Source organism: Miscanthus floridulus, chromosome 10 (genome assembly GCF_019320115.1).
Source record: "Miscanthus floridulus cultivar M001 chromosome 10, ASM1932011v1, whole genome shotgun sequence".
In the NCBI taxonomy this organism is placed as follows: Eukaryota; Viridiplantae; Streptophyta; class Magnoliopsida; order Poales; family Poaceae; genus Miscanthus; species Miscanthus floridulus.
The window spans coordinates 70,688,360-70,760,448 of NC_089589.1; the positions used below are offsets into that span (position 1 = coordinate 70,688,360).

General features: G+C 44.7%; 1 protein-coding gene and 2 pseudogenes across 1 annotated transcript; all 3 read left to right on the forward strand.

Annotated features, from left to right (window-relative positions):
- The first annotated feature begins 6,109 nt into the window (after nt 1–6,109).
- On the forward strand, nt 6,110–7,230 carry LOC136488824 (ankyrin repeat-containing protein ITN1-like; annotated as a pseudogene).
- Nucleotides 7,231–7,457: 227 nt separating this feature from the next.
- LOC136484844 (ankyrin repeat-containing protein ITN1-like) lies at nt 7,458–58,791 on the forward strand (annotated as a pseudogene).
- Nucleotides 58,792–67,047: 8,256 nt separating this feature from the next.
- On the forward strand, nt 67,048–67,362 carry LOC136488825 (uncharacterized mitochondrial protein AtMg00860-like). Its single transcript, XM_066485627.1, has one exon. It carries the CDS (start codon nt 67,048–67,050, stop codon nt 67,360–67,362), a length of 315 nt encoding a protein of 104 aa, XP_066341724.1.
- Nucleotides 67,363–72,089: the final 4,727 nt, after the last annotated feature.

Sequence of the window (72,089 nt, forward strand, 5' to 3'; positions counted from 1 at the left end):
ACCGCCCAACGCCGGAGCACCTCCGAGGCCTTCAGGAGCGTGCGCGAACAACTGCTTTCCCACCTCCACGGTGAGTGCGTGGCTCACTGCCCGCTAAGTGTTAGATGAAATGCCCCACGATTGTTGTCTTCCCAATAGCAGCTGATTCCTATTCGATTGAGTTACAATGCTTGTTACTCCTTAGTTTAGCTATCCTTATATGTACATGTTGTTACATAAACCAGTTAGTTTTTTCCTGAAGAGATTATGCTACCTACTGATTTGTTGAGGACCTAGTAATCATGGCCCTAAACTGTTTAAGAACCATTGGTGTTATTTGCATGTTGTCGCAACAAGTTATTCCCTCGAGTCACAGCTAAGTGACCTTTTACGCTGTGTGCAGTCTAAGTATTTAAACATTGATCATCAACACCTCTTGACATAGTTAGATTGAATATGTGACAATGATATGAACATATCTATCTCGAATAGTAGTTGCATAATGGTATGATATCTCTGTACTTTGTAATTATTGCAAGCAATGGAAACTAGCAGTCAAAGGTACACGTTAATGACTGTGAACGTCTTATTTGTGATGGTAGGGAGTGTTCTGTTTGTGTAAGAGTTAGATAAGAATTTTTGCTCTTGCTTAAATAGATTTAGTTTGGAATGTCAAGGATAAAGAACATTAAATAGATTTAGTTTGACCATATAACTTGAATAATAACTCTTGTTCAGTGAGTTACCATTACCACTTACCACATGCCTAATTTACTTAAATGTATAGGCAACCATGGCATGGTATGTACTGCATGTTGGTCACATGCCTGAGATTTATCGAACCTGGGAAGATTGCTATGCTCAAGTCAATCGCTACCCTGGTAATTTGCAAAAAAAATAAAACACAGAAGCTGAAGCTTTGAGGGCCTACTATAGTCATCCGGCCTACCTTGTAAACCATGGGCAACCGGCCTACTATGGTCCAATGAATGCAAACCATGGCCATCCGCTGGCACTGGAGATCGAAGAGAAGCCACCCGCCAGAGATGTGAAGATTAGGAGAATTGCACCTTGGTCTTGGAAAGATGTCATGCTTTTTATTTATGGCTATGGTCATCGCTTTTCTTATTTGGAAGTTGATGTAGGCTTAGTTTCGTAGAACACTAGGTGGACTTTGTTGTATGTGGTCAATCAAACAATGAATTTATTCTAGGTGAACATATGCTATTATTTGACTTTGTTGTATGTGGACTTATTATTAGACTTTGCATTAAACATATTATATATATATATGAACATATGCTATTAGTAGTTGTCCGTGGCCAAAACTAACCACGATCGTGTCACAGCCATGACTCATCGTCGCCTGTTACCCCTCGCCGAAGAACTGATCGGCAACAAGAAATGACTGATATCGCTGGGACGAGAGAGCCGCATGATCCAACAAACGGTGACGGTGTCAATCAGGTCGGTGAGAACAAGCAGCCATGGACCCCATCCGGCCTGCTCGATCTGGGTCAAAATGACCAAGATGGCCAGGTAACTTTGGTATCATGTCACTATGTGGCCACCCACGCTAATCAATTGAGAGGGTCATAGCTTACTTGGTGTCACTAGCAGGAGCCTCCACTGGCCAAGGAGCTAGAGGGTTCGGGTAGCAGGAAGGTCAGATCCAAGCGAGGCATGCCAAAGATTCCTGTTGGTAGGAATGCACACTGGCACATTACTGAGTTCGATGAATTCGGGGATCCACTCTCACCGCCTATAGCTTTGACCAAATACAAGACTATCCTCGGGTTACTTGTTAGGGACTTCATCCCGATTAAGTACAGGAAGTGGATTGGGAAAGATGATGACCGGTGGAGGGTTCCTGAAAGCGAGAAGGATTACATATGGGATGTCAAGATCCTAGAGTATTTCACTTTCCCAGCCGAGTATGGTAGGGAGTTAGTCAAGAAAAAAGTAAAAGAAATCATGGGGACATGCTTCAAGAATTTCAAGGGGACATTGTACAAGAATTTTGTCCTCCAAAATAAAGAGCCAGATTTCGATGGTGGACAGTTTAGCAAGCAGAAGGACTTCTGGCAGAATTTCAAGGAATACAGGTTATCTGAGGAGTACTTAGAACTGAGCAGGAAGAATAAGGAGAATTCGTAGAAAGCGGTGAATCCTCATCATCTCGGCTCTTGTGGCTATGCCAAAAAGATGTCAGAATTTGAAGCAGAACTTCAAAAGATGGATCGCCTTGCTGAGGAAGGCGTTCAGGTTGAGACCGCCAATTGGGAGCCCAAATCGGTATTATATTATATGGTGAGAAATGTACGGCACGCCGAGGACGAGAGCTTTAGCTCCTCAAATCAACCCATGAGCGAACTCATCCAGAGGATCTCCCAGGTAACTGAGGATGTGAGGCAAGGGACTCACACTTCTAATAGGGAGAAAGACGTGCTCACCCAAGCACTCAGAACCAAGGAGCACCCTGGTCGCACTAGAGGAACCAGTGTTGTTCCTTGGAAACTAGCATTCCCCCAAGAATCTAACACTTATCGGAGCCGCTCGAGGGGTAGAGCGGAACATGAGGCAGAGTATTTGAGGAGACTAAAAGAGATGGAAGACAGAATGGAAGCACGGATTGAGGCGACCGTTGAAGTGCGAGTCGAGCAAATTTTGTTGTCCAAGGGGTCAGTAGTACCACAAAACCCTACTCCTAGTGCCTTTAGCCCACAGTTTAGGGGTCGCAGCAGCTGCAGATCGACCCCGCTGGACGAAGAAGAGGCGAATGTGCCTCATCCGGTGGACGACATCACTGAACCCGTCAATGTTAGGTTGTACATCCGTCAGGAATGGACAAAGGACAAGGTGGCGATCGGCCAGTCCTGGCCTACGGGAGACGGGACAATTAATGGCCGCCCAATTCCACTGGGGTACGCTCGCGTCACCATTGACAGAATACTTGATAAGAAGTATAACAAGATACCCATTGAGTACCCCGTAGCGGAAGACAGGCCGAAACTTGGTCAAAACAAGGGCTCTCAAGTCGCCTGGCGCAAGCGCTTCATTCAGCTTGACCATCAATTGTCCTCTTATGATGAGGACAACTGCGAGTCTTCGCCCACCCGTGATGATCACTCACCATCTCCCAACAGAGATCACTCCCCTCCTCATCCAGAGCCGTCACCCCCGAGAAGACAGAGGTCTCCTTCTATTCCTCCTCGTCCGACTCCATCTTCATCAGCCCCGAGAAAAGAGACTCCTCCTCCTCCTCCTCCATCTTCATCAGCGCCGAGAAAACAGAATTCTCGTCGTCATCCTCCTCCTCCACCTCAGCCCAAAACAAGATCAAGGACATCCTCGCAGTCGCAGAAAAGGTCCTTGGATTCGGTCGCTAATGCTCCCAAAGTGGACCAACATAAAAGAAAAAGGCCGTTCAGTGGCAGCGTTACCACCTTGATGAAAGACAAATTTACAGCACACGTCTCGAAGGAAGATTGTGTTAGTTTCTTCAATCTATGTGCCTCACTGCCTCCATTTTTGTTGAAATCCGAATTCGAAAGGCAAACACAGAATAAATACGCTATAACAAGAGACAAAGAAATACACAATAAAGATTTAAGGAACATTATGAAGTTAGTCGAAGACAACCCTGATTTAACCATGGAACAGGCCGCGAACATCTATTATGATGTACAAGGGACGGGAACACCGGCAATGAAGTATGAAAGGGGCAATCTTTTGGTTCCCGATCATGAGTATAAAAATCTGACAACATATATGCGCCAGTTACATGAATATTACATGGCTCAAGTAACAGAGACGGACGACTTTGGTTTTGAGGTTATTATCCGTTCGCCACATGTTTTCCAATATCCTGAAGAAGAGAAGTTCGATGTCGAGTGGGAGTGCTTGTTCCAGCTATACCAGAAACGCTCTCTCAATGTTCAAATGTTGACGCTGTGGACTATGTAAGTACCCTACACGTACGATATTACAATTAACTACTCCCTCGAGACACAAATTGTTAACTTTTGAGCACTTCCCATGATTTTATGTAGGTGTATAGTAAAATTTTGCATTCTAAAAAGCAAATGAGATTACATAGGCTTCTTGGACCACATGCGAGTCAATGAGAGGACATGTCTAGGCCTCTATGGATGTGACGTGGAAGACCTGAAACAGAGATTGATTGTTGTTTTCGATGAATTCACGATGAAGAAGAAAACCCACATACTTCTAGCCTACAACTGCGAGTATGTGTTCTCGACTTTTAATTTTATGCTTCTTTTTTGTTAAGATTATTCGATAATTAGGATTCTGTGATTGCAACAACCATTTCGTCTTCATTTGTGTTAATCTTGCCAAAAATCTGCTTGAGGTGTGAGACTCGAAGAAAAAACCATTTCATCGTCTGGATGCACTGGTGGCAGTGCTGAATTAGTAAGCGATCCTAATAACTATTATTTTCTAATCACACATACCGCTTTCTAATGTTTCTCCTTTTAATGTTGCTCAGTGTTCGAAGAAGACATATCGGTGGGACGCCGGTCCCATTCAAGGTTGTCGAAATGGAGGGGAAGTACCTATCACAGCCGGCGGAAAACAATGAAGGCGGATTTTATGTAATGTGGGCAATGCTTCGCTACATCGGCGGGAAATCGGAAGAAGCCGATAAGTTGGTGTGTATAATCTCTATTTCATTTATGTCTGTTAATAATTTAACAAAATGATTTACTGTTCCTCTTTGGATATCATCTTTTTTGAACGACAGCGCAAGAAATTTAAGCACGAAAGACTGCTAGACATGGAGATCGTCGCACTACAAACGGAGCTGGCAAAATTTATCTTAGCCGAGGTATTGGAAAAAGATGGAATATTTTTCATTGCACAATCTGTGAAGTACAAAGACTAGTATGGCCCAGAGCGGCTCGCCAAATTATTGTAGGAAGTCCGAGAAGCATGTGTGAAGTCCAAGAATATTTCTTTTTTATTTTGAGGGATTAAGATGTGGATAAGAACATTTGAATTGTAATCGTAACATTTGTAATGTTTAATATTGATGGACCTATCGTCTACGTAGCGTATATAAAGCGAAACCCGATTCCACGAAAAAATATAAATTAAAATAAATTATAAAACAATAAAATACAAAGGGGCTATCACCACCGGTTAGTAACAAACCGGCAGTGTTGTCGTAACCATCACTGGGCTTGCTCAACACTGCCGACTTTGAACCATGAACCGACACTGATAGTTACGAGAACACTGTCGGTTTGATCTATGAACTGACACTACTGCCGGTTTGATCCATGAACCGACAGTGTAGGCTTGCTCAACACTGCTGGCTTGAGCCAAGAACCGACACTCTTGAAGCAACCGTTACTATCGGTTGACACTACAAACCGGCAGTGTTGTTCTACTAGACACTGCCGGGTGAAACCAGGAACTGACAATGTTTCCTGTAGATCAGTGTCGGTTTTTAAGGACCGACAGTGATGTCAACCCCCCATCACTGCCGGTATGCCACTGTCGGTTCAAAATCCGGCGGTGAAGTGGGTTTTTGAACCGGCAGTGATGTCCAGATCTGGGGTAGTGCATGATCCATTTTTAGGGTACCTAATCTCCACATATTGTTTTCCTCTTCTTTGTATCGCGGCATCTAAGGGCCATGTTGGTGTTGCTCGAGAGCTGCTTAAGTATTGTCCCGATGCTCCCTACTGCGATGCAAATGGCTTGACATGTCTTCATGTAGCTGTATTAAATGGTCAGGCAGAGTTTGTAGAAAATGTCCTGGGGTCTCAGCAGCTTCACCATCTTATAAACATGGCAGATAACAGTGGAGAAACTGCTCTGCATCCAGCACGGAGGAGAGGGCTAACGTGGATAGCGTCTGTTCTAGGTGACAGAGAAAAAAATATTAACAACAACCCGGTAAGTATTTTGTTTCTCTGTACGTGACTGTAAAAAAATATACTAACAGATACTTCTTTCCATGACATTAATCTGTAGGTCCAAACAATGGTTTGCTAAGTATTCTTTTCTGCAGTATATAGGTCATTATTCGGAAGGTTTGCAAACAGTTGATAGTGTTTTTATTTGCAATTAGGCTTCGGTTAGTTCGTCAGAAGGAACGCCGATGGATGGACGGGTTCTGGAAGCAGCCGTAACTGGCGATGCTAGATTAATGAAGGACCTTGATTCTCACAATCCATGAGTGCTTCTTGGAACCACTCAGCAGGGTAACACCTGCCTCCACATCGCCTCCATCCATGGCCTCCAGGGATTCTGCAAGGATGTCCTGACGCTCAGCCAGTCCCTTCCTCTACTCAACGCCATCAATGCCAATGGCGAGACGCCGCTGCTCACCGCCGTGGCTAGGGGCCATGCCACTTTAGCTTCTGTTTTACTTAGGTTCTGCTGTGATCAGCAGCTGAGCGAGACGATCCTGAAGCAAGACAAGCGTGGATTCAACGCACTGCACCATGCCATCTTCAAGGGATATAGGAAGCTCGCACTGCAGCTCATAGAAGCAGAGCCCGCCTTTATCGAAAGCTGTGAACAAATGTTATGAGTCACCCATGTTCATCGCGGTAACGAGAGATTATGGGGACGTCTTGGAGAAGCTGTTGCAGATTCCTGATGCGGTTCATGGGGGACCCCATGGGTGCAACGCTCTACATGCTGCCGTGACAAGTGGTAATGCAGGTGAGACCTATGCATCGCCTACAGGCTGTGAAATTCATTTATTACTTTATTAACAGACGCTTGATATCTAATACAGTACTATATAGCTTGGTCACCTATAGCCTGTTTCTTGCCTTGGTTTTGTTTCAGTTATGGCTAAAAGGGTTATGGAGGCACGTCCATGGCTAGTCAGACAAGGAAATGAAGACAAGCGCACATCAATGTACCTGTCCGCAATTGAGAAAACAAGATTGACGTGCTTAGAGTATTGTTGGAACATGATCCGTCTTTGGGTTATTTCATCTCCACAGATGGTGATGGTGCTCCTCTTCTTTGTATCGCAGCATCTGAGGGCAATGTTGGTGTTGCTCGAGAGCTTCTTAGACATTGTCCTGATCCTCCCTACTTCGACGCAATGGGTTCGACATGTCTTCACATAGCTATATCATTTGGTCAGGAAGATTTTGTGAGGTTTGTCCCGAGATCTCCACAACTTCAGCATCTTATTAACCTGCCCAATGACACAGGAGAAACCGCTCTGCAACTCGCAGCCAGAATAATGCCAGCAGGTGACGAGCGAAAAAGACAAACAATGATGAGCATGGTCGCTGTTTTACAGTTGTACCTTAGTAATCTAAGTATCCACGCAGAGTTCACTTCGGTATGTATGGTTTCTCCGTGTAATCGTGTATGTTATGTCAATTGTTAAAACGTACTCCTGTTTGTTTGTGTAATAAGCTGTACATCCTCAGGGGATGGAACGACCCATGGAAGTAGCAGTATCTTGTCATGTCGCAGAAATGAGGCACCTGTGTCTGCATGTTCCGGGTGTGCTTGGAACCACTCCTCAGGGGAACACATGCCTCCACATCGCCGCTATCCATGGCCACGAAGTGTTCTGTAAGGAGGTCCAGGCTCTGAACCCGTCACTCCTCACTGCCATCAACTCGGACGGCGAGACCCCTCTGCTTGCCGCCGTGGCGAGCGGATGTCTCTCTGTAGCTTCTGTTTTGCTCAGGTGCTGTCGTGATCAGCAGCTGAGCGGGGCGATCCTGAAGCAAGACAAGCGTGGATGCAATGCGCTGCACCACGCCATATGCAACGGACACATGAAGCTCGCGCTGGAGCTGATACAAGCAGAGCCTGCCCTGTCGCATTATGTGAACCAGTACGGTGAGTCACCCATGTTCATCGCGGTGATGAGGAAATTCGAGGATGTCTTCGATAAACTATTTGAGATTCGTGATTCTGCTCATGGAGGAGCCGATGGCATGAATGCTCTGCATGCTTCGGTGTGGAACGGTAATTCAGGTGTGACCTACTACACAAGAGGGCAACGTATTTATTTATTTTTTTTACCAAAACTCATCTTTAACTAATACATACATGCAGTTGCCATTGTTCCATGGTTGCTAACCGTCCTTACTGCATGCTTGATTCGCAGCCATCGCTAACAAGATTATGAAGGCACGTCCTTGGCTTGCCAGAGAAGAAGACAAGAGTAGCAACACTCCAATGCATCTGGCTGTACGTTGGCACAACAGTGACGTGCTAAGTGTATTGTTGGAACACGATCGGTCTTTAGGGTACCAAGTCTCGACATTAGGTAACCCTCTTCTTGTTTCTGCCGCATATCGTGGCCATGTTGATGTTGCTCGGGAGCTTCTTAAACATTGTCCAGATGCTCCATGTTACAATACAAGAGGCTCGACATGTCTGCACATAGCTGTACAGTCTCAACAGACGGAGTTCGTAAAGTTTGTGCTGGGTTTGCCACAGCTTCAGAAACTCGTTAACATGCGAGATGAAAATGGAGACACTGCTCTGCATGTCGCAGTCCAGAAGTGCGATCCAAAGATGGTGGCTGCTTTATTGCTTCACCGAGACATTGACAATTGACATCACAGTGGTTAACAACAATGGTTGCCCAGTAAACAGGACATTACCCACCGACCGTGCCAAGACTTTAAACTGGGTGCGTATGTTTTCTCTCACGTTAGTCCATAAATCAGTATGCATGCCGATCATTTGCAATGCCATGTTCTCCTACCTCCCATATGCACTTCTGGAATTCAGCATGTCCTTTGCATCAATCATATCTTGCTATACTAGTTGAATTCCCCATGCATTGCTGCGCAGAGAGCAATTTTATATTACATTGGAAAAAAGAAGTATTTTTTTTAATCTGGTTACACAGCTTTGATTTATAATAAGAGAGAGTTAGCAACAACTATTACATGCGCGAGAAGTGCTCCCCTCACAGCCTAGGCTACAAGGGGTACAGAAATATTTCAAAGCTTATTATTACACACACTAGTAGAGAAACGACATTTGATCCCACCTCGAAATTTGGCTTTAGTCCCGGTATTTTTCGCGCCCGGAACTAGAGATACCTTTAGTCCCGATTTGTAGCTCTAACCGGGACTAAAGGTCCTTGCCCAACGGCTACTGCGACATGCTTTTGCTGCAGGGGACCTTTAGTCCCGGTTGGAGTTACCAACCGGGACTAAAGGTTAACTTTTACTCCCGGTTGGTGCCTCTAACCGGGAGTAAAAGTCTACTCCCGGCTGGAGGCTCCGTCCGGGACTAGGAATGGACCTTTAGTCCTGGTTTCTGTATCCAACCGGGACTAAAGGTACCCTCCTATATAGCCCTTATTCCTCTCCGAGCCCGAGCCACTTCGAGCTCAGTGTTCTCTTGCTATCGCCGGCCTCTCTTCTTCCTCATCACCGGTCACAAAATTTCTTCCATTCCTCCATCGGTTCTAAAGGTTACCAACTTTATACTCTCATGTTTCATCTGTAGCTTATTTCATTTTATGGACTAGATATATGTGGTTTTTTTATGGTAGATTTTTTTTATTTATGTAAGCCATTTAAGCTCAAAATCACTTTAAAGTTTGCGTATTTGGATGAAGGAAGGTTAAAGTAGTTATTCAAAACTAGTATTGAGCTTTCATTTCTAGCATGCATAGCACACTTCATGCTTTAGAGATATAGAGAATTTTAGAGTTTTTTAATTTTATTTGTTTATAAAATGAGAAATTTATATTATATTAAAAATGAGTATAGAGAGTAGATGGCAACTGCTTTCGGGTCCTCGGCCTCTCATCAGGTTACAAAGCGTCTGAGACCGGACCTTCCTCTCATTGCATGCGGCAAGTATGAGGAGAAGATTGTGATGGAGTACCGGGTGAGGAAGGAGTGTTCCAACAAGGGCCGTATCTTCTACAAGTGTCCGGATCGCAATGTGAGTTATTTTGTCGCATTTGATGATTATGGTTAATTTATACTTATTTTCATGATGATTGTAATTAAAGTTCTAATTTTTTATTTTAATTTCAGTGGGATGGCACTGGATGTTCAGGCTGGTATTGGGAGGAAGAGTATATTGAACACGTGCAAAACTCTCTTGCACAGGCGGCTACAGCGGCTGATGAGGCAGTGATCCTGCAAAAGAAGCCCATAGATGTTGAACAAACGCATGATCTGTCTATTTTAGTTGGGATTGGTCGCGAAATCCTTATGCTGCTGAAGTGCATTTTAGCTTTAGTTTTTTTAGTGGTAGTTGGGATTGTCTACATTGTAGTGAGACTTTCATAAATTAATATCTTGTGTGGTGGCGTGCATGTCGTATAATTAACTAATTATGTTCTAGGTTTTAATATGGTATGTATGTCATGTAATGCAGATGAGCCGACATTTGATGTACAATGCTGATCGCCGATCCCAAGAGTTCATTGAGGGCGTGCATTCTTTCTTACGTGTGGCCGAGGCAAACAAACGCGATGGTTTCATGTGCTGCCCATGTGTCATATGTAAGAATTTGAAGGAATATGCTAGCTCAAGGAGTCTTCATTCACACTTGTTGAAGTCGGGTTTCATGCCAAACTATATTTGTTGGACGAAGCACGGAGAAACCGGGGTTGTAATGGAAGAAGGTGAAGAAGAACAATGGGATGATGATGACATTATTGCTGAATATGGTGCCTTCAATGATACTGCAATGGGGGAAGCTGAAGAAGAGGTAGTGGCAGAAGATGAGCCCGCTGATGATCATGGTCAGGCCATTCGTGACGCACAAAGAGATTGCGAAAGTGAAAAGAAGAAGATCAAGTTCGAGCGCATGCGAGAGGATCACAAGAAATTGCTATACCCAACTTGTGATGCGGGACAGAAAAAGTTGGGTACCACACTGGAATTGCTGCAATGGAAGGCAAAGAATGGTGTATCTGATAAGGGATTTGGGGAGTTACTGAAAATCCAAAAGAAGATGCTTCCAAAGGATAATGAATTGCCCGTCACTACGTACGAAGCAAAACAGGTAGTCTGCCCTTTGGGATTAGAAATCTAGAAGATACATGCATGTCCTAATGACTACATCCTCTACCATGGCGAGGAGTACGAGAAGTTAGATGCATGCCCGGTATGTCATGCATCGCGGTATAAGATCAGGCGAGATGACCCTGGTGATGTTGAGGGCGAACGTCCCACGAAGAAAATCCCTGCCAAGATTATGTGGTATGCTCCTATAATACCACGCTTGAAACGTCTATTCAGAAACAAAGACCATGCAAAGTTATTGCGATGGCACAAAGAAGACCGTAAGGTAGATAATATGTTGAGACACCCTACTGATGGGTCCCAGTGGAGAGCAATCGATAGAGAATTCCCGGAGTTTGCAAATGACGCAAGAAACTTAAGATTTGCTTTAAGTATGGATGGTATGAATCCTTTCGGGGAGCAGAGCAGTAGTCATAGCACTTGGCCTGTTACTCTATGTATCTACAATCTACCTCCCTGGTTATGCATGAAGCATAAGTTTATTATGATGCCAGTGCTCATCCAAGGTCCAAGGCAACCTGGCAACGACATCGATGTGTACCTGAGGCCACTAGTTGAAGAACTTCTACTTTTGTGGAACAGACCAGGTGTACGTGTGTGGGATGAGCACAAACAGGAGCACTTTGACCTATGAGCATTGTTGTTCGTAACAATCAATGATTAGCCTGCTCTAAGTAATCTTTTAGGACAATCAAACAAGGGATATAATGCATGCACGCACTGTTTCGATGACATTAAAGGTATATTCTTGAAAAAATGTCAAAAGGTCGTGTACCTTGGCCATCGTCGATTTCTTCCTGCGAATCACCCCCTAAGAAAGAAATGCAAGCATTTTAAAGGTAAGGCAGACCACCAGTCCAAGCGGGGCAACTGAACTGGTGAGGATGTACTCAATATGGTCAAGGATGTGAAAGTAGTATTTGGAAAGGCACATGGCAGCGAACCTGTTCCGAACGACGTCGACGGTCATGCACCCATGTGGAAGAAGAAGTCCATATTTTGGGAGCTACCCTTTTGGCAAGTCCTAGAGGTCCGTAGCGCGATCGACGTGATGCACCTGACGAAGAATCTTTGTGTGAACCTGCTAGGCTTCATGGGTGTGTATGGGAAGCCTAAGGACACACTTGAAGCATGACAGGACCTATGATGTTTGAAAGAACGAGACAACCTACATCTAGAGAAGACAGATGATGGACGCCATTACTTAAGTCCTGCCAGCTACACTCTTAGCAAAGAAGAGAAGGAAAGCATGTTTGAATGCCTAGCAAGCATCAAGGTACCATCTGGATTCTCCTCGAATATAAAGGGTATAATAAATATGCCAGAGAAGAAATTCCTAAAATTAAAGTCCCATGACTGCCACGTGCTCATGACGCAATTGCTTCCAGTTGCATTAAGAGGAATTCTACCACCAAATGTACGTCTAGCCACCGTGAAGCTATGTGCATTCCTCAATGCAATTTCTCAGAAGGCAATCGATCCAATGGATCTAACTAAACTACAGAATGATGTGGTTCAATGTCTTGTCAGCTTTGAGTTGGTGTTCCCTCCTTCCTTCTTTAATATCATGACACACCTCCTAGTTCACCTAGTCAAGGAGATTAGCATTCTTGGTCCTGTGTTCCTGCACAACATGTTCCCCTTTGAGAGGTTCATGGGAGCCCTAAAGAAATATGTTCACAACCATGCTCGGCCAGAAGGAAGCATCGCCAAGGGCTATGGAACAGAGGAGGTCATTGAGTTTTGTGTTGACTTTATTCCCGACCTTGACCCGGTTGGTGTTCCTGAATCGCGACACGAGGGGAGACTAAGTGGAAAGGGGACACTAGGGAAGAAAACATATATTGGTACGCAGGACAATTATTTTAATAAAGCACACTACACAGTTCTGGAAAACTCCTCCTTGGTGGATCCGTATATCAAGACACATAAAGAGTTGCTCCGATCCGAGTTTCCAGGGAAGTCTGAAGCTTGGATTACGCGTCAGCACATGGAAACTTTCAGCGACTGGTTGCGAAAAGAATATCAGGGTGATGAGAGTATTGATGAGCAACTGTATTTGTTGGCTAGACAGCCATCATGGCATATCCTCACATACAAAGGGTACGAGATAAATGAGAATATATTTTACACAGTAGCCCAAGATAAAAGGAGCACCAACCAAAATAGTGGTGTCCACATAGATGCCACCGACCCTAACAGAAATAAGTAAACATATTATGGCCGCATAGAGGAGATATGGGAACTAAACTATGCACCTACTTTTAAGGTACCTTTGTTCAAGTGCTAATGGGTAAAGGCGACTGGAGGTGGGGTAGCAGTCGACAACTAGTATGGAATGACAACCGTGGACTTGAACAATATTGGGTACAAAGACAAACCATTCGTCCTTGCCAAGGATGTGAATCAGGTGTTTTATGTCAAGGACATGTCTACAAAACCGAAGAGAGGGGAAAACAACAACGACCCAATCTATGAGCCAAAGCGCCACATAGTTCTTTCAAGGAAAAGAAACATCGTCGGAATTGAAGACAAGTAAGACATATCAGAAGATTATGAAAAGGATGACCGAATTTCACCCTTCACAGTGAAAAAAGACCCAAGCATCCAGCTAAATTATGAGGACACTCTATGGTTACGACGCGATCTTAACCAAGGGATATACGTTAAGAAGAAGTTCACTACTGTGCCTGCTTGATATATTTAGTGATGTATTAGACCTATTATGTAATAATTGTGACTTCAGATTTTTTTGTCGCGTTTTCATATTTTCTACGGTTTAAATGAATTTTCTGCTAGACGGTGGATTTCCCGTGGAGAATGTGTGATGAAAAACCAAATGATCAACGTTAATAAGATGTGAAAACTAATTTCCTGTCGAAAAGCAATAGTTTTAATGATTTTAATTAAGTAGTATATTTTTGCATGGTGCAAATTGTAATTATTATTTACACTATGTCAAATATTCATACAGTAAAACAAAAGAGTTTAGGTTACAATTTTTTGTTGTGTATAATAATGCAAAACCAAGTCCAGGATTTTTTTATAATTTTTTTGGTAATATTTTATTTATTAGGCAATTAATAACTCTATGCATTTTTATATAAAAGAAATATATAAAAAAGGAAAAAACTTATGGAAACCGGAGAAAGCCAACTACATACCACCTTTACTCCCGGGCCTAAAATGCCCTTTACTCCTGGGCCGTGGAGACACCCGGGACTAAAGATCAGACCTTTAGTCCCAGTTCTAATCATCACCCGGGACTAAAGGTGGGCTGCGTTTTCGCAGCCCGCCAAAATGACCTTTACTCCCGGGCCGTGGCTACACCCGGGACTAAAGATCAGACCTTTAGTCTCGGTTCTAATCACCACCCGGGACTAAAGGGTCTTTAGTCCCAGTTTGTAGCGGCAACCGGGACTAAAGGTCTCCCTTTATAAAACCTCTCTGTCTCCGCAAACCTCATCTTCTCCACCAGATCGATCCAGCAGCGCCACCGCCCCCAGGCCACCCTAGCCTCGCCTCACGCGCGCACGCTGTCACTGGCCGGCCAGCGCACGCCTCGCGTCGTCCTCGTCCCCGGCCCACCTCGCCCCAAGCAGTCTTCTCCTAGATCCGCAGCAGGCCACAGCTACGGTACGTCTCTAGGTTTGGCCCCGGTCTCCCTCTTCCTCTGCACTTCCCTTGATGATGCCGTAGTTGGTGTTCCGACGACGATGGAGATCGCCGGGCTAGGTTGGCGTGATGTGCCGTAGCTGTGGCGTGATGTGCCGTAGCTGTGGCGTGATGTTGCGAGATGATCAGTGTTGTGCATGACAGTTGTGTGTGTTGCTATTGTTCAGATAATGTATTATATTTATGTACTAATCTTTGTTCTATTTAAGGTGCTAAATGCCCTGATCAGGTTTCGTCATCAGGTTCAGTTAGATTAGACTAAAAATGTGGTAGCATGCTCAAGTGTAGAAGGGCCTCATCTTCTCCACTAGATGATCATGTTTATTAGAATTATGATTTTATACATTTGTACATACTTGTTGCAAATGAGCTTTTGTATGAATCTAGAATCTGTGCAGGAGCTAACTTTGATCTGGTAGAGTTATGGCTGATATCATGAGCTTTTGCAATTTCTACAAGTCATAAAAAAAGATGCTTCTGTATGAATCTAGAATCTGTGCATGATCTTTGAAGTTTGGATTGGAACCTGAGTGGTAGAAACTTTTTGCGACAAAATCTCTATGCTGGTGAGAGCATCATTGATAAAGGAAGCATTTTTGAAGATATAGTGAGATGCTTGCTTTTGCATTTGTTTTGTACATTTTGCTGTTATAAACAATAGTCTGCTGATTTCCATTAGTATCAATTTGGCTCATCAATTTGTGCATACTTCTGTAACATGTTTTTTTTAGTAAAGTCTAAGTTTCTAACATGTTTTTTTGGCTGCAGGAGCTGGACCTCGCATTTGACACCTTGGATGTGAGCCACCGCCGCCACCATATATAATCCGTTTATGATGGATTAATTGCTCCAACCTTTTGTAATCGGATGGATGCGTGCGCCGAGCCCTCGTGCCGGCAATCTTGTAATGCAATTTTACGCTGAGCCATCGAGCTCAGTGGAGCACGGGCGCGCCCGGTGTCTCGTCGTTTCCTCCTTTTTGCACGGTAGCTTATGACGACTAGTTAGAAAATTGTAGAAAATCCGTACTAGTTGAACTTGCGGACCGTGTTCAGCTCGGCGAGCATGTTCTCTGTCGAGCAGTAATGGACATCAAGGAGGAGCTTTGATTCTACGAGGGAGAGCGGCAACGATCGTGGAAGACCGTGTTCCCTTCCTCGTAGAATCGGAGCTCTTCCGTGGCCAAGTACGGTGCCATCCGGTGGAGAAATGCTCGCCGAGATGATCACGTAAGCAAGGTCAACTAGTACGGATGGTTATTTATTCACACGTCCCGATATCGTCACAGTAGTCTGTCAATCACCATACCCAAACGTAGTATATATATAAATATAAACGATAATCGATTATTATGTGTGTACACTCCTATTCTTCTGTTAATTTGCGGAAATATCATGTGAATTACTTACCTACCGCAGTAAAAGACGAGAACACAATGACCATGGCCACGGCCATGAAAAATGCCAACGGCACAACACTAGCAACTTTCTCGGCAAGCAGAGTAGTGTTAGACGCTCTGGAAACCTTTAAACTTTGTCAGTTAAGATTTCCCCTTCAAACAAGCTCTGCACTTAAATAAGGCTTATGCTAGATTCTATCACTAGTACAGATACAGAAATGATTTTTACAAATGTTACTATCCTTGAGGTGGCACGTCTTGCAGGAGTTCATTTTATAGATATAGTTTTTATTTTTTATAGATATATCTGGTGGTGTAAAAGCTAGATGGTTGCCCCGAGAGACAACATGGATGAAGAAATGATGAATATTATCAACACCGGCACTCAATTTGCCGATGGTGACCAGCAGGATGTAGATGACGGGAGTCAATACCTGGCTCTTGAAGATAATCAAGAAAATATTGTGCAAGAAAATACTGGCGAGGTATATATATTTATATATATATTTGAATATTATATATATATATATTTGAATATCTATCATCTATTATACATAGCCCTCTGGATCGATGACAACAACGGTGAAAAGCAAAAAAATTCGAGGCCCGAAAAAGCCATTGGAGGGGCGCTACATAATATCGGAATTCAATATCGAGACAGGCGAACCACTTGGTCCACACGCAAGGAAATTCGTGCAACACTGTGGGTGCTTTGTAAGGGATAGACTTCCGATTAGTGACCGTGAATGGAAGCAAAAGATCAACGAGCCTCATGTTAGTTTTGTCTCTGATCTTGATAAGAATTTAATTTGGGAAGATATTCTTCAACATTTCACGTTGCAAGCAGATGATTATGATGCTATCAACGATGATGAATTGAAGGAACTAGTTCAAAATTGGGCTATGAAGAAGATGGCCACACAATTTCAGACTTGGAAGAAATCCCTATACACGAAATACGTCAAGAAGAACGTAACGCCCAATTTCAATACTAGTGGCCCACTCGCGAAGTTGAGGCCCTACTGGAATGATTTTGTACAGTACAAGACATCGGAAGAGGGTGAGGAACGGGTGAGAAGGAACCAAGAGAATGCCCGACAAAAGGTATACCACCATGGCATGGGATCTGGTGGCTACGTGACTGCCATTCCCAAGTGAGAAAAAATGGAAGTGGACATTCTTGCCAAGGGTATCACACCAGAATCACTCAATTGGCCCAAATGCGTGAAGAATTGGTTTTTCGCTCATGGGGGAAGACTGGACCTAGAGACCGGGAAGCTGGTTCGAGGCTCAAAACTCAAAAGAGCAACACAAAGATTATCTTATGCTCTACAAGCTAAAACTATTGGTGCGTTCGGGCCCAATAGAGAGAAGGATGAACTGACGTATGCCCTCGAGACCGCTGAACACAGTGGCCGAACGAGAGGTTTAGGACGGAATATTTCTTGGGAGCATGGTTTCCCTGACGACAGAGATACCTACAGAAGCCGGCAGAGAAGGAAGGATGAGGATGCAGCGCGGATCAGCAGGTTGGAGGAATTGGTTTGTGAGTCACGGGAGGCGTTGCTTCAAGCACATGAGCACGAAAAAGACATGCAAGCTAGAATGCAGGACGAAATCATAAAGCAAGTGCAAATAGCAATGAGTGCCCAGAGGCAGGCATCAGATCTAGGAATGAACATTAATATTAGCCCCCCTAATCAGTTGAAAAGCAGCTGCGCTTCCACGGAGTTGCCAAATCAAGATGACGTAATGCTACGTTTCCAAGTGGATGACATCACTGCACCGTTTACATCATGTGAGCTACATATTCCAAAAGAGAATGCCACAATCATGGTGGCTCTCGGTGTTTTTTCTCCTCCAGATCCAACCAAGACACCAAGAATCCATGGGGCAATAATACCACCTAGATATGTTAGCGTCTCAGTTGATAGAGTTAAAAAGGTTTTAGTGACCTGCCTCTTGACATTCCAGGAGGTGATGGGGAGAAGACTCTAGGAGAAGCAGAGAAAACATTCATACTATGGCGCAAGCACTACATCATTATTCCTGGGGTCTCTAGTCCACCGCCGCTTCCTCAACTGCCAGACAATAGGTGCGGACAAAAGTGAACGAAACAATTTTTTCACAAACTTTCTATTGACATGCATGATTAATAATAACAATTTCTTATACCTAATTATTCTTTTTTGTAATCACACGGCAGGGCCTCCGCCAACCTAAGTCCAATTATTCAATCTCTAGATCATCATAGTGCTCCGAGCAATCAGGTGGCAACGTCGCCACCGCCGCCACCTCCAAGGAGGTCTCCAACGCCTCCAACGGCTGCCCCGCCTCCCTTAATGACTAAGAGGAAGCCAGCTCCTAAGAGGTCCACCCCGCAAACAAAGTCATTGTCCCACTAGCTGGCAAAGAAGAAAGCCTCATCTAATCCAGTTATTTCCCAAAAACTATCTTTCGAGAAAAGTGAAAAGGAATTAAAAGCTACAGTAAAAAAAGATGTGGACAGTTTCTTCGAAAAAGTAAAAAACAACGAGAAGAGAGGGAAAACCCAGAGAAATCATACTTCTACCTACCTCCAGATCTTCTAAGAAAGAAGGTGGACCAGAAAAAGCGGGAATCTCAAAAGACCCGGCCAAAATTGGACTACGACCGCTCTCTCACCAAGTCATTTGAGGCGGCGCAGAAAAAGACTAGACCAGGGAAAGGTGTTGCACAACTCGGACAACAATCGCAACAATCAGTCCCCCTCTTGTCGTTCGTAATCAATATGGTTCAAACTTAGACTTAGACGTCGATTTTGAGGAGCTGGCTCGGTTTTACGAGGAAACTGGTTTGGACCTTGCCCAAGTGCTCGCTGAAGGACCATCTGCTCCGAAAGTGGATCCTTGGAAGAAATTTGAATGTGGAAAGAGTCTATACAACCCTGAGGCCTTAGGTGAACTGGGTACGCAAATGTACCTGCTAAATAAGTGGTACATGGTGGCGTGTGAATGGGGAGAGGCCTTTGTTACTGTCAGAGTTAGAAACCAACATTACTTCTGTGGCGATGATGTTATATATGTCGAGTTTGAAGAATTACACCAACTATGCCACCTGGACTCTCTCGACAAAAGTCTCATTAGCTGCTATTGTCTGCAAGTGTGATTATTTTCTACTATTAAAGTGTGTATATATAAAGCTACATGTATATATATACATTATGTATCCTCACACTATATTTTTATATATGCAGATATGAGATGACAGAGCTCAGAAAGAGAAAGGATAATGATGTTGGTTTCGTTGATCCAAATGTCGTATTCAAACACCCTAATCCCCCGCCTCAATGGAAAGCTAAACTCGAGAAAAATCTCATGAGGTTCTTAGTGAACCAACAAAACAAGGACATACTCTTCCCCTACAACTTCAAGTGTGTGTTAAATAATTAATGTCGATCATATGGACATTTGTTCAATTATTTGCTTACTAGCTAAGCTATCTCCCATATATATACATATATGTTGACTCTAGTTAATGTCGATCATATTTGTGTATAAAAACATATGCAGCAATCATTGGATATTGATGGTCATCGATATGGCCAATAGTCGGTTGAGAATCTTAGACTCGTTAAGAAAAGAGCAAACAGAGTACCAAGACATGATAGATATTATCCAAGGGTAATATGGTCTCTCTAGCAACTATATATACCCCGATCTCTTAACTGCAACAATTATTAAAGACCAAATTAATATTTTATTTTATTGGGCGTAGTGTTTGGAAAAGTTTCATTGAGAATCACCACATGAAACATTGCAAAGCGCCACTGGATGTAATCGCACACAAAGTAAGTACTATCTACATTTATATATATATAATTCAATTAACACCATGCATGCTTTCAATTCACCGGATCTTTTTTCTCTTAAAAGTGGGTTCTGAGGCAAGAACAGGGGAACAACTACTGTGGATACTATGTTTGCGAGTTTATCGGGGTGTACACAAAAAGAACTCCTGAAGAGATCCTCAAAGTATGTTATATAAATATATTCATATATTCACAATTTCTTCTGTTGCTCATATATATAAGTAATCAAGTGACCAACATATATATATATATATATATATATATATATATATATTAATACTTTTCCTTTAACTTTTATTGAAGACTCTATGGTTGAAGGAAAAAGGCATACGACGTGACCAACTGAAAGCAATTCAAGAGACCATAGCAGGATTTCTTAATGACCAGGTCCTCAACCCCACCGGCGAGTTCTACAATGACGTTAATGAAACATGGAAGCCAAACTAGATGGAGTGATTTTGTTATCCCAAGGATATGATAGAATATACAATGCAACCTTTATTTGTAATTAATATATATATATACATACATACATATTATATGTACATAAAATAACATACAAATTATGTATATGCATGTAATATATACGTTAGTTTCATACTTTAGTTTGTACAAAATGTTCGAACATTATAAACGTGTAGAATACGTATATTATTAGCAGTGTAGAATGCGTATTCGAAAACCTATTCGAAAACCAAAATGAATCATCAATTGAAAATAGAAACAAAAAAAAGAAAAAAAAAAGGAAACCTTTAGTCCCGGTTGGTAATACCAACCGGGACTAAAGGGCCACCCCACGTGGCCAGGCCGGGAGGCCCTTTAGTCCTGGTTGGTCTTACCAACCGGGACTAAAGGTGCACCTTTAATCCCGGGCGTGAAACTGGGACTAAAGGAGGGGACCTTTAGTCCCGATTTGGTACTCCCGGTTCCAAAACCGGGACTGAAGGCGGTTGAGAACCGGGAGTACAGCCCGTTTCTCCACTAGTGACACTTGGATTTTGCACAACTATGAGGGGTTTCAGAAAGTTCCCTCTCGCTAAAGACCACTGCTAGCACAAATCCTTCAAGTCCGAGAACAGAGTCTGCTCCCCTTTTCTGCAATCCCTGAACACCACTGCGTTTCTTTGCTTCCAAATGCTGCATAGAGTCAAGATAGCCAAGTTGTGGCCATGGTTTTTGAGGCGTTGCGGCGTCGTGTCACTGTCGGTTCAAAAACCCACTTCACTGCTGGATTTTGAACCGACAGTGGCATACCAGTAGTGATGGGAGGTTGACATCACTACCGGTCCTTAAAAACTGACACTGATCTACAGGAAATAGTGTCGGTTCCTGGCTCCACCCGGTAGTGTCCAGTTGAACAACACTGCCGGTTTGTAGTCCCAACCGACAGTGACGGTTGCTTCAAGAGTGTCGGTTCTTGGCTCAAGCCAGCAGTGTTGAGCAAGCCTACACTGTCGGTTCATGGATCAAACTGGCAGTGTTGTCGTAACCATCAGTGTCGGTTCATGGTTCAAGCCGGCAGTGTTGAGCAAGCCAACACTGTCGGTTTGTTTCTAACCGGCAATGATGGTTACGACAACACTGTCGGTTAGTTGCTAACCGACAGTGATGGTTACGACAACACTGCCGGTTTGTTGCTAACCGACGGTGACGGCCCATTCATATTTTATTGTTTTATAATTTATTTTAATTTATATTTTTTTGTGGAATCGGGTTTCACTTTATATACGCTACGTAGACGACAGGTCCATCAATATTAAACATTACAAATGTTACGATTACAGTTCAAATGTTCTTGCCAAGATCTCGATAACTCAAAACAAAAAAGAAATGTTCTCGGCAGATTGTGCAATGCTTCTCGGACTTCTTACAATAATCTGGCGAGCCGCTCTGGGCCATACTGGTCCTTGTACCTCCTGGATTGTGCAATGGAAAATACTCCATCTTTTTCCAATACCTCGGCTAAGATGAATTTTGCCAGCTCCGATTGCAGTGCGACGATCTCCATGTCTAACAGCCTTTCATGGTTATATTTCTTGCGCTGTTGTTCAAAAAAGATGATATCCAAAGAGGAACAGTAAATCATTTTGTTGAATTATTAACAAACATAAATGAAATGGGGATTATACACACCAACTTATCGGCTTCTTTCGATTTTCCACCGATGTAGCGAAGCATTGCCCACATTACATAAAACCCGTATTCATTGTTTCCCGCCGGCTGTGATAGGTACTTCCCCTCCATTTCGACAACCTTGAATGGGACCGGCTTCCCACTGATATGTCTTCTTTGAACACTGAGCAACATTAAAAGGAGAAACATTAGAAAGCGGTATGTGTGATTAGAAAATAATATGTTATTAGGATCGCTTACTAATTCAGCACTGCGACCAGTGCATCCAGATGATGAAATGGTTTTTTCTTCGAGTCCCACACCTCGATCAGATTTTTGGCAAGATTAACACAAATGAAGATGAAATGGTTGCTGCAATCATAGAATCCTAATTATCGAATAATCTTAACAAAAAAAGAAGCATAAAATTAAAAGCCGAGAACACATACTCGCAGTTGTAGGCTAGAAGTATGTGGGTTTTGTTCTTCATCGTGAATTCGTCGAAAACAACAATCAATCTCTGTTTCAGGTCTTCCACGTCACATCCATAGAGGCCTAGACATGTCCTCTCATTGACTCGCAAGGGGTCCAAGAACCCTATGTAATCCCATATGCTTTTTACAATGCAAAATTTTGCTATACACCTACATAAAATCATGGGAAGTGCACAAAAGTTAACAATTTGTGTCTCGAGAGAGTAGTTAATTGTAATATCATGCGTGTAGGGTACTTACATAGTCCACAACGTCAACATTTGAACATCGAGAGAGCATTTCTGGTATAGCTGGAACAAGCACTCCCACTCAACATCGAACTTCTCTTCTTCAGGATATTGGAAAACATGTGGCAAACGGATAATAACCTCAAAACCAAAGTCATCCATCTCTGTTGCTTGAGCCATGTAATATTCATGTAACTGGCGCATATATGTTGTCAGATTTTTATACTCATGATCGGGAACCAAAAGATTGCCCCTTTCATACTTCATTGCCGGTGTTCCCGTCCCTTGTACATCATAATAGATGTTTGCGGCCTCTTCCATGGTTAAATCAGGGTTGTCTTCGACTAACTTCTGTATGTTCCTTAAATCTTTATTGTGTATTTTTTTGTCTCTTGTTGTAGCGTATTTATTCTGTGTTTGCCTTTCGAATTCGGACTTCAACAAAAATGGAGGCAGTGAGGCACAAAGATTGAAGAAACTAACACAATCTTCCTTCGAGATGTGTGCTGTAAATTTTTCTTTCATCAAGGTGGTAATGCTGTCACTAAACGGCCTTTTTCTTTTTTGTTGGTCCACTTTGGGAGCATTAGTGACCGAATCCAAGGACCTTTTTCTGTGACTGCGAGGATGTCCTTGATCTTGTTTTGGGCTGAGGTGGAGGAGGAGGAGGATGACGACAATAATTCTGTTTTCCCTGCGCTGATGAAGATGGAGGAGGAGGAGGAGGAGGAGGAGTCTCTTTTCTTGGGGCTGATGAAGATGGAGTCGGACGAGGAGGAATAGAAGGAGACCTCTGTCTTCTCAGGGGTGATGGCTTCGGATGAGGAGGGGAGTGATCTCTGTTGGGAGATGGTGAGTGATCATCATGGGTGGGCGAAGACTCGTAGTCGTCCTCATCTTTAGAGGACAATTGGTGGTCAAGCTTAATGAAGCGCTTGCGCCAGGCCACTTGAGAGCCCTTGTTATGACCAAGTTTTAGCCTGTCTTCCGCTATGGGGTACTCAATGGGTATCTTGTTATACTTCTTATCAAGTATTCTATCAATGGTGACATGAGCGTACCCCAGTGGAATTGGGCGGCCATTAATTGTCCCATCTCCCACAAGCCAGGCCTGGCCGAGCGCCACCTTGTCCTTTATCCATTCCTGACGGATGTACAACTTGACATTGATGAGTTCTATGATGTCGTCCACCGGAAGAGGCACATTCGCCTCTTCTTTGTCGAGCGGGGTCGATCCGCAGCTGCTGCGACCCCTAAACAGTGGGCTAAAGGCAGTAGGAGTAGGGTTTTGTGGTACTACTGACCCCTTGGATAGTAAAATTTGCTCGACTCACGCATCAACGGTCGCTGTCGATGCGGGACCCATAGGATACACCGCAAGGAAGAGAGGAGATCTAGTTTGATTAGGATTCCTCCCATGTAATCCTAGTAGTAATACTACCTTGTAATCCTACTAGGACTCTACATTATAAACCAACTAGGACTCTGGCCTCCTGACTATATAAAGGAGGGCAGGGCTCCTTAGATGGGAGAACCAAGGTCCAACAGAAGAGAGACTTTTAATAAGACAACACTTTACGATCAATCCAATGCATAGGCTAACGCCGACTGGACGTAGGGCTATTACTCGATCAACGATCGAGGGTCCGAACCAGAATAAATCGACTATCTCTTGCGTTTACCGTCGAGTTCTGCATACGCTGAAGCCTGAACATACTGCCCCAGATACCCCCATGGTAGGCTATCGGTGGTCAAACATCGACAGCTGGCGCGCCAGGTAGGGGCTTTCGGCGAATTTGCACTCGAGAGCTCGATGAACCTCGACAACATGATCTTCTTGAAGGAATCAACCTTCATCTTCGGTTCGTGGATCTGCGAGGCAGGCGACGATGGCAAGCTCCAAGGCCGTCTCCTCGAAGATTCAGATCATCATTAGGACTTTTCCATTTCGGCGACAATGACAGATCAACTTGCTGGAAGATTCACAGCTCACGATGTCCGATCCAACTCAGATTTCGCGGCTTTACGCATCTGATTCAAACTCAGGCTCCGATTCTGAGGCAGAGTCTTATCCGAGTTCTTTCGAAAAACCGAGTTCTTTTCCGACAGGGCTCCGGAACACGATATCAACCTATCAAGAATTCAACTCGGAAAGCATTCAGAGTTCTTTCGAGAATAGTCCGAGTTCTTTTCTGACAGGGCTCCGGAATGCGGCCTCGGCCTATCAAGAATACAACTCAAAGTACATTCAGAGTTCCCTCAAGAAGTCGGGTCATGGTACGACTACGTCAAGCTGTCCGAGCCAGGGGTAAGCCAGTTGTCCGGCTGCATCCCGAGCCAGAAGCAAGCCTATTGTCTGACTACTCGTCACATTTTCTGACTACTTTGGCTGCGGTGACCAACTACTCGACAACTCATGTCCAAGTACTCGCAAGCTGATGCTCGGGGGCTACAACCACTGGGGTCTCCTGAGCACAAAATGTTAGGATCGGGCGCTGATTCTACCACATGGCCGTCAATCAAGCTAAGTCATGGTTTAATATTTTTTCAAATATTCTTTAATCATCATATATCTCTGGATATTATCCATATGCCTCCGCGGCTCTACTATAGTTAATTTACCTGGGTTGCTGAGGCCTTAATTCGTGAAGCCTACTCGCCGGAAAGGTGCGAGAGGTGTTTAAACATAACATGCTACCTACCTAGGGAAATTACATGGCCTAGTAGGAGCAAGACGCAAAAAAATTTAATATGCATTTTATAATGTCTTCTCTTAAACGGTTGTTAATTTACCTAGGTTGCTAAGGCCTTAATCCGTGAAGCCTACTCGCCGAAAAGGTGCGAGAGGTGTTTAAACATAACAGGCTACCTACCTAGGGAAATTACATGGCCTAGTAAGAGCAAGACGCGAAAAAATTTAATATGCATTTTATAATGTCTTCTCTTAACGGTTGTTAATTTACCTAGGATGCTGAGGCCTTAATCCGTGAAGCCTACTCGCTAGAAAGGTGCGAGAGGTGTTTAAACGTAATAGGCTACCTACCTAGGGAAATTACATAGCCTAGTAAGAGCAAGACGCGGAAAAATTTAATATGCATTTTATAATACTGGGACTAACTTCCAACTTGATATCCTGTGTATCAATTATTACATACTTTCGTATGATTACTTTGCAGGGAACCATTTTCTAGACCACGTCATCAAATAAGGAGCTCACCCACCGCTGGCTGCCTTACTTGGCCACTACTTCGTTGGGTGAGACACACGCCCCGCGCTGTCTTACTCGGTTGCTGCTCTACAAGTCGCCAGGACGTCCGATTACTCAGCCGCGGTGATTGACTACTCGGTTGGGGTGATCAACTACTCGACAGCTAAGGTCGACCTTGCTGCGGTGATTTGTAAATTCTAAGGTGGGGGTGATACGAGGTCTCTGGTGAGGGGACTGCCCACCCAAAGCCTTTTGATGGATTATCTAGGTTGCCTTGCTCGGATCGGATCATGGTCGAACAAGAAGATTTTACCTTAGCAAGATGAGCACGAATATGAGGATGCACATACATATTTATATGTACTTTCATTACTCAAGCGAAACAAAGGAAGAAGCATGACATGCAGCAGCAGGCAAGAAGACATCAAGCACGCAAGCTAATTATGGAAAGTACTCGGTGGCGCAGCTGTGTTGACGTGCAATGGTATATGGATAGCCTGCTGTAGTTCGCGGGTTACTTGGATACACCCTTGAGAATGTCTACAAGATCCTACATATCCTCATAAGAGGTTTTCAGTTCTTTGAACAACTCAGATTCAAGACCCTCCAACTTTTTGTTCCAAATAGCAAGAGGCTCGGGGGCTACACTCAGTGAGTGCACTTTTTCTTCCAAAAAGCGCACATCACTCAGGAGACTTCTTCAAGACAGGAGTTTTCAAATGACATAAGATTCAAGACCCTCCAACTTTTTATTCCAAATAGCAAGAGGCTCGTAGGCTACACTCAATGAGTGCACTTTTTTCTTCAAAAAAGCGCACGTCACCAAGAAGACTTCTTCAAGACAGACCACTTCAAGGCTTCATGACAAAAAGAACCCGGACCAATCTATATCCGAGTTATTTTTGATAAAGAACCCGGGTATATGCTCGGAGCCCTTCGACGAAGAATCAGAGCAATTTCAAGACAAGACCCTCCAGCTCCTTGTTCCAAACAGCAAGAGGCTCGAGGGCTACACGATGGGAGTACTTTTTCTTCCAAAAAGCACACACCACTCAAAGATCCCAAGAAGCGCTACATAGTTTCACTCAAGAAAGCACTCAGGCGACACTTGTTCCTGCTCGGCAAGACCTAGAGGAACAAAACAAGGCTTCCGAAGTTCAACCATGAAGTGCTCGGGGGCTTGTCGATGCAGGACCCACAGGATACACCGCAAGGAAGAGAGGAGATCTAGTTTGATTAGGATTCCACCCATGTAATCCTAGTAGTAATACTACCTTGTAATCCTACTAGGACTCTACATTGTAAACCAACTAGGACTCTGGCCTCCTGACTATATAAAGGAGGGCAAGGCTCCTTAGATGGGAGAACCAAGGTCCAACAGAAGAGAGACTTTTAACAAGACAACACTCTACGATCAATCCAACGCAAAGGCTAACGCCGACTGGACGTAGGGCTATTACTCGATCAACGATTGAGGGTCCGAACCAGGATAAATCAACTGTCTCTTGCGTTTACCATCGAGTTCTGTATACACTGAAGCCCGAACATACTACCCCGGATACCCCCGTGGGAGGCTATCGGTGGTCAAACATCAACAGTCGCCTCAATCCATGCTTCCATTCTGTCTTCCATCTCTTTTAGTCTCCTCAAATACTCAGCCTCCTGTTTCGCTCTACCCCTCGAGCGGCTCTGGTAAGTGTTAGATTCTTGGGGGAATGCTAGTTTCCAAGGAACAACAACGGTTCCTCTAGTGCGACTAGGGTGCTCCTTGGTTCCGAGTGCTTGGGTGAGCACATCTTTCTCCCTATTAGAAGTGCGAGTCCCTTGCCTCACCTCCTCAGTTACCTGGGAGATCCTCTAGATGAGTTCGCTCATGGGTTGATTTGAGGAGCTAAAGCTCTTGTCCTTGGCGTGCCGTACATTCTTCCCCATACAGTATATTACTGATCTAGGCTCCCAATCGGTGGTCTCAACCTGAACGCCTTCCTCAGCAAGGCGATCTATCTTTTGAAGTTCTGCTTCAAATTCTGGCATCTTTTTGGTGTAGCCACGAGAGCCGAGATGATGAGGATTCGTCGCTTTCTGTGAATTCTCCTTATTCTTCCTGCTCAGTTCTAAGTACTCCTCGGATAACCTGTATTCCTTGAAATCCTGCCAGAAGTCCTTCTGCTTGCTAAACTGTCCACCATCGAAATCTGACTTTTTATTTTGGACGACAAAATTCTTATACAATGTCCCCTTGAAATTCTTGAAGCATGTCCCCATGATTTCTTTTGCTTTTTTTACTAACTCCCTATCATACTCGGCTGGGAAAGTCATACTCTGGGATCTTGACATCCCATATATAATCCTTCTCGCTTTCGGGAACCCTCTACCGGTCATCATCTTTCCCAATCCACTTCCTGTACTTAATCGGGATAAAGTCCCAAACAAGTAACCCGAGGATAGTCTTGTATTTGGTCAAACCTATAGGCGGTGAGAGTGGATCCCCAAATTCATCGAACTCAGTAATGTGCCAGTGTGCATTCCTACCAATAGGAATCTTTGATACGCCTCACTTGGATCTAGCCTTTTTGCTACCCGAACCCTCTGGCTCCTCGGCCGGTGGAGGCTCCTGCTAGAGACACCAAGTAAGTTATGACCCTCTCAATTGATTAGTGTGTGTGGCTACATAGTCACATGATGCCAAAGTTACCTGGCCATCTTGGTCATTTTGACCTAGATCGAGTAGGCCAGACGGGGTCCATGGCTGCTCGTTCTCACCGTCCTGATTGACACCATCACCGATTGTCGGATCATGCAGCTCTCCCGTCCCAGCGATATCAGCCGCTTCTTGTTGTCGATCTGTTCTTCGGCGATGGGGTAACAGGCGACGATGAGTCATGGCTGTGACACGATCGTGGTTAGTTTTGGCTGCGGACAACTACTAATAGCATATGTTCATATATATATAATATGTTTAATGCAAAGTCTACTAATAAGTCCACATACAACAAAGTCAAATAATAGCATATGTTCACCTAGAATAAATTCATTGTTTGATTGACCACATACAACAAAGTCCACCTACTGTTCTACAAAACTAAGCCTACATCAACTTCCAAATAAGAAAAGCAATGACCATAGCCATAAATAAAAGCATGACATCTTTCCAAGACCAAGGAGAAATTCTCCTAATCTTCACATCTCCGGCGGGTGGCTTCTCTTCAATCTCCAGTGCCAGCGGATGGCCATAGTTTGCATTCATTGGACCATAGTAGGCCGGTTGCCAATGGTTTGCAAGGTAGGCCGGATGACGATAGTAGGCCCTCAAAGCTTCAGCTTCTGTGTTGTATTTCTTGTGCAAATTACCAGGGTAGCGATTGAGTTGAGCATAGCAATCTTCCTAGGTTCGATAAATCCCAGGCATGTGACCAACATGCACTACATACCATGCCATGGTTGCCTATACATTTAAGTAAATTAGGTTGTCATTCAAACATGATGTATTCTTATAAAATTTAATATATTTATGAATAATACACAACCATTGCATAGATAGGAGTGTTTGGAAAATAGCTATTCACATGCCTCAGTAATAGTTACTACAACTTATGATTATATCATCATTGCACATGACCATAGCCTCAGTCCAATTAATATATTAAGTCATCATAACCTTAGTCTAAGTGCATTGAACCCTCTACAATGCATACAAGTATCACAAGTATCTTCATCTTCTCGGCTTCGCGTCTCTTCGTCTTCAGTCTCACTATAAATCCCCCAACCATCGGCGCGAGATTCTTTCACAAGTATCAGTGCAGGTAAGCACCTTTCCAAATTCCAATCTTCTTTGATAATGATTGTTTCTTCCTGCCTGATACTGATCGAACAATCCTCGTTTGCTTGTAGTTAGCCTCAGTCCAATTAACTTTTCTTTATCTTGGCTTTTGCACAAGCTTGAAACTTGAAGTGACTCATAATCAGCTCTAGGAATGAGATTTGTGAAAGGATTTGCATTGAACTGTCACTCGGATGCTCAGTAGTGCTTTGTACAGAAACAATGGGACATGATAGTTATATGCATGTTACATTGCCTGATTGACAAACTCAAATGGTTGTGGGGGGCTGTTGCATTTTAAAAACTAGAGTATAGCAGATATTATTTAACCAGATGCACATATATTAGTTCTATAGGTCTAAAATATATATACTCCATCCTCACATCCAAAAACATTGAGCATCGGTGGCACAGTTCCAAAAACATTGAGTATCCACCTGATGGGAGCGCAGTTGCAATTGCAAGCTACGAGGTGAGGCCAGCCATTGGTTTCGCATATGTATCCGGCCAAGCTCCAATGATGCACAAGATGGTTTCACAGAGAAAACATAAGTTTGTTTCACAGAGAAAATGCAAGTACTCCAAAAACAAACTACCATTAACGTTCAGAGAGCAATTTCTGTCAAGTATTACGAGTCCCTGCTATGTTTATCCTGGTGACCAAAAATAAAATTACGCTTTGTTCTTATTAGTATACTGATGAATAGAGATGAGCAACGTGCTACTAAGTAACAATGTACTACTTACTAGCAATGCGTCCAGAAACACAAAGAAACAGACAGCACACACTGTGTGGCAAACCTAGGTTCTAGCATTCACAGCTGCATGATCAAACTGTATGACAGCACACACTGCATGATCAAACTGATTCAAGTAAGCAGCTGTGGGACATTTCATCAGACACATAGCGGGCAGTGAGCCACGCACTCACCGTGGGGGTGGGAAAGCAGCTGTCCGCACACTCCTGAAGGCCTCAGTGGTGGGATGGACGGCGCGGTGCTCCGGCTTGGGGCGGTGGACGGCGTGGGGCGGTGCTCTGGCGTGGGGCGGTGGACGGCGTGGGGTGGTGCTCCGGCGCGGGGTGGTGCTTCGACGGCGCGGGGGGAGGGGTTGGCACGGGGTTGAAATAAATTTGGATAATTTCAACCCGCGCCTCTTTTATACCAGTAGCTCATCACTGTCGGTTCTGATTGTAAACCGATAGTGATGGGGTACATCACTGCCAGGTCATTCCCTAAACCGGCAGTGATGTAGTGTAGCAGTTAGTTGTTAAGTTAGGTGTTAAGTAGGATAGCTTTTCAATTTCTTTCGAACTCCTCCTACTGGCGCAATGGTTAAGACCCCTCAACTTAGCCCCTGAGACCCATGTTCGAGTCCCAGGCGGCCCGAATTTTTTTGTTCTATTTTATAAATTATTAATTTATTTCGGGAAATAGCTCATCACTGTCAGTTTTGCTTGCAAACCGACAGTGATGGGGTACATCACTGCCTGGTCATTCCCCAAACCGGCAGTAATGTTGTGTAGCAGTTAGGTGTTAACTTAGGTGTTAAGCAGGATAACTTTTCATTTTCTTTCGAACTCCTCCTACTAGCGCAACGGTTAAGACCCCTCAACTTAGCCCCCGAGACCCGTGTTCGAGTCCCAGGCGGCCCAAATTTTTTTGTTCTATTTTATAATTTTTAAGCGGCCGAAAGGTCAAAACGAAAAAGTAAATAACCCTTGGCACACATCCTGTACTAGCACACTGGTCAAGTCTCTGAACTCTGCAGCCCGAGACCCGCGCTCGAACCCGAGGGCTGGCACAAATTTTTTTAATTTTTTATATATCACTACCAGTTTTCAAAATAAACCGACAGTGATAACCAGTATCACTGTCGGTTTATTTTCATCAATGCCGGTCTTTTGAAACCAACAGTGATGTTTATATATATTAAAAAAATTCTTTTATATACTGAATAAATAGAAGCATATGTATTCTTATGTCGAAATGACTTGAAATTTTTTTGGCAAGCTTGTACACCCAAATTAAGACCCCACATAGGATCTTAGGTTTTTCTTATCTGTTTTTTTATTTATTATATTTTTCTGTGTGCTGAATGAGACAAAAGAGGGTGAATTTCATCTTGGACCCAATAGATTTTTTTATCCACCTCCATAAAATTCTTATCCCTAGGGTACATTAGAGCCTGTGTAAAAGTTTGGCACCATTCCGGATCTTTTCATGGGTAGACTCAGTTCAACCTATAATTAATCGGTGTCGTCGCGCCGAAATTCAATTAAACCTTAGAAAGTAGCAAATCATCTTCGGAAAATCCCAAACTTGGTGTTTCCTTCACATGTGGCACGTGCAAGCCTAAGAAAATGTTTGAGACGAATACGACACTAGAATGCCTATGAACCACAGAAACCTTGATAACCTATGTGTATAGTCATGGTTCGATGAAATGGCACATGTACCTCTGTGAAGCATGTATACTCCGCCTATGTCGAAATGGCTTGAATTTTTTTGACAAGCATGTACACCCAAATTAAGACCCCACACAGGATTTGAGGTTTTTTTGATCTTTTTTTATTTATTATATTTTTCTCTGTGTCGAATGAGACAAACGAGGGTGAATTTCATCTTGGGCCCAATAGATTTTTTCATCCACCTCCACAAAATTTTTATCCCTAGGGCACATTAGAGCCTCTGTAAAAGTTTAGCACCATTCCGAATCTTTTCGTGGGTAGACTCAGTTCAACCTATAATTAATCGGTGTCGTCGTGCGGAAATTCAATTAAACCTCAGAAAGTAGCAAACCATCTCCAAAAAATCCCAAACTTGGTGTTTCCTTCACACGTGGCACGTGTAAGCCTAAGAAAAAGTTTAAGACGAATACGACACCGAAATTCCTATGAACCACAGAAACCTTGATAACATATGTGTATAGTCATGGTTCGATGAAAGGGCACATGTACCTCTGTGAAGCATGTATACTTCGCCTATGTCGAAATGGCTTGAATTTTTTTTGACAAGCATGTACACCCAAATTAAGACCCCACACAGGATCTAAGGTTTTTCTAATCTTTTTTTATTTATTATATTTTTCTCTGTGCCGAATGAGAAAAACCAAAACCGGCAGTGAAGGGCCTGTCGCCATCTTTTAGTAAAAAATATAAAAAGATAATGTCGGTTTGGAGACTGCCATCGCAGCCTTTTTGTAAAAAATATTAAAAAGTTTGCCCCGCTAGAGATTTGAGCGTGGGTCGCGGGGTCGAGAGTGCGCGGCCTTAACCGCTGAGTTAGGATAGAGAGTTCAGTTAGAATGGTTTTATTTTTTCTTTTATCCCATCATAATGCACTACTAAATAATAAATGCAAAATCAAAAAAGTTTGGCCCACCTAGGATTCGAGCGCGGGTCTCAAAGTACAGAGTGCGTGGCCCTAACCGCTGAGCTAGGATAGGGAGTTCGGTTAGTTTGCTTTTCTTTATTTATTTATTAATAGAAATAATACAGTTACTTTATATTCTAAAATAACACAAAAATTTATGTCTTAATTATTTAATTCTATGATAATTAATTAATGGTCTATAATTATCAAATAATAGTGTTTGTGAACATCATCTTAATATTTGATTACATAGTCAATAATTAAATTGTAGAGATGCGCACAAAATATAAATTAAACATTCAGTGCGAATTAGTAATACAACGTCTGCATAATGATTACATAGTTAACAATAATCTAACTATCTTTAGGTGCATTAACAATGAGGGCCTCATTGTGATCAATTCGTACGTAAGCAGGTTCATCACCCTCTTAAAGGATAGGTAGGGGTACGTTCACCCCGAATGGATGCATTTCCTGATAGCCCCCGTAGTCTTCTTCGTTCATCACTCCATCGACACCGACAATCTTCCTTTTTCCTTCTAGGACTACTTTTAGCCTTTCTTTTGTCTTGTTGTCCCTTGCATAGAAGACTTGCATAACATCTCTTGCAAGGACAAAGGGGTCGTCTCTATATGCGGTCTTAGTGAGATCAATGGTAGTGAACCCTTCGCTGTCAGTGTTGATTTCCTCGAGTCGGACCCACTGGTAGCGAAAAAGAGCTGCCTTCAACGGACCATAGGCTAGCTCCCATATCTCCTCTATGAAACCATAGTATGTCGCCTGCACATTGCCGTTTTCGTCGTGAGCATCAAAACGAACACCACAATTTTGGTATGTGCTCTTTCCATCTTGCTTTTTTGTATAAAATGTGAATCCATTGATCTCATACCCTTGGTACTTAAGATATGAACTCTAAGGTCCCTTGGCTAAGGCATCCAGTTGATTACCCAACTTCATTCCAAGCAAGTGACGTCGCAACCAGCTAACAAATTCCTCCTTATGTTTTTTATCCAGCCAAGCCTGTGACCTGCTCGAATACAGAGTTTGTAGCGATTGTCTGTGCTCATCAATGTATGGCATCACACCCTCGGCTTGCTGGAGAATAGCGAATTGTGTCTGTCTGAAATAAACAGGGTCGTCTACTGTAACAGATTTCTCCCCGATCGTTCCTTTGCCATGTAGTCTTCCCTCGTGACGAGATTCTAGAACTCCGATCCTTTTGATGTCTAGATAATATGTGCAGAACTCAATGGCCTCCTCCGTTGACCATCCTTCAACCATGCCTCCTTCTGGCCTAAATCTATTCCTAACATACCTCCTGAAAACTTTCATCAATCTTTCGAAAGGGAACATCTAATGTAGGTACATTAGACCAAGGGCTCTAATTTGGTCAACAAGATGAATGAGCAGAGACAATTAGATATCAAAGTAAGTCGGCGGGAAATGCATCTCAAGCCTAATGAGAGTTTTGACTATGTCCCGCTGCAGCTGCTCTAGCGTGGACACATCAATGACCTTTGTTGAGATCGCGTTGAAGAACGAGCAAAGCTTTATGATTGGGGCGTGAACCTTTGGGGGGAGGATACCACGCAGGGCAACAGGGAGCAGCTGAGTCATAATGACATGACAGTCATGGGCCTTCATAGGGCCATAGTTGAACTTGAGTTCTCTCATGTTCACTAGCCTCTTCAGGTTCGCACAGTAGCCCGTCGGGACTTTGAGTTCATTGAAAAAAGAAATAAGCGCACGCTTTTCTTCCTTCTTCAATGTCCATGACGCAACCAGAAGTTTGAACTAGCCATTCTCTAGCTCCATGGGATGTAGCTCCTTCCTGATTCCCATGTGTTGCATGTCCAGGCGTATGGCTAGTGAATCCTTCGATATCCCCCTGGTGTCCATCAAGGTGTTAAGAGTGTTAGCACACACGTTTTTAGTGATGTGCATGGGATCAAGACAGTGGCGTATACTCAGAAATGGCCAGTAAGGTAGTTTCCATAAAACCGATTTTTTCTTTCAAACGCTCCCATCAGGCGCTGCTACTACATTGTCCCCCTTCCCAATGACAACCTCTAGTTTGTTGAGTTCTCGAAATATCGCAGGCCCATCTCGATATTTTAGAGCTAAGCATTTCTCAATAGTACCATTGAAATCTTTTCTGTTCCTACGGTAAGGGTGATCCTTAGGTAGGAACCTACGGTGTTCCATATAAACTATCTTTGAGTTATTTGGCAGATTTACCGCATCGGTGTCGTCCAAGCACTCGACACATCCAGTATAGCCTTTTGTCTTCTCTCCGGACAACGAACCTCGACCTGGCAGGTCGGTGATTGTACCGATAAGTACTCCCTTGATCGTGACATGTTCCTTTTTGTACTCGTCCCAAACACCCGGCACACCCTTTTCAAACATCTCCACTAGTTCATCGATCACTGGTTCCAGAAACACATCGATGTCATTCCTAGCTTGTCTTGGCCCTTGGATCAGTAGTGGCATCTGGATGTACGACGGCTTCATACAGACCCATGGTGGAAGGTTGTATATACAGAGAGTCACTGGCCAGGTGCTATGATTGCTTCTAACCTGGTCGAAAGGATTCATCCCATCTGTGCTCAAAGCAAACAAAAGGTGCCTTACCTCTCCACCGATATCCTTATAGAAAATAGTATTGACAGTCCTCTAGTCATGCCCATTGGCGGGGTGCCTCATCATTGTATCTTTCTTACGCTCTTCACCATACCAGCGCAATAGCTTGGCTGACTTTGCACATGCAAACAGCCTATGCACCTAGGGAACTATAGGGAAATACCAAACAAACTTTATGGGACCTTCTCTAGTCTTGCTACCCTCATCTGACGGCCCTTCCTTGTACCGTGGAGCTTCACACTTGGGGCACTTGTCCAAGTCTTTGTATTTTTCTCCATGGTACAATATGCAATCATTGGAACACGCATGGATTTTTTCAACCTCGAGGCCGATTGGGCAGATCATTTGCTTGGCCAAGTATGTCTTTTCTGGCAACTCGTTTTTTTCTGGGAGCATTTTCCTTATTATACCTAACAACTGATTGAAGCCTTTATCGCTCAATCCGTTTGTCGATTTGAACTCTAACAGCATGATGTCGGCTTCCAGTTTGCTCATTGGACAATTCCTATACAATGGTGTTTTGCCATCTTGTCTCATTTTCTCTAGCTTTCTCAGTTGTCTTTCACTAAGATATCTGGTCTCTACATTATGTAGCAGCTGAGAAATGCCATTGTTATCTTGGTGTCGTCAGCTAGCGTGTTCCTAAACACATTATTAACTGTGGTCATAGGTTCTGTGTTGACACCGGGTTCCTCGTTAGCATCATGGATGGCTACGTCAGGCATGTCTACATCATCATCGTTTTCCTACAGAACATTCACACCAACCTCGCCATGCATAGTCCATATCGTATAGTTTGGCATGAACCCCCTGGTAATCAAGTGCGATCGTATAGACTCAATTTGATGAAAGTTCCTATGATTCTTGTAATCTTTGCATGGGCAGAAGATAGGGTTCCCATTCCCAGCATGGGCTTTGGCATTGGTGATAAACTGGCCGATGCCATGCATGTACCGCTTGTCCGTTCGGGAAGATGCATCCACTCTCGATCCATCTCTACACAAAAAAATACTGAGACAGTAACTACAAAGAATTAATAAGAAATTGAGCTTCATGAACAACAATTGTAGCTCGAAAGTACCATTTTTGGAAAACATTATTGTACACTAATTATTGGAAAATTGAAATTGGTAGCCCCGGCCCTGTAAATTGAAAATCGTAGTAAAAAATAATTATTGCACAATATTGAAGAACAACTATTCTACTCTACTTCTAAGAACTAATTATAGCATCACATACTAACAATGATGATCTTGACCACCATGAAATAATTAGCTAGGAATTTAAATGTGTTCATAGACACCAACCTTTTGGATGATGGATTCACCACAATTTGAGCCTTGCACAAATATTCAATTGAAAAAGTGCTCTCTAGAATGGAGAAAGAACTAGAATGAGAATCAAGCAATGTAGCCATCAAAATGAAGCTAATTAAGCAACAAAATCAAAGGAGTGGATGTTTGTTACTAACCTTAAAGTAAAAAGATCAAGCCATTCTTCAAAATCCAAGCACTAGCTTCACGGTGAAGAGCAGCCGCAACAATGGAGGGAAGGGTCCAAACGTGCGCCTCTGTTCTCGGGATGGAAGAGAGGAGGAAGGAGAGGACGGCTGTAGCCTTTTTGTGTTGTAGGTTTATCACCGTCGGTTCTTAGCTAGAACCGACAGTGATAGAGTCCAATCACTGTCGGCTCTTGGCTTAAACCGGCAGTGATGAGTGCCCGCCAAAACACTACCGGTTCAAGACACAAACCGGCAGTGATGTGGTCCTTCACTGCCAGTTTTAGCCTAGCCCCAATTATTTTTTTATTTTCAAGCTCATAACCGGCAGTGAAGGTACATCACTGCCGGTTCTCACAAATCTGGTAGTGATGATGCCGACAGTTATGTGCGAATCTGGCGTAGTGTGTGGCGCTGGGGGTACGTCTAGATGCCTAGGCAGTATGGCATAACTAAAACCCTATGGCGTCCTACGACGTCTGGGGTACGCCTCAATACCTAGGCGACGACTCAAAAACCATGGCTGTGGGTTGTTTTTGTTTCCAGCTATCAATAGTTGGGAGAACCAAGCTAATTGGCCTTCAAATTGGACATTGTACGCCGACGAAGCTTGCCTGAACCTTCTCATCTGCATCCGGTTTAGATTGTTATTGTTTTTGTCCTGGGCTTCATAGATCAAATTAAAATCCCCTTGGCACACCCAAGGCATGTGGTGATGTCTGGCTTTTAGGCATCCGACGTCATAACCTGCTCCAAACTTTCTCAATTTTTACCACGGCCTCCATATGCGATAACAAGACACCTCGACAAGTTTCATGATTTTCGGACTTCGTTTGGATTTTATATAATTTAAATACACTTTTCCCGCAAGTACATCATCATGTTAAGACAACAAGATGCTCGTAATTTCATGCGAGTTCCTGGATACGGCCTCAACATGCGCCAAACATCATGAATACCATTTTTTTAATGAGCAAATTCCATTATTTCATGTACATGCAGTTCAAATTTGAAATAGTCGGAAAAATTCAACAAAACAAAAATAATTAAGGAAATATAGTAAAAAAACTCAAAATTATCCCAAATTTTGAAATGGAGTTTTAATTACTGTAGCAAGGCCCCAGAAAAAAATGGGGCGACAAAAACAAAAAAAAATTTGCCGAGTGCCAACCTTGGCACTCGGTAAAGAAGCCTTTGCCGAGTGCCAGGTCACAGGGCACTCGGCAAAGAATTTAAAAAAAAATAAAAAAACCCTTTGCCGAGTGCCTAACGGCGCGGCACTCGGCAAAGGCTGACGGTAGGTGGCCGCTGTCGTACCGGCCACCTTTGCCGACGGCCAAATTTTGCCGAGTGCCCGGCACTCGGCAAAGATTTTTTTTCCAACGGCCAATCTTTGTTGAGCGCCCGGCACTCGGCAAAGAAAAATTTTTGCCGACGGCTAAAGTTTGCCGAGTGTCCGGCTCTCGGCAAAGGCAGATTTGCCGACGGCCTATCTTTGCCGAGTGTCACTGGGTCCGGCTCTCGGCAAAGATTGCCTTTGCCGAGTGCCCGACAGAAAGCACTCGGCAAATCAGCCGTGTCCGGTAGTGAGCAGCGTGCTTCCAGCGGCGGGAAAGGAAGGAGCATGACTACGTGAGCTATATGTATATATCACCAGCGGCGGGAAAGTAAATACACTTAATGGGTAGATCTATATAGTTCATGGCCTAGCGATGTTGAAGCTGCGCAAAATATATATATGGCCAGCTATTTCTCCCATCGTTTCGGCTACTCAACGCCATCCTCCACATTCCACCGATTACAGTTTTGTTGGAGCCCATGCTTGGCTACTGATTATCTTGCCATCATTATTAATTGACTGAGTTATTGAGAGATAGCAAGTGAGCAAGTAAGCGCTAGTGGGAATTCTCAGTTCTGTGGGAGGTGAGCGGAGTGGCACATGGACAGACGTGTCTAGCTCATTTTCAAAATTGTGATCCAATGGTTACAAAAATTGAAGCGGGGGAACCATTGTGTTGAGACTTGAGCTGACGTGGCTCACTGAGAGTTGAGCATTAGAAAAAGTAAATACAGTTAATGGGTATGAACTATATAGATCTAATAATAATAATAGATTACCCACCTATGCTATTAAGAAACATGATAATACCCACATGTTATCATAAATTTGCATCTAATTACACACTTGATGTTATGATTGATAATCTATGTAACCCTTTGAATTTGCATCTCAATTAACACTTTTGTCATTGTTTAAAAAACATAAATATCTTCTCAAATCCACATCTATATTATCAACATTATCTATTAAAAATGTTTAATACCCATAATACATATATATTTTTCTGTATTACCCAATTCTACTAATATTAATATATTAAATTTTGACTAAAGTATACATACATGTTGTACCATAATGTGGATCAAGTACACATGTATGCATGAATGATATATGTTATGTTTCAACGATCATGAAAATATTTTCTTAATGGTTCATATTCTTATGATACTAAAAATTAGTGAAAATTATTTTAATATCCATGACATGTAATTCATATAAGTTGTTACTTTAGATATATGTGTACATTTTCACAAAAACGTCTGGCATATCAATATTGATAGTATAACAATTATTACACATATAATTCCATCATAAGAAATTCACACACTTTAAAAACAGAGGTTAGTGCAGATCGTAGGTAGTTGTATACCTTTTGTGCTTTAAAAGTTCTTTACAGTAAATAGTCATTATAAAGCTTAGATATTAATATCCTCATAAGATTAACACCACTACGCCATTCTAGATCTCACTTCAAACTCTAGCACTGATATTACGTGATGTGATGCCGGTTATAAATGATTATTTATGTCATCATAGTACAAAAGTAGAGTTCATAATCACTACGCCAGATTTGCACATCACTGCCGGCCTCATCACTGCCGGATTTGTGAGAACCGGCAGTGACGTACTTTCACTGCCGGTTATGAGCTTGAAAATGAAAAAAATGATTGGGGCTGGGCTAAAACCGGCAGTGAAAGATCACATCACTGCCGGTTTGTGGCTTGAACCAGCAGTGTTTTGGCGGGCACTCATCACTGCCGGTTTAAACCAAGAGCCGACAGTGATTGGGCACTATCACTATCGGTTCTAGCCAAGAGCCGATGGTGATAAGCCTACAACACAAAAAGGCTGCAGCCGTCCTCTTCTTCCTTCCCTCTTCCATCCCGAGAACAGAGGCGTGCTTTTGGGCCCTTCCCTCCATTGTTGCGGCTGCTCTTCACCATGAAGCTAGTGCTTGGATTTTGAAGAATGGCTTGATCTTTTTGCTTTAAGGTTAGTAACAAACATCCACTCCTTTGATTTTGTTGCTTAATTAGCTTCGTTTTGATGGCTACATTGCTTGATTCTCATTCTAGTTCTTTCTCCATTCTAGAGAGCACTTTTCCAATTGGACATTTGTGCAAGGCTCAAATTATGGTGAATCCATCATCCAAAAGGTTGGTGTCTATGAACACATTTAAATTCCTAGATAATTATTCCATGGTGGTCAAGATCATCATTGTTAGTATGTGATGCTATATTTAGTTCTTAGAAGTAGAGTAGAATAGTTGTTCTTCAATATTGTGCAATAATTGTTTTTTACTACGATTTTCAATTTACAGGGCCGGGGCTACCAATTTCAATTTTTCAATAATTAGTGTACAATAATGTTTTCCAAAAAATGGTACTTTCGAGCTACAATTGTTGTTCATGAAGCTCGATTTCTTATTAATTCTTTGTAATTACTGTCTCAGTATTTTTTTGTGCAGAGATGGATCGAGAGTGGATGCATCTGTCCCGAACAGACAAGCATTACATGCATGGCGTCAGCCAGTTTATCACCGATGCCAAAGCCCATGCTGGGAATGGGAACCCTGTCTTCTGCCCATGCAAAGATTGCAAGAATCATAGGAACTTTCATCAAATTGAGTCTATACGATCACACTTGATTACCAGGGGGTTCATGCCAAACTATACGATATGGACTATGCATGGCGAGGTTGGTGTGAATGTTCTGCGGGAAAACGATGATGATGTGGACATGCCTGACGTAGCCATCCATGATGCTAACGAGGAACCCGGTGTCAACACGGAACCTATGGCCACAGTTAATAATGTGTTTAGGAACACGCTAGCTGACGACACCGAGGATAACGATGGCATTTCTCAGCTGCTACGTAATGTAGAGACCGAATGTCTTAGTGAAAGACAGCTGAGAAAGCTAGAGAAAATGAGACAAGATGGCAAAACACCATTGTATAGGAATTGTCCAATAAGCAAACTGGAAACCGATATCATGCTGTTAGAGTTTAAATTGACAAACGGATTGAACGATAAAGGCTTCGATCAGTTGTTAGCTATAATAAGGAAAATGCTCCCAGAAAAAAACAAGTTGCCAGAAAAGACATACTTGGCCAAGCAAATGATCTGCCCCATCGGCCTCGAGGTTGAAAAAATCCACGCGTATTCCAATGATTGCATATTGTATCATGGAGAAAAATACAAAGACTTGGACAAGTGCCCCAAGTGTGAAACTCCACGGTATAAGGAAGGGCCGTCAGATGAGGGTACCAAGACCAGAGGACGTCCCGTAAAGGTCGTTTGGTATTTCCCTATAGCTCCCTGGGTGCATAGGCTATTTGCATGTGCAAAGTCAGCCAAGCTGTTGCGCTGGCATGGCGAAGAGCGTAAGAAAGATACAATGATGAGGCACCCCGCCGATGGGCATGACTGGAGGACTGTCAATACTATGTTCTATAAGGACATCGGTGGAGAGGTAAGTCACCTTTGGTTTGCTTTGAGCACAGATGGGATGAATCCTTTCAACCAGGTTAGAAGCAATCATAGCACCTGGCCAGTGACACTCTGTATATACAACCTTCCACCTTAGGTCTGTATGAAGCGGTCGTACATCCAGATGCCACTACTGATCCAAGGGCCAAGACAGCCTAGGAATGACATCGATGTGTTTCTAGAACCAGTGATCGATGAACTAGTGGAGATGTTTGAAAAGGGTGTGCCGGATGTTTGGGACGAGTACAAAAAGGAACATGTCACGATCAAGGGAGTACTTATCGCTACAATCACCGACCTACCAGGTCGAGGTTCGTTGTCCGGAGAGAAGACAAAAGGCTATACTGGATGTGTCGAGTGCTTGGACGACACCGATGCGGTAAATCTGCCAAATAACTCAAAGATAGCTTATATGGGACACCGTAGGTTCCTACCTAAGGATCACCCTTACCGCAGGAACAGAAAATATTTCAACGGTACTATTGAGAAACGCTTAGCTCCAAAATATCGAGACGGGTCTGCGATACTTCGAGAACTCAACAAACTAGAGGTTGTCCTTGGGAAGGGGGACAATGCAGTAGCAGCGCCTGATGGGAACGTTTGGAAGAAAAAATCGGTTTTCTAGAAACTACCTTACTGGCCATTTTGGAGTGTACGCCACTGTCTTGATCCCATGCACATCACTACAAACATGTGCGCTAACACTCTTAACACCTTGATGGACACCGGGGGACATCGAAGGATTCACTAGCCACACATCTAGACATGCAACACTTGGGAATCAGGAAGGAGCTGCATCCTATGGAGCTAGAGAATGGCCAGTTCAAACTTCCGGTTGCGTCATGGACATTCAAGAAGGAAGAAAAGCGTGCACTTATTTCTTTCTTCAATGAACTCAAAGTCCCGATGGGCTACTGTGTGAACCCGAAGAGGCTAGTGAACATGAGAGAACTCAAGTTCAACTATGGCCCTATGAAGGCCCATGACTATCATGTCATTATGACTCAGCTGCTCCCTATTGCCCTACGTGGTATCCTCCCCCCAAAGGTCCACGCCCCAATCATAAAGCTTTGCTCGTTCTTCAACGCGATCTCAAAAAATGTCACTGATGTGTCCACGCTAGAGCAGCTGCAGTGGGACATAGCCGAAACTCTCGTTAGGCTTGAGATGCATTTCCCGCCGACTTACTTTGATATCTCATTGCATCTGCTCATTCATCTTGTTGACCAAATTAGAGCCCTTGGCCCAATGTACCTGCATCAGATGTTCCCTTTTGAAAGATTGATGAAAGTTTTCAGGAGGTATGTTAGGAACAGATTCAGGCCAGAAGGGGGCATGGTTGAAGGATGGTCAACGGAGGAGGCCATTGAGTTCTGCACATATTATCTGGACATCAAAAGGGTCAGAGTTCTAGAATCTTGTCACGAGGGAAGACTACATGGCAAAGGAACGGTCGGAGAGAAATCTGGTATAGTAGATGACTTTGTTTCTTTCAGACAGGCATAGTTCGCTGTTCTCCAGCAAGCCAAGGGTGTGATGCCATACATTGATGAGCACAGGCAATTGCTACAAACTCTATATCCGAGCAAGTCACAGGCTTGGCTGGATAAAAAACATAAGGAGGAATTTGTCAGCTGGTTGCGATGTTGCTTGCTTGGAATAAAGTAGGGTAATCAACTAGATGCCTTAGCCAAGGGACCTTCGAGTACATATCTTAAGTACCAAGGGTATGAGATCAATGGATTCACATTTTACGCAAAAAACAAGATGGAAAGAGCACATACCAAAATTGTGGTGTTCGTTTTGATGCTCACAATGAAAACAGCAACGTGCAGACGACAAACTATGGTTTCATAGAGGAGATATGGGAGCTAGCCTACGGTCCATTGAAGGCAGCTCTTTTTTGCTGCTAGTGGGTCCGGCTCGAGGAAATCAACACTGACAGCGAAGGGTTTACTACCGTTGATCTCACTAAGACCGCATACAGAGACGACCCGTTCGTCCTTGCAAGAGATGTTATGCAAGTCTTCTATGCAAGGGACAACAAGACAAAAGGAAGGCTAAAAGTAGTCCTAGAAGGGAAAAGAAAGATTGTCGGTGTCGATGGAGTGACGGACGAAGAAGACTACAGGGGCTATCAGGAAATGCCTGCATTCGGGGCAAACGTACCCCTCCCTATCCTTCAAGAGGGTGACGAACCTACTTATGTACGAATTGATCACAATGAGGCCCTCATTGTTGATGCACCTAAAGATAGTTAGATTATTGTTAACTATGTAATCATTATGCAGATGTTGTATCAGTAATTCGCACTGAATATTTAATTTATATTTTGTGCGCATCTCTATAATTTAATTATTGACTATGTAATCAAATATTAAGATGATGTTCACAAACACTATTATTTGATAATTATAGACCATTAATTCATTATCATAGAATTAACTAATCAAGACACAAATTTTTATGTTATTTTAGAATATAAACTAACTGCATTATTTCTATTAATAAATAAACAAAGAAAAGTAAACTAAGTGAACTCCCTATTCTAGCTCAGCGGTTAAGGCCGCGCACTCTGTACTCTGAGACCCGCGCTCGAATCCCAGGCGGGCCAAACTTTTTTATATTTTTTACAAACGGCTGCAATGGCAGGCTCCAAACCGACACTATTTTTTTATATTTTTTTACCTAAAGTTGGCCGTAGGGCCCTTCACTGCCGGTTTTGGGTTCAAAACCGGTAGTGATATCTTCTATCATAGTCGGTTGCTCAAACCAACACAGAAGGCCCAATTCACTGTCGGTTTTTAAACTAAAACCGATAGTGATGTGTAGATGCTCCTCACATGCCAACAGTGCTCCCATGACCATAACCGTTGGAACACTGCTCCCACCTACCCCGACAACATTAGTTCAGAAATAAAAATGTACCACGACTGCTAGCCCCTATAAAATGGCCCTCGGCCAGGAGCTAGCCTCTCCATGCATGTTGGTTTCAGCCAGGTCTTATCAGCCATGATACAATATTTTCCTCTCACAACAAACCACAGATATCATTATGCATCGTAGTCCACCAAAATGGTGCACACATGAGGTACTAGAAGAATGCTACTAAAGATAGAGCAACACCGAAGATTGGAGATGTCACGAGGTTCACAGAGCCATCCGCTGTGGTACGCTCTGGACTATATGTCCAGAGAGACCTGGTGTGCTCTGGGCAATTTCCCATCCCGGAGCGGCATTGGTTCATCGGTGCGGTGCCGAGCTGAATCTGATGTGCTCTAGACTGTACTGAGAAAAAGGCCATGTACAGCAGAGGCATGGATTCATCGATGCCACCTTGTCATCTCCAACCGGTATAGCTCGTAGACCACCTCAGTGCTGTTGTTCGACCCTAGTTGGTGCTAGAAGAATGCTACTAAGGTGGTTAAATTATAATGTGTTGATACACATTGATAGTAACATTGACCTATACGCAAATAGGTCTTTGTTATCGTATATGGAATTTTAGTGTAAGGTCTTTGTTATCGTATATGTAACTTTTTTTGTAATTTTTTTTATGTATTTCATTACTATCTAAATAAATATATCGTTGTTGTTAAAACTTTCCCACTGTAGTATCTAAATAAATATATCCGTTACTTATATGCACATTCACTGTCGGTTCTATTTAGAAACCGGCAGTGATAGTCACCTTCACTGTCGGTTCTATTTAAAAACCGGTAGTGATATACACCTTCACTGTCGGTTCTATTTAAAAACCGGTAGTGATGTCCATGCCCCCCTATATAAAACAAACTGCCGGCCACATACATCGATCCCACCCACCCACAAACTCTCTCAGTCTCATTTCTCACATTTCACTCTCACTTCTCAAGACATCCACTCTCTCTCTACGTGATTTGGTCATGGCTCCTGCATTTTTCAATGGTACTGATATGTTGTCTTCTCCAATATTCTATCTATATTCATTTGATCTATATTTATATTCATGTTTCTTTGCATTCTACATTTATATATATTCTTATTCCTTGCATTCGACCTATATTTAATTATGTTGCCACAGTTTATTTGGAAGAATTTTTTGTGCATATATTTTAAGTTCATATTTTTTTTTGCATTTTATCGATCAGGTGGTATGAACAACGGACCTCCCCCACCACAAGAACCAGGTTTCCACCCTAGCGATGAGCCATTCGCTCCTAACGTGGCCATTCCACGGTTCCCTATTCCAGCTATTGTATAAAATATTTTCCAACATCTTTTGTTTTTTTATGCTAACAAATAACTGTAATTAGTTTAATATCATTGTTGCATGCATATATATGTCGCAGACTATATCCCCAATAGATTGCCTGCGAACAGCACTTAGCTGGTTCTTTATCTCGGACATCGTCGAGAACATGACATCTAATGCAAGTGGTCGGCTATGGACGTGTGAACTCAGTTTTTTCATCCCTGTGAGGGGTTCAAATCATCGGAACCATATCCACGGGACCGGAATACCGAGCTCGGACATGATAAGCGCCCAATTAACTGCCGTGCGCATTTGTTTAGAGGCACTTCGACGTATTTGCTATGATGTGCCTGATTTCTCGCACTTCAAGGCACTTGCTTTGAATGCTAGTGATATCCCTGTCCCGCAAGCAAGCGAATGGTTTGCGAGCTACAACCATGTGGATGTGGTAAAATGGTCACTTATACCTGAGTCGTGGTTATTTGTTGTTTAATATTGTAATAACATTCTCTAATTTTTTTTCTTTTTCTCCATATGCAGATTGCGCTACAGGACCTTACCTATGCTGCATGTGGCTTGTGGGCTGTTCTAGACCAAGCTACGGAGCAACTCGGGTATGATTGGGAGTTCTGCAATGGAAACCTCGGCCAGCTCACTACAAAAGGACGCCAGTACTGTATAAGGATTACTAACAGGGGCAGTGGTCGTTCAGTAGGTTACATCTATGACCGACCATTCTTTCGGTATTGTGAGGCACGAGAGAGTGCACTCATATAGGCATTGGACTTCATCGATACAAGCGGATACATAATCCGTGACATCAATTACCATATATTGTTACAGAGGCATGTTAGTGTGCGTGGCCCGATCGATCCCGGCAGTGATTCTGATGGTAATTAATGTTTATTTAGTAGGTTTTCAAGGTCGTAGTTTAATTAGATTCTAATTTTAATATGTACGGCTTTGTGTGTTTAATTATTGTCATGCATGTAATTTGTGTAACATTTGTTGGGCAACTAGAAATATACATTCCGGTGTCGTATTTGTCTCAAAAAATTTCTCAGGCTTGCACGTGCCACGTGTGAAGTAAACACCAAGTTTGGGATTTTCCGGAGATGGTTTGCTACTTTCTGAGGTTTAATTGAATTTCTGCGCGACGAGACCGTTTAATTATAGGTTGAACTGAGTCTACCCACGAAAAGATCCGGAATGGTGCCAAACTTTTACACAGTCTCTAATGTGCCCTAGGGATAAGAATTTTGTGGGGGTGGATCAAAAAATCTATTGGGTCCAAGATGAAATTCACCCTCTTTTGTCTCATTGGGCACAGAGAAAAATATAATAAATAAAAAAATGATCAGAAAAACCTAATATCTTATGTGGGGTCTTAATTTGGGTGTACAAGCTTGCCAAAAAAATTTCAAGCCATTTCGACATAAGCGGTGTATACATGCTTCACGGAGGTACATGTGCCCTTTCATCGAACCATGACTATACACATAGGTTATCAAGGTTTCTTTGGTTCATATGCATTCCGGTGTCGTATTGGTCTCAAACTTTTTCTCAGACTCGCACGTGCCACGTGTGATGGAAACATCAAGTTTTGAATTTTCCAGAGATGGTTTGCTACTTTCTGAGGTTTAATTGAATTTCCGCGCGACGAGACCGTTTAATTATAGGTTGAACTGAGTCTACCCATGAAAAGATCCGGAATGGTGCCAAACTTTTACACAGGCTCTAATGTGCCCTAGGGATAAGAATTTTGTGGAGGTGGATAAAAAATCTATTGGGTCCAAGATGAAATTCATCCTCTTTTGTCTCATTGGGCACAGAGAAAAATATAATAAATAAAAAAATGATCAAAAAAACCTAAGATCCTGTGTGGGGTCTTAATTTAGGTGTACAAGCTTGCCAAAAAAATTTCAAGCCATTTCGACATAGGCGGTGTATACATGCTTCACGGAGGTACGTGTGCCCTTTCATCGAACCATGACTATACACATAGGTTATCAAGGTTTCTGTGGTTCATATGCATTCGGTGTTGTATTGGTCTCAAACTTTTTCTCAGGCTTGCACGTGTCACGTGTGAAGGAAACACCAAGTTTTGGATTTTCTGGAGATGGTTTGCTACTTTCTAAGGTTTAATTGAATTTTTGCATGACGAGACCGTTTAATTATAGGTTGAACTGAGTCTACCCACGAAAAGATCTAGAATGGTGCCAAACTTTTACACAGGCTCTAATGTGCCCTAGGGATAAGAATTTTGTGGAGGTGGATAAAAAAATCTATTGGGTCCAAGATGAAATTCACCCTCTTTTGTCTCATTGGGCACAGAGAAAAATATAATAAATAAAAAATGATCAGAAAAACCTAAGATCCTGTGTGGGGTCTTAATTTGGGTGTACAAGCTTGCCAAAAAAAATTCAAGCTATTTTGACATAGGCGGTGTATACATGCTTCATGGAGGTACATGTGCCCTTTCATCGAACCATGACTATACACATAGGTTATCAAGGTTTATGTGGTTCATATGCATTTCGGTGTTGTATTGGTCTCAAACTTTTTCTCAGGCTTGCACGTGCCACGTGTGAAGGAAACACCAAGTTTTGGATTTTTCGGAGATGGTTTGCTACTTTCTGAGGTTTAATTGAATTTCCGCGCGACGAGACCGTTTAATTATAGGTTGAACTGAGTCTACCCACGAAAAGATCCAGAATGGTACCAAACTTTTACACAGGCTCTAATGTGCCATAGGGATAAGAATTCTGTGAGGGTGGATGAAAAAATCTATTGGGTCCAAGATGAAATTCACCCTCTTTTGTCTCATTGGGCACAGAGAAAAATATAATAAATAAAAAAATGATCATAAAAACCTAAGATCCTGTGTGGGGTCTTAATTTGGGTGTACAAGCTTGCCAAAAACATTTCAAGCCATTTCGACATAGGAATACATATGCTTCTATTTATTCAGTATGTAAAATAATTTTTTTAATATATATAAACATCATTGTCGGTTTCAATAAGCCGGCAGTGATGAGAAAAAAACCGACAGTGATGCTTGTTATCACTGTCGGTTGATTTTGAAAACCAGCAGTGATATATAAAAAGTTAAAAAATAATTGTGCCAGCCCTCGGGTTTGAGCTCGGGTCTCAGACTATAGAGTTCAGACACTTAACTGCTGCGATAGTATATGATGTGTGTCTTGTTTATTTATTTTGTCTTTTTGACCTTTACACCGCTTAATAAATAATAAAATTGTACCAAAAAAATTGGGGTGCCCAGGATTCGAACACAGGTATCGGGGGCTAAGATGCGGGGTCTTAACCGTTGTGCCAGTAGGAGGTATTCGAAAGGAGATGAAAAGATAATTTACTTATGCTGTAATCGCTACACTGAAATCATTGCCGGTTTAAAGAATGGCCAGGCAGTGATGTACCCCCATCACTGCCAGAACACAGACATGCTGCAACACGGTATTTCTCAGCACCAAGGTGAAGATGATCAAATAAAGGATTCGACGACATAGATTAATCACTAGTAAATTTTTGAGCACCAGTAAATTATTACATTGTCCTAAGACATAGATTAATCACTAGTGCTACTAATTATTGTCGGTGTTGCCTGCATCGTCGTCCCCCTGCTGCTGGTGCTCCTCTTCACGCTTCTTTCGCTCAGCCCTGCGCCAGCGCCGTTCCGCATCCATCGCGAGACGTCGCTCGGTCTCCTGCTCCTGGCGGCGGCGGCGCTCCTCCTCCTCCTGGTGGCGGCGCTCCTCTTCCTCGTGGCGGCGCTCCTCCTCCTTGGAGATCTCGATGACACGCTTTAGGATGCAGTCGTCGGTCTCCTTCTGTGTGATGGCGCGGAGGTGCTGGTCCTCCTCCTCCTCCTTCCGAGCCATCTCCAACGAGTTGAAGACGACCTCCTCCACCGGAAGAGGTTCCGGTTCCTCCTCCGATGCGGTCTCACGGTCTGGATCATCCTCGAGGTTCGCCTCGAGGTCCGATTCGGACGATGGCGTCGGTGGAGGCATCGGGGGGCGACGTGAGGACGACGGGTTCAGCATCGCCCATGTTGTCTTCAAGCGGCGAGGCATTATGGCGGTGGGTGGTCATCGAGGGCCGAAGCGAGGTGTGCGTGGGAAGGGTGTGCTTCGCTTTCTTGACGCGCGGTGGTGGAATGGCGGCCGACTGCGTGCATGGTGGCCTGGCTTATATAGGCGTGTCTGTGGGTGGAACTGATCACGGTGCAATAACTCCCACCCCTCGGAAGACGGAGCGCGCCTGCGTTGGGAACGCCATTGCGCATGCGTTGGGAAGACGGAGCGCGCGCGCCTGCGTTTGGGAACCGGCGCGAGCAGCGTGGCCGGGGAGTAAACGTGGCGTCTCTTCGTGGGGAACTGAAGGGCCGCGACCAGTCCAAGGACGGCGTCTCTTTGTGGGGACTCCTCGGTAAACAACGGCTCTTCAATCTTCATGGGAACCGCGCGACCAGCGTGGCCGGGGAGTTGAAGGGCCTACGCGCAAAGCAGGGACAGATAATCATTCAAAGGAATAAATTCCTTCAAACTCTTTGAAATCAGGTAATAGCTCAATGGTTTGTCTGCTGCTCTGGAACTTGTAGGCTTCGGTTCGAATCAGGGATGCAACATAATTTTTTTGAATTTTCTTTCAATTTATATTCCTGCATCACTGCCAGTTTAAAGAATGGCCCGGCAGTGATGTACCCATAACACTGTCGGTTCCTAGTTAGAACCGGCAGTGATGGGGTACATCACTGCCGGTTCTAGTTAGAACCGGCAGTGATGAGATCTGGTATAAAAGGCCGCCGCGGATTGAAAATATCCAAATTTCAACCTCGCGCCAACCGTTCCCCGCGCTCCTCTTCTTCGACGCCGATGCCCGTGCACCGCCCCACGCTGGAGCACCCGTCCACCGCCCCCTCGCGCCGCCGTTCCCAGCCTCGCGCTCCTCTTCTTCGACGCTGAGGCCCGTGCACCGCCCCACGCCGGAGCAACCGTCCACCGCTCCCCGCGCCGCCGTTCCTAGCCCCGCGCTCCTCTTCTTCGACGCCGATGCCCGTGCACCGCCCCACGCCGGAGCACTCCCCATGCCGTCCACTGCCCGACGCTGGAGCACCGCCGAGGCCTTCAGGAGCGCCCGCGGACAGCTGCTTTACCACCCACACGGTGAGTGCATGGCTCACTGCCCGCTAAGTGTTAGATGAAATGCCCGCTAAGTGTTCTGTTTGTGTAAGAGTTAGATAAGAATTTCTGGCTGATTTGTCCCACAACTGCTTACTTGAATCAGTAGAGGCTTTTCATTTACCAAGTACTACAACTTATTGTTTGATATAATAATTTACTTGCCATAATTTATGTTACTGCTACTTTATTGCAATGCTAGCATACAGTTTGATCATGAATGTCTAGTCTATAGTGCCACCGATGCTCAATGTTTTTGGATGTGAGGATGTAGTATATATATTTTAGACCTATAGAACTATTTTTTTTTAAATAGTTTTAAAGATGAAGAATGTATGCAACTCTAATATTTTGATAGGGTCCTACTTTATTTGACTGGTCATGTTGGTTAATTACAATGACTTGCCTATTTCCTTTCTGTTGTAGATGTTTTGCTTTAACCTTTCATCTAATATTTTCTTATATATACTACAAGAAATTATTTATTTCTTGTATAAGTTTTAGTATATTTTAAAAATAATGCTATTTTCAGAGACCTGTTGTCACAGTCCTAGACCGCCAAATTACACTATAGCAATATTTGATTGTTTGGGGATTCAATCTTAGGGGGAATGTATAGCATGCTTAAAAAAGGCATCTATAGATGTTTGTTCTAGAAAAAAAGTTAAAAACAACTTTTAAAATTGGCTCAGCAGCAGCAGCAAGTATGATTACTAAACCACATTGATCTCCGAATAATAAACAGTCCAATTATTAAGGTAATTTTTTATCATGTCAAGGATAAAGAACATTAAATAGAATTAGTTTGGCCATATAACTTGAATAATAACTCTTGTTCAGTGAGTTACCATTACCACTTACCGCATGCCTAATTTACTTAAATGTATAGGCAACCATGGCATGGTATGTAGTGCATGTTGGTCACATGCCTGGGATTTATCGAACCTAGGAAGATTGCTATGCTCAAGTCAATCGCTACCCTGGTAATTTGCATAAAAAATACAACACAGAAGCTGAAGCTTTAAGGGCCTACTATAGTCATCCGGCCTACCTTGCAAACCATGGGCAACCGGCCTACTATGGTCCAATGAATGCAAACCATGGCCATCTGCTGGCACTGGATATTGAAGAGAAGCCACCCGCCGGAGGTGTGAAGATTAGGAGAATTGCTCATTGGTCTTGGAAAGATGTCATGCTTTTATTTATGGCTATGGTCATCGCTTTTCTTATTTGGAAGTTGATGTAGGCTTAGTTTTGTAGAAGAGTAGGTGGACTTTGTTGTATGTGGTCAATCAAACAATGAATTTGTTTTAGGTGAACATATGCTATTATTTGACTTTGTTATATGTGGACTTATTATTAGACTTTGCATTAAACATATTATATATATATGAACATATGCTATTAGTAGTTGTCCATGGCCAAAACTAACCACGATCGTGTCACAGCCATGACTCATTGTCGCCTGTTACCCCGTCGCCGAAGAACTGATCGGCAACAAGAAGCGGTAGATATTGCTGGGACGGGAGAGCCGCATGATCTGACAAACGGTGACGGTGTCAATCAGGTCGGTGAGAATGAGCAGCCATGGACCCCATCCGGCCTGCTTGATCTGGGTCAAAATGACCAAGATGGTCAAGTAACTTTGGTATCATGTCACTATGTAGCCACACACGCTAATCAATTGAGAGGGTCATAGCTTACTTGGTGTCTCTAGCAGGAGCCTCCACCGGCCGAGGAGCTAGAGGGTTCAGGTAGCAGGAAGGCCAGATCCAAGCGAGGCGTGTCAAAGGTTCCTGTTGGTAGGAATGCACACTGGCACATTACTGAGTTCGATGAATTCGGGGATCCACTCTCACCGCCTATAGCTTTGACCAAATACAAGACCATCCTCAGGTTACTTGTTAGGGACTTCATCCCGATTAAGTATAAGAAGTGGATTGGGAAAGATGATGACCGGTGGAGGGTTCCTAAAAGCGAGAAGGATTACATATGGGATGTCAAGATCCCAGAGTATTTCACTTTCCTAGCCGAGTATGACAGGGAGTTAGTCAAGAAAAAAGCAAAAGAAATCATGGGAACATGCTTCAAGAATTTCAAGGGGACATTGTATAAGAATTTTGTCCTCCAAAATAAAGAGCCAGATTTTGATGGTGGACAATTTAGCAAGCAGAAGGACTTCTGACAGGCTTTCAAGGAATACAGGTTATCCGAGGACTACTTAGAACTGAGCAGGAAGAATAAGGAGAATTCGCAGAAAGCAACGAATCCTCATCATCTCGGCTCTCGTGGCTACGCCAACAAGATGCCAGAATTTGAAGCAGAACTTCAAAAGATGGATTGCCTTGCTGAGGAAGGCGTTCAGGTTGAGATCGCCGATTGGGAGCCCAGATCGGTAATATACTGTATGGGGAGAAATGTATGGCACGTCGAGGACGGGAGCTTTAGCTCCTCAAATGTACCCATGAGCGAACTCATCCAGAGGATCTCCCAGGTAACTGAGGAGGTGAGGCAAGGGACTTGCACTTCTAATAGGGAGAAAGACGTGCTCACCCAAGCACTCGGAACTAAGGAGCACCCTGGTCGCACTAGAGGAACCGGTGTTGTTCCTTGGAAACTAGCATTCCCCCAAGAATCTAACACTTACCGGAGCCGCTCGAGGGGTAGAGAGGAACATGAGGCAGAGTATTTGAGGAGACTAAAAGAGATGGAAGACAGAATGGAAGCACGGATTGAGGCGACCGTTGAAGCACGAGTTGAGCAAATTTTACTGTCCAAGGGGTCAGCAGTACCACAAAACCCTACTCCTACTGCCTTTAGCCCACAGTTTAGGGGTCGCAGCAGCTGCGGATCGACCCCGCTCGATGAAGAAGAGGCGAATGTGCCTCATCTAGTGGACGACATCACCGAACCCATCAATGTCAGGTTGTACATTCGTCAGGAATGGACAAAGGACAAGGTGGCGCTCGTCTAGGCCTGGCCTGTGGGAGACGGGACAATTAATGGCCGCCCAATTCCACTGGGGTATGCTCGCGTCACCATTGACAGAATACTTGATAAGAAGTATAACAAGATACCCATTGAGTACCCCATAGCGGAAGACACGCCGAAACTTGGTCATAACAAGGGCTCTCAAGTGGCCTGGCGCAAGCGCTTCATTAAGCTTGACCACCAATTGTCCTCTGATGATGAGGACGACTACGAGTCTTCGCCCACCTGCGATGATAACTCACCATCTCCCAACAGAGATCACTCCCCTCCTCATTCGGAGCCATCACCCCTGAGAAGACAGAGGTCTCCTTCTATTCCTCCTTGTCCGACTCCATCTTCATCAGCCCCGAGAAAAGAGACTCCTCCTCCTCCTCCTCCTCCTCCTCCATCTTCATCAGCCCCGAGAAAAGAGACTCCTCCTCCTCCTCCTCCTCCTCCTCGTCCGACTCCATCTTCATCAGCGCCGGGAAAACAGAATTCTCGTTGTCATCCTCCTCCTCCTCCACCTCAGCCCAAAACAAGATCAAGGACATCATCGCTGTCATAGAAAAGTCCTTGGATTCGGTCGCTAATGCTCCCAAAGTGGACCAACAGAAAAGAAAAAGGTCGTTCAGTGGCAGCGTTACCTCCTTGATGGAAGAAAAATTTACAGCACACGTCAAGAAGGAAGATTGTATTAGTTTCTTCAATCTCTGTGCCTCATTGCCTTCGTTTATGTTGAAGTCCGAATTCGAAAGGCAAACACAGAATAAATACGCTACAACAAGAGACGAAGAAATACACAATAAAGATTTAAGGAATATACATAAGTACGTCGAAGACAACCCAGAATTAACCATGGAAGAGGCCGCGACCATCTATTATGATGTACAAGGGACGGCAACACCAGCAATGAAGTATGTAAGGGGCAATTTTTTGGTTCATGATCATGAGTATAAAAATCTGGCAACATATATGCGCCATTTACATGAATATTACATGGCTCAAGCAACAGAGATGGACAACTTTGGTTTTGAGGTTATTATCCGTTTGCCACATGTTTTCAATTATCCTGAAGAAGAGAAGTTCGATGTTGAGTGGGAGTGCTTGTTCCAGCTATACCAGAAACGTGATCTCGATGTTCAACTGTTGACGCTGTGGACTATGTAAGTACCCTACACGCACGATATTACAATTAACTACTCTCTCGATACACAAATTGTTAACTTTTGAGCACTTCCCATGATTTTATGTAGGTGTATAGCAAAATTTTACATTCTAAAAAGCAAATGGGATTACATAGGCTTCTTGGACCCCATGCGAGTCAATGAGAGGACATGTCTAGGCCTCTATGGATGTGAGGTGGAAGACCTGAAACAGAGATTGATTGCTGTTTTCGACGAATTCACGATGAAGAAGAAAACCCACATACTTCTAGCCTATAACTGCGAGTATGTGTTCTCGGCTTTTAATTTTATGCTTCTTTTTTTGTTAAGATTATTCGATAATTAGGATTCTGTGATTGCAGCAACCATTTCGTCTTCATTTGTGTTAATCTTGCCAAAAATCTGCTCGAGGTGTGGGACTCAAAGAAAAAACCATTTCATCATCTGGATGCACTGGTGTCAGTGCTGAATTAGTAAGCGATCCTAATAACATATTATTTTCTAATCACACATACCCGCTTTCTAATGTTTCTCCTTTTAATGTTGCTCAGTGTCCGAAGAAGCCATATCGGTGGGAAGCCGGTCCCATTCAAGGTTGTCGAAATGGAGGGGAAGTACCTATCACAGCCGGCGGGAAACAATGAATGCGGGTTTTATGTAATGTGGGCAATGCTTCGCTACATCGGCGAGAAATTGGAAGAAGCCGATAAGTTGGTGTGTATAATCCCCATTTCATTTATGTCTGTTAATAATTCAACAAAATGATTTACTGTTCCTCTTTGGATATCATCTTTTTTGAACGACAACGCAAGAAATTTAAGCATGAAAGGCTGCTAGAGATGAAGATCGTCGCACTACAATCGGAGCTGTCAAAATTCATCTTAGCCGAGGTATTAGAAAAAGATGGACTATTTTCCATTGCACAATCCGTGAAGTACAAGGACCAGTATGGCCCAGAGCGGCTCGCCAGATTATTGTAAGAAGTCTGAGAATATTTCTTTTTTATTTTGAGGGATCGAGATCTAGATATAACATTTGAACTGTAACTGTAACATTTGTAATGTTTAATATTTATAGACCTGCCGTCTACGTAGCGTATATAAAGCGAAACCCGATCCCACGAAAAAATATAAATTAAAATAAATTATAAAATAATAAAATACGAATGGGCCATCACCACCGGTTAGCAACAAACCGGTAGTGTTGTCGTAACCATCACTGCCGGTTAGAGCCATGAACCAACAGTGTTGGACTGCTCAACACTGCCGGCTTGAGCCATGAACCGACAGTGTTCTCTTGCTCGACACTGCCGGTTTGAGCCATGAACCAACAGTGTTGGATTGCTTAACACTGCCGGCTTGAGCCATAAACCGACAGTGATCTCTTGCTCCGCACTGCCAGTTTGAGCCATGAACCGACAGTGTTGTCTTGATCAACACTGCCTACTTCAGCCATCAACCGATAGTGTTGGTTTGCTCAACACTGTCGGCTTGGGTCAAGAACCGACAGTGTTATCTTGATCAACACTGCCGGCTTGAGCCATAATCCGACAGTGTTGGCTTGATCTACACTGCCGGTTTGGGCAAGAACCGACACCCTTGAAGCAAACGTCACTGTCGGTGGGGACTACAAACCGGCAGTGTTATTCAACTAGACACTGTCGGGTGGAGCCACGAACCGACACTATTGTCTGTAGATCAGTGTCGGTTTTTAAGAACTGACAGTGATGTCAACCCCACATCACTGCCGGTATGCCACTGTCGGTTCAAAATCCGGCAGTGAAGGGGGTTTTTGAACCGGCAGTGATGTACAGATCTGGGGTAGTGAATAGATATTATAAGTACAAGAATTTCAACTTTATTTGAGGATAAATTTTTTTAGCAATTAATAAGATTAAAACTATAGATATGGATGAAAAATATTTAGTTTAAGCTATGTTCAGTAATTGATAAGTTTATCACAACTAGATAGGGACTATAGAGTATACATTATACCTATTGTATTAGAAAAATGGACAAAGAAAAACATACATTTTGATATAAGTAACTTTTATTAGTTAAAGGTATTAAGCAGTAACTAACATTGATTCTAACCCATGCGAGAGAATGGCTTGATGGACTAGTTAGTACTAGTGTGAAAACAATGCCAAAGCGCAGGCGCAGTTTACTAGTTCCCATAAACAACAACTAGGATCCACTCTGAAGGAATGAAAAGACAGATTTTAAACATAAATGACTATTTGGATTTCTGCAACCATGACAAACAAACCATGGAGTAGTAGGTTTTCATTTTTTCCATTAGTGTTATATTAATTAATGCAAGCACCATTCCCATTTTTATTTACACTAATGCAAAATGTTTCTTTAACCTTAAGCAGAATGAAGTGTCCATGCGCATGCTGAAAGCTGATCCTCAAAGTGCTCCTTCTATTTTTAATCTCCTCAAGGACGCCAAGGATGAAGTGACCAACTTATCAAGGAAGGATATCAAGTCACTGACTCAAACATACACAGGCAACACTTCCGTAGTGGCGATCCTCATCGCTACGATTACCTTTGCTGCTGCATTCACTTTGCCTGGAGGATACATCACTGATGCTGGAAACGAGGGGCTTCCCATCATGGCAAGGAAGATTGCGTTTAAGGCATTCTTGATCTCTAATGCATTGGCAATGTGCTCCTCACTTGCTGATGCCTTCATATGCGTCATAGCAAGATGGGAGGATCTTGAGTTCTTGCTTTACTACAGGTCTTTTACCAAGAAGCTTATGTGGTTTGCTTTCATGGCAACCACCACCGCATTCGCAACTGGTTTATACACTGTTCTGGCTCCGCAACTTCCATGGCTGGCTGTTGCGATCTGCATTGTGACATCTTTACTTCCCATTCTTACTAAGCTTCTTGGTGAATGGCCCATCTTGAGACTGAGATTTCGGTTGGGTTTGGGTCAGGTTTTCAAGTCGGAGCTCCTCGATATGCTCTAGCTTCATCGCCTTCAGTTACTGGTTCCATCTGTTTTCTTGTTTTTATATTGAAAACATAAGGATACAATATATGTTGCAACGTTTAACTGCTGAACAACACGATTGTTTTGGTTATTTGGAATCTATCTTCTAATAATAAAGAGACAAAATTTCTGGTGCGTTTTTTTTCGTCCAGCCCATTCTAATCTGGCCTAACTGTTCAATCCACTCGTGATTCGCTCCAGCTACTGACTGTCCGGCCGGCCCACTCACGGCCCACCTGCGCAAGCGAGGGAACTCCAGCTACCAGACTGTCCGGTCAATTTTTCAGCCCATCGGCCCAACGCGTAAACAGCCCAGTCCACTCCACCCATAAGGAAAACAACTGGAAAACCCGACAAAAATTCTGACCACACGAGGATTCAAACCGTGCCTTAAACCATGCAATTAACAATTGCTAATCACTAGACCATGTGAACTCACGTGATGTCAATGAATCGTTTTCTATTTACCCTCTACCACCTTCAAACCTTTACATTGAATCTCTTTTTTGTTTTTTTCTTTCTGATTCTGTTTTTCACTTGGTTCTATTTTTTATTTTCGTCCATATTTTTTTTCCTGTTTTTGCATCTTTTTTTCTTTTTTGGACCTTTCATTTATTTTCGTTCCATGTTTTTCCCCTTCTTTTCTCCCAAAGTTTCTGTCTACTCCGAGTATTCTTTCCATAGTTTTGTTTTTTTCCCAAGTGTACCTCTTATTTTTATTTTTTACTTACGCTTCTATCTCCAATACTAAACGACTTGAGTATTTCTTTTCTAATAACAAGTATCTTCTATTCGGCACTAGGCCTCCCCTCTCTTGGTGCTTCTCTGACCGGTGGCCATGGGCTCGTCATCTGGATTGGTGGCTCGTATGGATTCCTCTGTTGGCGAAGAGTTCGAGCGTGAAGTTCATCGTCGCTTTGGCGTCCAGGTGCACCATGATTCTCCTAGCCCTAGAGGCTCGTTTTTCTTGCTGGCTACTTTTCGTCGTTTTCTCTTTCGGCTTACGGAAGACAGTGTCTCTCTGGCGCTCCAATCCTGTCTGGGAGGGCTTGCATAAAAGTTTCACGTGGTGGAACTTAGTCACAATCATTTCCGATTCTCAGTGTCCTGCAAGGCTGTGGATTTTCATGTTTATGCTTTGAGACGATTCATTGGTGAAACTTTTGATGTTTATTTTCATCTGTTTAACAATGGTGTTCCGCACTGGGAACGTGAGAAGAGATTGTGGGAAGAAGAGGAGGCTAAAAAATGGACGTTAGTTCTTTCTAAATGTCAGAAACGCAATGCCAAGTCTCAGTCTGCTAATGCTTCTGCTAAGAAAGTTCGTTTTGCGCCTAAGCTTGTTCTTGCTTCTCCGGTCAAAAAATTTGCTCCTCCTACTCCCAGAGCTCAGTTGATTTCTTTTGGGGAGTTCAAAACCTCGATTGATATCTATGATTCTTCCTTCGAGCCCTTCACTGTTCTTCCCCCTGAGAATGGTAGGGCTCTGCACAACTCTGCTCAGTTCAACTCAGTTCAGTTGGAGTTCGTTTCAGAGGACAGGTCAGTTCAGAAGACTGCCAGGCTGCCGCCCTTGGATAGCTCGTTCATTAAGTCTGCCTTGAAAAAGGATATTCTTTCGGCTAATTTGATTTCTAGCTCGGTACCCGATGCTGATAATTATGAGCAGTCTAATAAAGCTGAAGATTGGGGGATATCTCGTTTTAATTCTGCGCAGTGCTCTAAGTGTTTACGGCGGGGTCATCTGTCCCGAGACTGTCGCTTCATTGTTCGCTGCTTAAAATGCTATAACTACGGCCATCGGGCCAAACATTGCTTATTTAAGCCGAGAAGGCGTCTTTGCTGGAGGCCCAAATCTCCTATGCTGGGCTATACTGAATCCTCTCCTAAGTTATGCTGGAAACCCAAATATCCATTGGTCCGGGGGCCCATTAGTGATCAAGAGTCGTTATTGACTGGGGATACGTTCACATCCCCTCGGGAACTGCAAGCGCCGGACGCCTCCGAACAGGCGCTTGGTGACCTGGGGATTAATGTGCAACAGATGCAGGACATCAACACCCTGTTCACTTAATCGTATCAGCCATGCTTATCAGCCATGATACAGTGTTTTTCTCTCACAATAAAACAGTATCAACCGGCTTATAAGCCAAAGAAGCGATCTAAGCGAACAGGATGCAAGAGATCAACCCCGTTGGTCATTGTTTTGCTCATCAGAACAATGGTATGGAAGTGGACCAAGATGCTGAAGATGATGATCAGATGGAGATGGATGTGGTGGAGAATTGGGTCCCTCAGCACCCTGATCAGCCACAGGATAATATTACATTCAATCAGTCAGGTAGTACTACTAACTATCTTAGGGCGACTGGCCCTGACATTCATCTGTCGGTGGAAGAAGTTCTTGCTGGAATTCAGAACAGTGGTGGGTCCTCGTCCTCCAATTGACTCGGGTGTTGTGACCTCTGACAGAAGTGCACACCTGATCATTCCATCATTCATTGTCAAGGCGTGTCAGAAGCTTGCTGTGGATGATATTCTGCCATTCACTCGGGAGAAGATGGTGCAGGAATGGAAGGAAGATGTTAAGAAGGCTATCTGTTCAGTTGCCCCAGTCATGGATTGCATTCTTATCAGGCCTCCAAAAGAAGGAAGACGGTGGCATTGGTGACTGACCTGGATGAGCCCCCCCCCCCCCCCCCCCCCCCCCCCCCCCCCCAGAATGCAGAAGAAGCTGCCAACCCGATCCCACTCGACAACCTCCGCGAGTGGGGTGTCAAATACGGAGTGCCTCCTGAGGAGCTCTCGGAGGATGCCCTTATGCAAGGGCGCTCTGAAGATCAGGATTAATGTCGCACCAAGTTATCTGCGCTGGCTGCCGTCCTATTTTGTTGATCAGTCTTTGATATATTGTCGATGTCTATGTTGGCTACTTTACCTTTATGTTGCATGTGATGTACGCTGGTACTATGTGGGTTGATATTATGTCGTTGGCTACCATGATGCTCTTATTTGCTATTACTGTGTTAATGACCTTCTATGAAGGTTGTTATGCTTTCGCTCTGTATTTTGGTTTCCCCAATGAATAGATCTTGGAACATCTTATGTTGGAATGTTAGGGGGATCAACGCTGCTGAGAAATGGCCTAGTATTCGTAGCAAAATTGATGAAAGTAGCTGTGAGATCTTTTGTTTTCAAGAAACTAAGAAAGAAAGCTTTGATCCCTCGTTCATCAGGAACTTTGCTCCGAAAAGATTTGATAAGTTTATCTTTGCTCCTTCAGTTATTGAGATTAAACCGTTTGCTATCTCAGTAAGCTTCTCCTCCAGGCTTGATCTTAATATTTGGAATCTCACCACAGTTTATGGCCCATGCTTAGAACCTGCTCGCTCCACCTTCGTGTCCTGGCTGCGTAATCTGGATATTCAGGATAATGATAACTGGATCTTGATTGGTGATTTTAATTTTTATAGATCTCTGGAAAATAGAATCAGAGCTAGTGGTAACTTTCAGGATACTCAGATTTTTAACAAAGTGATTGACCACTTGTGGTTAGTTGAGTTACCTTTGAAAGGAAGAGCTTTTACTTGGAGTAACATGCAGTCCAATCCTCTTTTAGAGCAGCTTGATTGCTTTTTCACATCTGTGAACTGAACTTCGGATTTCCCAAATACTATGGTGACCCCTCTAGCCAGACCAACTTCTGATCATGTGCCATGCAAAATCTCCATTGGAACAAAGATTTCTAAATCCAACATTTTTCGTTTTGAAAACTATTGGACAACTCACAGTTCCTTCTTCAGTACTGTGCAGCATTCTTGGGTACAGCCTACCAGCAACAGGGACAACATTGTATCTGTTCTATCAGCTAAATTCAAGAGGCTGAGGTATGATCTGAAACAGTGGAGCAAGGGCATTTCCAATCTCAAGTAATTCTATATTTGGATACTCTTGAGGAATTTATGCCTCTTTTTAACACTGAATGGAACTTGAGACGATCAGTACAAAAGCAGTTCAGTAGGCTTCTGGGGCAGCAGAAATTGTATTGGAAACAGAGAAATACCATCAATAGAATAAAGCATGGTGATGAGTGTACCAAATATTTTCATTCCATGGCAACTATCTCTTACAGAAGGAACATGATTGCCCAGATACAAGATGACTATGGTGTTTCTTTAATTCACCATGAGGACAAGGCCAACCATTTGTGGTGCTCCTTCAAAAGTAGGATGGGTTTCTCTAATAATGTTTCAATGGATTTTGATCTTGGTTCACTGGTACATATCAATGATGATGCACAGTTAGATAGTCTTGCTTCCCCTTTCTCTGTTGCTGAGATTGATAATATTATAAAGATCATGCCTACTGATAAAGCCCCGGGTCCAGATGGTTTTAATGGTATGTTTATTAAGAAGTGTTGGCCTATCATTCGGGAAGATATCTATAAATTATTCTTTGATTTCTTTGACAATAAGGTGAATCTTGCTCCCATTAATGGTTCACACATTGTGCTTGTTCCCAAACATAGTAACCCGGTCTTGGCGTCTGACTATCGCCCAATCTCTCTACTGAATTGCTGTGTTAAAATGATCACTAAATTATTGGCAGAAAGGTTACAGAAGGTAATCTTGAAGATTATACACAAGTATCAGTACGGTTTCATTAAGCATCGAACAATCCAGGACTGTTTAGCCTGGAGTTTTGAGTATATCCACTAGTGTCAGCAGTCTAAAAAGAAATAGTTATTGTGAAACTGGATTTTGCAAAAGCTTTTGACACGGTAGAACATTCAGCTATCATTGAGATGCTTTCTCACCTGGGATTTCCATCTCGATGGATTAATTGGGTAAAGATGATTCTCTCCACTGGTTCCTCGTCTGTCTTGCTTAATGGTGTGCCTGGCAAAGTTTTTATCTGTAAGAGAGGTGTGCGGCAGGGTGACCCTTTGTCACCACTGCTGTTTGTTCTTGCTGCTGAAATTCTTCTGTACATCATCAATGGGCTAAAAGACAAAGGTGTTCTGAAATTTCTTATCCTGCAGCCAGGCACTGACTTTCCTATTGTTCAGTACGCGGACGACACCTTATTAATCATGCAAGCTGATGCTAGGCAGTTGTTCTGTCTTAAAGCAATTTTGAATTCCTTCGCTGCTTCCACAGGGTTGGTGGTAAATTTTGAAAAATCTCTTCTAGTGCCGATAAATGTCTCTAATGAAAAAATGATGATTCTTGCTGGAACTTTGGGTTGTCAGATCGGATCTCTCCCCTTCACTTATTTAGGCTTGCCTCTTGGGACTACTAAGCCAAAGATAGAAGAATTTGCTCCACTCTTGGACAGAGTTGAAAGGAAACTATCTGTTATGGTAGGCCGCACATATCAACGGAAGACCAGCGGCTGAGAAGGAAGCCTAGGCTAAAATAAGTTATAGTTTGTTAGCATGCGAGTGATTTTAGGAGATTGGTTATTGCTTTATAAACACTCGGTCTATATGGCCTAACTTGCGATTAAGGATTGGTTAGCCTGGGATTGAGATTCCCCCAGGCCCCCGGGCATCACTGTTCACCGTCATCCCTTTGTCGTCCTCGCCCCAAACCCTTGGCTGCAGCACGGCGCCGTCGCGCCGCCGCCCTGCCAAGTCACGGCTCGCCTTCTCCCCTCCGTACTTCCTCCGCAGTAAGGCGCGCCGTACCAACCTGGTATCAGAGATGTCCTCTGGTTCTGGGACTCCGTCGGTGTCCGTGCCCTCCTCCACCACTGTTCCGCCCACCTCCGGCGCACCCGCACCGGCGGCCACATCCGCTGCCCTTGTGCCAGCCATACCACCAAACGTCTCCCTCCCACCTCCCCCGCCCGCCTCCTCTGATGTCATCGCTGCTGCCCTCTACGACCTCCAGCAGCAGCTGCACCTCCAGTTCGGCGCCATCAATGCGCGACTCGCTGCTCTCGAGGGCCACACACCCTCGCCGCCACCCGCGTCGATCCCGTTCGGCCTTCCCGCCTATGGCGGCATGCCTCCGCTGCCAGCACCTAGCGTCGTCACGTCGGCACCACCCGCGGCGCCACCGATTTTCCCATCTGTGCCTCCACCCGTGCCCATGTTCTCCTCCTCTGTGCCGCCCTCCACCATCACCACCACCACCATACCCTCGGGACCCATCCCGATCACACAGATCAACTTCCCACATTCACCCTCCCCGCTGCCACCATTGTCATCCATCATGCAGGCCCCGGTGGACTCCTCTGCCAGGCACAGCCCTCCACCGCAAACCCACATCCCCCCGGCACCGGAGGGCCACACCGTGCCGCGTTACCAAAAACTTTCGTTTCCGACTTATGACGGCGAAGTGGAGCCGCTGGGGTGGTTGAATAGATGTGAGCAGTTCTTCCGTGCCCAGCGAACTCCGGATATCGACCGCATCTGGTACGCGTCCTACCACATGAACGGCACGGCGCAACAGTGGTACCTCGTGCTTGAGCGCGACGCCGGCGAGCCCACTTGGAACGAGTTCATTCAAGATCCTCTGCCATCACAGGTTCGGGCCGCCAATCAGCACCAACCATTTGGCGTACTTGGCACGTCTGCCGTTCACCTCGACGGTCGAAGCATACCTAAAGGCGTTCCAGGCGCGCCTCGCTCACGCTAGTCCCCTGGCGCCCCTTCAGCAGGCCCAGCTCTTCATGGGCGGACTGCCTGAGGCCCTTCGCGTCGACGTGGAGCTCCACGAGCCCCAGGATCTCCAGCGGGCGTTGCGTCTGGCCAGGGCGTACGAGCGCCGGAACGCACTGGCGACACTTGCGCTCCCCGCACCACCCCCCCGACCACCACGCCGCGTGCTTCCAGCGCCTAGAGCCGGCCAGCCCGCGCCACATGCGGCGCCGACATCGTCGTCCACGACACCGCATCTATTAAAAAAGCTCACACCTGACGAGATGGCTGCTCGCCGCAAGCAGGGGCTGTGTTAAAATTGCGACGAACCTTATGTGCGCGGCCATAAGTGCGCGTGGCTGTTTTTCCTAGAGGCGGCTGACTACACGGTGGACGAGCCGGACGACGTTGACGACACCCAGGCGCCCACCGACGCCACGGCCGTGGCGCCCACGACGTACGACCCCGATGCCCCCTTGATCTCCTTATCGGCGATCACGGGCGTCCGCACGGAGGACACGATGCAATTGCGCATGCAAGTTGGCGCGCATGAGTTCACGACGTTGCTCGACAGTGGGTCTACCCACAACTTCATCAGCTCAGCGGCAGCGCGCCGCATCGGCCTTCACTTCAAGGAAGCGGGGGCACCCATGTCGTCGTGGTGAACGGTGACCGTGTCGCTTGTCGGGGCCTCGCCCGCGACGTCGCCCTCCGGATCGGCAACGAGCACTTCGCGGTGGATTGTTTCTCCATCCCTCTGGACTGCTATGACATGGTCTTGGGGATCGCTTGGCTGCGTACCCTGGGGCCCGTCCTCTGGGACTTTGATGAACTCCGCATGGAGTTCACACGCCACGGCCGCCGGGTGCTGTGGAAGGGCATCGGCTCGACGCGCACAGCCACTCCGCCGACGGGACGCCTTCATTCCGGCCGCCTCTACTCTGCCAAAGGCACCGAGCCGGCCCTGCTCAAGCGGCTGCTGGACGCGTATGTGGACGTGTTCGCCGCACCCACAGGCCTCCCTCCGGCGCGGCCCTGTGGAATCCACCTCAAGCTGGCCACAGAGCCCGTTGCCATCTGACCATACCGATACCCCCAATTGCAAAATGATGAATTGGAGAAACAGTGCGAGGACACGCTGCAGTAGGGCATCATTAGGCCCAGTACATCACCATTTTCTGCACCGGTCCTCCTCGTCAAGAAGCAGGACAGTACATGGCGCTTTTGCGTTGACTACCGGGCGCTCAATGCAGCGACAGTGAAGGACAAATTCCCCATCCTGGTGGTGGAGGAGCTCCTTGACGAACTCCATGGCGCGAAGCTCTTCACCAAGTTTGACCTCCGATTGGGGTATCATCAAGTTCATGTGCACCCCGAGGACGTGGCCAAGACGGTGTTCCGCACTCACCATGGCCATTTTGAGTTCTTGGTCATGCCATTCGGCCTCTCCAACACGCCATCGACATTTCAAGCACTAATGAATTTTGTGCTCAAGCCTTTCCTCCGCAGGGGCGTCCTTGTGTTCTTCGACGACATCCTCGTCTATAGCGCTTCCTAGACCGAGCACCTGCAGCTGCTCCGGGCGGTCCTTAGCGTCCTCCACGAGCATCGCCTCCACATTAAGCGCTCAAAATGCTCCTTCGCCACGCCATCGGTCCAGTACCTCGGCCATGTCATCACGGCAGACGGCATGGCCATGGACAGTACTAAGGTGGCGGTTGTGCAGTCCTGGCCGCAACCACGGTCGGTCCGAGGCCTGTGCGGCTTTCTCGGCCTCACCGGGTACTACCGGCGGTTCATCAATAACTACGGCTCCATCGCGGCGCCGTTGACACAGCTGCTTCGCAAGGAGGCTTTCGCTTGGACCGACGCCGCTACGACGGTGTTCGCAGACCTCAAAGCTACGCTATCAACTGCGCCCGTGTTGCACCTGCCCGACTTCTCCACGGAGTTCGTCGTCGATTGCGATGCGTCGGGGTCCAGCTTCGGGGCAGTCTTGCACTAGGGAGTCGGCCCCATCGTGTTCTTCAGCAGGCCCTTCGCCGCGCATCATCTGCAGGCCGCGGCTTATGAGCGCGAGCTCATCGGCCTTGCGCAAGCAGTCCGCCATTGGTGCCCCTATCTTTGGGGTCGCGCCTTTGTGGTGCGGACAGATCACTACGCATTGAAGTTTATGCTGGATCAAAGGTTGTCAACGATCCCGCAACACCATTGGGTTAGCAAGTTGATGGGATTCGACTTTCGGGTGGAGTATCGCTCGGGCCGCCTGAACGTCGTCGCGGACGCGCTCTCGCGCCGAGACGGCGATGCACCGCTCCTGGCTCCCCTCGCGCTGGCGGATCAGCATGCGTGGGAGGCTTCCCTGCCGGCGTTCCAGCTCTTCGACGACCTCCGGCGCGAGATCGACGCCTCGCCCGAGCTCCGCACGCGCTGCGACGACATGGCGGCTAGTGACCACGGCACCGATTGGCGCGTCCATGACGGCCTGCTGCTACGCGACGGGCGCGCGTTCGTGCCCGCGTCATCGACGGTCCTGGATGACGTACTGCAGCTGGCCCACATGGGGGGCCACGAAGGCATCCAGAAGACGCTGCAGTGCCTCCGCTCAGAGTTCTACGTCGACCATGATCGGCGTGTCGTCCGCGAGTTCGTTCGCTCCTGCGCGACATGCCAACGCAACAAAACGGAGGCGCTGCACCCGCCGGGTCTCCTCCAGCCCCTCCCTGTGCCGTCGCGCATTTGGGCGGACATCTCCATGGACTTCGTGGAGGCCCTTCCTAAGGTACATGGCAAAAGTGTCCTCCTCACAGTGGTTGACAGGTTCTCGAAGTTCGCCCACTTCATTCCCTTGGGCCACCCGTACACGGCGTCGTCCGTGGCCCGAGCTTTCTTCGTGGAAGTGGTGCGTCTGTATGGGTTCTCGGAGTCAATTGTGAGTGACCGGGACCCGGTTTTCACGGGCCACGTGTGGCGGGACCTGTTCTGCCAAGCTGGCATGAAGTTGCGCATGAGCACGGCATTCCATCCACAAACGGATGGACAGTCTGAGGTAGTGAACAAGACCATCGCCATGTATCTTCGCTGCCTCACCGGCGATCGTCCTCGCGACTGGCTTGAGTGGCTTCCGTGGGCCGAGTACTGCTACAACACTTTATACCACTCGGCCCTCCGGACGTCGCCCTTCACCGTGGTCTATGGCCACGAGCCGCCAGAGCTGCTGCCCCACGCACCGGGACGCGCGCGTACAGATACCGTCGACACGCTGTTCGCAGACCGCGACGAGTTCCTGGCCGAGGTGCGTTTGCGCCTTCTACAGGCCCAAGAATATGCTCGTCATCACTACGACGCCAAGCATCGCCCCCTGGAGTTCGCCGTGGGGGACTGGGTGTGGCTGCGCTTGTTACACCGACCTACCCAGTCCTTGGAGCCAACCAGCCGCGGCAAGCTCGGTCCGAAGTACGCCGGGCCGTACAAGATCGTTGAACGCGTCGGCACGATGGCCTATCGTCTTCTCCTGCCAGACGGAGCTCGCATTCACAATGTTTTTCATGTAGGGGTGCTCAAGCCTCTGCGCGGGCCTCCGCCGTCGTCGGTGCCTGCGCTGCCTCCTCTCCGACATGGTCGCCCTCTACTTCGTCCCGGCCGCGTGCTGCGCGCCAGCCTGCGACGCGGCGTGTGGCATGTGCTGGTGTAGTGGGCTGACATGCCCCCGTCCGATGCAACCTGGGAGCCGGTCGACGAGTTCCGCGCTGCACACCCCTCCTTTCAGCTCGAGGACGAGCTGTTCTCCGAGGGGGGAGAGATGTTATGGTAGGCCGCACATATCAACGGAAGACCAGCGGCTGAGAAGGAAGCCTAGGCTAAAATAAGTTATAGTTTGTTAGCATGCGAGTGATTTTAGGAGATTGGTTATTGCTTTGTAAACACTCGGTCTATATGGCCTAACTTGCGATTAAGGATTGGTTAGCCTGGGATTGAGATTCATTCTCCCCCTGGTCCCCGGGCATCACTGTTCACCGTCATCCCTTTGTCGTCCTCGCCCCGAACCCTTGGCTGCAGCACGGCGCCGTCGCACCGCTGCCCTGCCAAGCCACGGCTCGCCTTCTCCCCTCTGTACTTCCTCTGCAGTAAGGCGCGCCGTACCACTATCAGCTTGCTCTTCTCTTCTTTCTTACTCTGGCAGAGTGGAATATATTAACACTGTTATCACTCCCACAGTTTCGTATGCTATGTGCACCTTCAAGCTCCATAAAGGTGTGATCCATAGCATTGATAGAATTAGGAAACAGTGTCTCTGGAGAGGGAATTCTGAAAGAAAGAAGGGTGGTAACTTGGTTGCTTGGCCACTTGCTCAAAGACCAAAGCAAAAAGGTGGTCTTGGAATCAAAAATCTAGCTTTGCAAAATGATGCCTTGTTGATGAAACAGCTGCATAAATTCTATTCTAAGGCAGATGTCCCATGGGTGCAGCAAGTATGGTTCAAGAACTACAACAATAGAGTTCCTCATTCTCAAAAAGAAGTTGGTTCTTTTTGGTGGAAAGATGTCTTTAGGCTTAAAGATCTCTATGGGGATGGCACCTCGGTCCTCTTCTGGAAAGATAATTGGGCAGGTGAAATTCTCATTGATCTGTTCCCTAATATTGCCATGTTTGTTAAGCATCCAGACATCTCAGTCAAAGAGGTTTGTGAAGCTGAAAGTCTTGATAATTTATTTCATATCCCTATATCACAAGCAGCAGCAGTTTGAGCTGGAGGACCTGAGAACTTTAGCACACTCCTTTGAGCTGTCTGAGGACACTGACATGAGAATCTTTTGTTGGGGCAGCAGTATGTATTCGGCTGCCAAGCTCTATAAGTTAGCATTCCTAACTATGCAGACACCGGCTGCTTTTCGTTTGGTTTGGAAGTCCAAAGTAACCCCCAGGGTTAAATTCTTCGCCTGGCTAATCCTGCTAGACAGATTAAACACAAAAAATATGCTTGCTAGAAGAAATTTCAACGTGCAGCCCAACAGTTTATGTGTTCTATGTGACGATGGCACGGAGGAGACCATTGATCATCTCTTCTTCTAATGTCGTTTTGCTAAGCAATGCTGGGATAAATTGGGAGTTAGCTGGGTCACAGAGGATGATCTCTCCAAAAGAATTGAACGTAGCAGACAGATGGCTGGATTGCCCTTCTTCATGGAGATATTTCTCATTGCTGCTTGGGAACTTTGGAAGATCAGGAACAGGTTGATATTTGACGGTATACAGGCTACGTTCAGCAGATGGCTACGGATGCTGGTCTTCAGTCCTACCACTTAAAAGATTCAGATAGAGTCCTAGTCTGTTTATGGCTTGACGCGTTGTAATTTTTCTTCCTTTTCTTTGTCCCCTGTTCTTTTTCTATTGCGCAGTTGTAATTATGTAAAGTCTGTAAAGTCCCCCCCCCTCTCTCCCTCCTTGTAAGTATCTCCTTGACCCCTTTGTTTTGTTGCCTTTTTATAAATTTTTTGATTCACCTTGGGGAACTCCCCCACGGTTTTTGCGTCAAAAAAAAGTATCTTCTATTCTTTCAATAAATATTTTTCACCACTAATGTGTTGCATCCATTATATCCTTTGCTCGAGTTACATTCGTCTGTCCGCTTCCTAATCAATGTGTTTGTCACCCGTTTTGTCTTCGTGCCGGACGAGGTAGCTTTGTCTGCTCCCTCTCCTAGGTCCAAACCCATTACTCCTCTAGAGTCTCATTAGCACGTGCATTATAGATTGTCATAGACCTATGGCCCTATAAGAATCGGAGCCCTCGACAGAGCGTAGGAGATCAATAACGATGAGACAAGGCAAAAGGCACATCAAGCATACTGAAATTATGTGGACCTGCGGTTCGGAAGACTGACAGTGGAGCAATCAATTGACCCTCACGTGATACATCTACTCCTTGTCAGGCTTATCTACACCAACTGTTGCGTCGTTGTGGGCACTAATGGCACAACTAGATCTCCCATGGACGCCACTCTTCTAGATCGTTCAGGGCACTGTAAGGGTTGCACACTCTCTCAATTGCGATCGACAGGCCATGCCTATGCCGCTGCAAGGAGCCTTATCCGCTCAGCCACCACTAGAGTCACGCCACACAAGTGTTGTGCCGTCCTATCACGTAGTTGCGCAGTGCTAGCCCATGTCTTAATGGTTGACGCACCGGCGTCCTACATTGTTTGGCCGTGCCCGACGACACTAGGCGTGCGTGCTATTGTGGCCACTGTGCCACACACGGCTTCACCATACAACAACACTCGTGATGCCGATGATATAATAAATTGTTCTCCCATTGCAATGCACTTGCATTTTTGTTAGTCCATATAATAAAGGCATAACTATTGTACTTTGAACACAGAATATTTCAAGCATGGGCAGGCGAGCGAAAGTATTTTATTTCCGAGTTGGACATCTACAAGTCTGCTACTTTGTTGATGAGAAATACTTGTCAGCCTGTTCGCTTGGTCGTAAACGATCGTAAATTTTCAGATAGAATAATATTTTTCTCTCACACCAAACCAACCAGCAGTAAATAATCAACGATCGTTTACGGCCTGCCGAACAGGCTGACATTAGGTTCCACGGGTTTTGTCATCATAATTCATATTTTTCAAAAGGTAACTGTTTCCAAAAAAAACTTATGGGGTTTTGTATTTGAAGTTGTAAACAGGAAACAGAGGTGGTGGGCTTTCGCGGAACAAGTATACTT

What these genes read in the sequence shown, in the direction of transcription:
- LOC136488825 (XM_066485627.1), top strand. Translation starts at nt 67,048, where the DNA reads ATGGCCATGGACAGTACTAAGGTGGCGGTTGTGCAGTCCTGGCCGCAA.